The 72,089-nt window shown below is 40.6% G+C and overlaps 2 protein-coding genes across 3 annotated transcripts; both read left to right on the top strand.

Moving 5' to 3' along the window:
* Window positions 1-20,739: 20,739 nt before the first annotated feature.
* On the top strand, window positions 20,740-43,358 carry LOC105028372 (free fatty acid receptor 2). The gene is made up of 2 exons (XM_020040813.3): window positions 20,740-20,812; window positions 41,138-43,358. The coding sequence occupies exon 2, from the start codon at window positions 41,139-41,141 to the stop codon at window positions 42,135-42,137; it is 999 nt and encodes a 332-aa protein (XP_019896372.1). The 5' UTR covers window positions 20,740-20,812; window position 41,138; the 3' UTR covers window positions 42,138-43,358.
* Window positions 43,359-61,076: 17,718 nt separating this feature from the next.
* si:dkeyp-97a10.2 lies at window positions 61,077-70,561 on the top strand. Of its 2 annotated transcripts, none has more exons than XM_010901069.4 (6): window positions 61,077-61,496; window positions 61,748-61,795; window positions 62,349-62,708; window positions 63,647-63,886; window positions 69,758-69,854; window positions 70,148-70,561. In XM_010901069.4, exons 2-6 carry the CDS (start codon window positions 61,753-61,755, stop codon window positions 70,260-70,262), a joined length of 855 nt encoding a protein of 284 aa, XP_010899371.2. In that variant the 5' UTR covers window positions 61,077-61,496; window positions 61,748-61,752; the 3' UTR covers window positions 70,263-70,561. The 2 variants fall into 2 exon arrangements, with proteins under 2 accessions (XP_010899371.2, XP_010899370.2); XM_010901068.4 differs by having other exon boundaries at window positions 61,080-61,496; window positions 61,745-61,795.
* Window positions 70,562-72,089: the final 1,528 nt, after the last annotated feature.

Genomic DNA, 72,089 nt, shown 5'->3' with positions numbered 1-72,089 from the left:
AAGGGTGGATTTTCTCTCTACTGGGGCGCGATGGGCCAACGTCACTACCCATTACATTACACTGACTGTACTCAACCCTGGTGATTCTTCCCCCTTTGGCAGGAGGTGTATTTGGATAACCCACTTCTAAGTGTTGTAACTCTTCTTGTCTTAAGGACTGAATCATTGGCAACACATTGATTTGCACTTGGTCATCCTCCATTACAGTTTTTTACAGTCGCTAGGACACATTTTCCAATACTTAGGTCACTTTTTCCAAACTCTTCACACAGTGAGCACAACAGAAGTATAAGTGGGCTAAACTGAGGATCAATTATCATTGCTTTGGCACAAAATGCATTCAATGACTACATCTTTCAAATTACATTAATTATTTTCTCACTTCGACACAACGACCACCAAAACTCTGTATACTTACAGGCCAATTTGCACATGCTTACATACTGTTTTCAAAACTGTTAAACTTAAGTTCAAAACAATAACATAATACAAAGCTGAATATGACAACAATTTGCTACAATTCTACAGTCATATTTTAATGAAATATATTTTAAATCTTAAAATTAGATGCTATAAAAACAATTGGACAATTGGACCAACCACAGCTGATTCTCATTGTAGATGAACATCTACACAGTTGTTACTCTTTCAATTTCATTACAAAAAGGAGACAACTGCTGAGTAGTTTTGCATTGTGATGTGGACCCAGCCAGAAAATGGACCCAGCCAGAATCAAGAGCTGTAGTCTCAGATGAGATCAGAGCTACTGAAATTGATCATGTAGTAAATCATGGTCTCTCAATGAGAGAGGCTGGTCAGAGAGTGCAGCCAAATCTGCAACACTCAACAGTGGCATCTATTGTTAGAGTTTTCCGGCAAACCAACAGGTAACTTGTATTCTGCAAGGGCATTTGACTGAGTTGCACATTACAGAAGTAAATAGACTTGTGTGTAATTGCTTTTGCATATCTGCTTAGGACTCAATGGTTACCTCACACAGGTGGGAGAGGAAGGATGTTCACTGATGTGCAGGAAACTGCCATTGTTGATGTGGTCATCAGAAACAATGACATAAAACTCATTGAGATTCGAGACAGAGACTTGGCAGACAACGTTACTTTTGCAAATATTCACAGTGTAAGCATAACAACTATTTCTAGAGTCCTGAAAAAACATCAGGTAAGGATGAAACAGTTGTACACTGTGCCTTTTGAGAGGAACTCTGAACATGATTGGGAAGAGAGCCACAGTGGCCAGAGGGGCGCCAACATCACAATATGCGCAGCAATATGGACTGCTGTTACACAAACCACTAATTGGGCCATACAACACTGAACGTCTCCTTGCATTCCTGCATGACCTCTATGGAAGGGTTGTGCTAGGTGAGGAAAGGGATGGAGAGAACAAATCAGCCAACATTTATAATTGTATGGGACAATGTGGCATTTCACCATTCCCATGCAGTCACTGAGTAGTTTGCAGCCCATCCCAGAATGGTGTCACTTTTCCTCCCACCTTACTCTCCATTCCTCAACCCCATAGAGGAATTATTTTCCTCATGGAGGTGGAAGGTTTATGACCACCATCCACATGATCAAATATCCCTTCTGGACGCAATGAATGCTGGATGCCTGGACATATCAGCAGAAGATTGTCAGGGATGGATCAGGCATGCCAGAAGATTATTTTCTAGGTGTATTGCCCTAGATGACATAAGATGTGATGTGGATGAGAACTTGTGGCCAAATGGAGAAGACCAAGTAGATTAGCATTACTATTGTATCAGTGGATGGTGTGTATACAAATTATTGTATTTTGGAATTACTGCAAAAATAAATAATTAATAAAAGACATAAAACATATTGTGGCTTTCTGAATCATGTCTGATTCATTCCAGTAAATTACATTGCAGTGAATTATAAACAGGGATGTGTCCTTGTTTTACACAAGAAAACATTGTAAAATGCTACCTGTTGTTAGTGTTTTTTAGGTCATTGTTTTGTGGGTGACAAAGTGTGTTTGTTGTCTGTCAACCTTTGCTAGTGTTCTGGAAGAATTAGTTGATTTGAGATGTGATTTGGTAGTTTTAGTGCATCTTGAAAGTGAAATGAACTGCTGTGCCGAGCTGAAAGTTGGTTTGGAGAACTGTGTGAAGAGTTTTGAAAAAGTGACCTAAGAATTGGGAAATGTGTCCTAGCGACTGTAAAAAACTGTAATGCCAAAATCTTTCTAAATTTTACATAGCCTAGCGCTGAGAGCATTTTCTGGAATTTTCTGGAACTTCCTAGTTTAACTCCATCCAACAAGTACCAGCTGACTATGCTATCACTGGTGCCAGCTAAATACCTACGTGATAATTTGATATCTAATAATCTGACTACATATTGTTTGTAAAACATACGCAAATCTCAATGACCATGATAAGCTGGAAGTTATTAGTAAAGGTAGCTAATCTTTCATCACAATCCAAACATTTAAAAGATCATATGTTTCACGGTTTACATTATCCTCAATGCTCCTCATCAGTCAAGTCAAGAAGACAAGGGACAGTGTATAACACAAAGTAATACTTCTACTTTGTTGGATTGTCCATCCTCACACCTTGTTTGTCTGAGCAGATGGGGCTACATTGACCCCCACTGTGTATGTCCTTTCCTTTCAGGATGCAAATAGGCCCATTGGTGTGAGATTAGGATGTCCCACTGAGTTGAGACACCAGACAACACGGCACCTTCACAAACCTTCCAAAACACATCTTCCATTACACTACAAACCCCATAGACAATCTTGCCACAAACCAAAAAAGTGAAGCATTAGGATTTGTTCAAGCTTTCTGCTTGTGATGTACGAACTGCACGGACAATGATATTGCTCTCGATTTACAAAGCGTTGTGGTTGGCTATTCAACTGTCATTGTATTCTAAAGAAATGAACCAACCATGGAATGATTGGAGTCATTGTTTTCATAATAGGTACTGCATAGCTAGACTAAAACTTGCTGGCTACAAGCTTCAGTAACTACATTATAGTAAGCCTAAAGAAAACTGTTTATGGTTATATTGCAATGAAAGAACTGCACTGACAACCAACATAGCGGTTTATGGTTATATTGCAATGAAAGAACTGCACTGACAACCAACATAGCGGTTTATGGTTATATTGTGATGGACGAACTGCACCGATGACGAACATATTGCTCTTGATTTCAATTTTCGTAGCGTAGTTCACATAGCTTAGTGGTTAGGTATTCAACTGCCATTGTTTTCTAAAGAAATTAACCAGCCATGGAGTTATTCGAGTCATTGTTTCCATTATAGGTACTGTATAGCTATTAGCTGGTAATCTCTATTAGTACCTATTAGTAGTAATCTCTTTCAAATTAAGGTGTTGAATGTTGTGTAGCGTTCCTGTTATACCTGTTGTTGGTTTGGATGTTAACTAATGTAGGGAACTGTGGAGTTTCAACTAATTAGTTTGAAAATGCTAAAAGTCTCTACACACGTACCACATGCACCCACACTTGCTGTTTAAATAGCTTTGTGGTAAAAACACAGTCTGTCACATAGTAAACCGCAGATCAAATCCAGCCTGGTCAACATTCATCTCTTCTAATGGCAGGCCGGCAGAACTAGGCTTGCCTGTTGCATTTCTTGTTCTCAGTTGAGTTATCGAGACATACAAAGATGACTGGTGAAAAGATGATTAGAATAGAGTATGTACTATCCCCAAATACATGTTATATGCAATATACTTAATAAAAATATACAATTCATATATTTAAGCCACTAACAAAATAAACTAACAAAATAAATACAGTTGTGCAAGTCCAAGAGCGTCAAATGTGCAGCTTTCGGGCAGAAGAATGCCAATTGTGTAGGTCATAACAGAATGGCACAATCCCTGTTCAAAAGTCTGCATACCCTTAGTTCTTAATATTGTGTATTGCTCTATTTAGCATCAATGACAGCGTGATGTCTTTTGTAATAGTTGTCTACAGTATGAGGCCCCAAATTCTTGCAGGTGGTATGGCTGCCCATTCATCTTGGCAAAATGCCTCCAGGTCATTTTTTTGTGGCATTGGCACAGTAAAGGCATCTTTCCGGCAACTCAACCATGTAGCTCGTTTTTGTTCAAGTATCGTCATATTGTGTTCCTTGAAACAACCACACCGTCTTTTTCCAGAGCAGCCTATATTTCTCCTGAGATCCTGAACAATTCTTCTGGAAGTTTTGGCTGAAATTGGGTTATGTGACCTTGGCTTGGTATCAAGAGATCCCTGAATTTTCCACTTCTTAATATATGATTGAACAGTGCTGACTGGCATTTGTAAAGCTTTTGATATCTTTTTATATCCTTTTCCGTCTTTATAAAGTTCCATTACCTTGTTAAGCAGGTTTTTTGACAGTTATTTTCTGCTCCCCATGGCTCAGTATCTAGCCTGCTCAGTGCATCCACGTGAGAGCTAACAAACTCATTGACTATTTATACACAGACACTAAATGCAATTTAATAAGCCACATGTGTGGGAAACTAACCTTTAATTGCCATTATTTGCACCTGTGTGTGTCACACTGTGTGTCTGTAACAAGGCCAAACATTCAAGTGTATGTGAACTTTTGATCATAGCCATTTGGGTGATCTGTTATTATGATTTAAAAAGGAGCAACCACAACTACAGATCCAGAAAAAAATTAAGAGACCACTGCACATTTTTCTTTACTTTCCAAACAAGTTGAAAAGGAACATTTTGAGTGAGAAACAGAAGTGTTCAATTTGCAGTGGTCTCTCAATTTTAACCCTTCAGTTACTAACTGAAAACCTTCCTTTTTTACTTTTTTGGAAAGGAAAGAAAAAGGTGCAGCGGTCTCTTATTTTTTTTCCACAGCTGTATATGATAATAAATTGCTTCATATGATCACTATCCTTAAACAAAATACTTTTTTTTTTGCACAATCAGTCATATTTTCAAAAACAATGCCAAAATGTCACAATTTCTGCCAGGGTATGCAAACTTATGAGCACAACTGTATATCTCTGATAGTACACAAACATTCATTTGTTACATGTTGATTATTCCTTTGAATCACCATCAATCACATTAATTATAATATGTATACATACAATTTTAATAGACATTTATATAATATACAAAGAGTATGTCTCTGATAATACATTTTGGGTATACCTTTGATTCCACATCAATTATACATCCTATTGATAGATGGTGATCTCAATGAAGGTGGTTTCTTTTGCAAAACACGTACGTAGTTGAATGAACGCCAAATAGGCGTTAATGTTAACCCTTGCTCCCAATTTTTCAGTTCGCTAATTTGGACTCTCATGTAGAGGCACCAACCCAATGAAAATTAGCACAGTAGTCACTTTTTTTTATCAACTAAACAGTTTTCCCTTTTGAAATACAACTACTGCTTTCCCCAAAACAGGATCAGAAGACCAGACTAGAAAAGTTCCAACACAGATTACCAATAGAGTACGAACAATAGTTTTTAATACTTCACCCAGTCCATTGGTCAATCCAACCATTCCCGAGGATGTTGTTGTATTTGCGGTACAACACTCCAGGTCCTCCACCATAGATCTGCTCTGCAGGTATTGAAGATAACTGGAACATGTTCATCTACCTGTTAAAACCCCCAAAATACATGGTGACAGTAACCTTCTAACAACAACAATGAATGGGATTTACACCTTATCTTATCTTATTTACCCATCTTTCCCTATTGATAGAATATGGACATGAGAAAATGATCTTGTGCTATATGAGGTACCGTATTGCAAGCAGTTGGTATCCACTATTGAGGGGCCCCACACAACCGTGTTGAGCCAGGAAATCAAGAGGGGACACTACCAGGCCATGTAAGGTTAGAATATTGAATACACGTGTGTGACTGGAAGGCAGACAGATATTGGAGGGGATGTGCTGGATGAGGCATTTCAGTGGAAACTTAGAAAATCATCAGAAACTCATTAATCTGCTACTGTTTCTTCATTCGGAATGGACCCCTTGTGCCTGTTGCACAAGGATCTTTTCTTCCAGAACTCCTGCCCTCATGTGGTGTGCTACAGTGACTATCATGTATCCCCCTGCTGTCAAAGTTCTGCTGACACTTTGACAGCAGAACTCATGACTAGTTATACCTGGTAAGACCCCTCCCAATTTGGTCCCAGGGTGTCTGGTACTTTTTGTTATTTCCCATTGTCCCGGTACTATGCCATGTCCGGAGTCTCAACCCAAACGTTGACGCGCAAACCAAGAGCCTGTTCACCTTGTTGTGTGTAGCTCAGATGCTACACAAAATAGTTGGCAAAGCATAAAGCCAATTGACGCCCTCCTGGTGCATTTTGGACAATCTTTCTTTTATGACTTTGTTAGTCCTTTCTGTCTGACCAGAGGATTGCGGGTGGTAGGCAGTATGTGACTTCCCACTGCCCATACAAATTCCTCACTCCCACTCGACCATGTTGGAGCCATCTGTGTACAAAACCAATCCACACTCATGATCCAGCAAGGTCATATCTGGAGGAAGTAACGAAGTAGCAGGGACAGGTTACATATTAGCAATGTAAGTAACTTGCACAAATCTCAGACATAAATAGGTCAATTATTCAGTACCACAATTGAGGGAGAAGCCAATCTAACAAATTCGGCAGTGGGATATAAACTGGGTTTGCATACTCAAGAGTTTTATTAATGAGTTGGTGTTTGCTTTTTTCCAATTCCAATGTCTGTTTTTCTAAATGTCTCAGCTTTTAATCAAAGTTGTTCAGCCAAATCCCAAACATTTTCTTTTCCCATTTCACAGCCTTGTCATGTTTGTCAACCAAAATGAAATCATTCCTTTTGTACTCCTGCTAATATGACAATTGCTCAACCAAGTCTCTGATTAGAATCCTTAGTCCTAAGGAATATTCCCCAGCATAGATGTACTTTGTTAAGATGGTTGCTTTGATGTTATGTGTTGTAACTAGGGGGGTAACGATTTGGTATACAATGTGAACCAAACAATACATTACTCATACAGTACAGGCCAAAAGTTTGGACACACCTTCTCATTCAATGTGTTTCCTTTATTTTCATGACTATTTACATTGTATATTCTCACTGAAGGCATCAAAACTATGAATGAACACGTGGAATTATGTACTTAACAAAAAAGTGTTAAATAACTGAAAACATGTCTTATATTCTAGTTTCTTCACAGTAGCCACCCTTTGCTCTGATTACTGCTTTGCACACTCTTGGCATTCTCTTGATGAGCATCAAGAGGTAGTCACCTGAAATGGTTTTCCAACAGTCTTGAAGGAGTTCCCAGAGATGCTTAGCACTTGTTGGCCCTTTTGCCTTCACTCTGCGGTCCAGCTCACCCCAAACCATCTCGATTGGGTTCAGGTCCGGTGACTGTGGAGGCCAGGTCATCTGGTGCAGCACTCCATCACTCTCCTTCTTGGTCAAATAGCCCTTACACAGCCTGGAGGTGTGTTTGGGGTCATTGTCCTGTTGAAAAATAAATGATGGTCCAACTAAACGCAAACCGGATGGGATGGCATGTCGCTGCAGGATGCTGTGGTAGCCATGCTGGTTCAGTATGCCTTCAATTTTGAATAAATCCCCAACAGTGTCACCAGCAAAGCACCCCCACACCATCACACCTCCTCCTCCATGCTTCACGGTGGGAACCAGGCATGTAGAATCCATCTGTTCACCTTTTCTGCATCGCACAAAGACACGGCGGTTGGAACCAAAGATCTCAAATTTGGACTCCTCAGACCAAAGCACAGATTTCCACTGGTCTAATGTCCATTCCTTGTGTTTCTTGACCCAAACAAATCTCTTCTGCTTGTTGCCTCTCCTTAGAAGTGGTTTCCTAGCAGCTACTTGACCATGAAGGCCTGATTTGCACAGTCTCCTCTTAAGTTGTTCTAGAGATGTGTCTGCTGCTAGTGTGGCATTCAGCTGGTCTCTAATCTGAGCTGCTGTGAACCTGCGATTTCTGCAATTTTACGGACTGGCTAGTCGTTTTTCTTTACTTAGCTGATTCGTTCTTGCCATAATATAAATTCTAACAGTTGTCCAATAGGGCTGTCGGCTGTGTATCAACCTGACTTCTGCACAACACAACTGATGGTCCCAACCCCATTAATAAGGGAAAAAATTCCACTAATTAACCCTGACAAGGCACATCAGAGAAGTGAAAACCATTTCAGGTGACTGCCTCATGAAGCTCATTGAGAGAACACCAAGGGTTTGCAGCGCTATCAAAAAAGCAAAGGGTGGCTACTTTGAGGAATCTAAAATATAAGACATGTTTTCAGTTATTTCACACTTTTTTGTTATGTACATAATTCCATATGTGTTCATTCATAGTTTTGATGCCTTCAGTGAGAATCTACAATGTAAATAGTCATGAAAATAAAGAAAATGCATTGAATGAGAAGGTGTGTCCAAACTTTTGGCCTATACTGTATATTATAGCTAGGAAAATATATATATATTGTAAAAAAAATACATATTATTGCCAATGGTGAGAGTAATAACGTTGTCTTCAAAAAAATATATATGTTTTGTCTAATAGCTGTATGCAGATCCGCTCATTAGTTATTTCACTCCACAGAGAACAGAGCTGAGAGACTATCGTAGCAGCAATTAGCTTATGAAGGAATTAGCAGTTAGCTAAATACAAAGGAGCAACATCGCAAGAATTGGCTAGTTATAACTAGAAGACACTCCAGTCTCATTCAGGTCTGCCATCTGGGAACGTTTTGGTTTCTCTGTAAACTAAAACGGGGTTTGCCAACGCGTGTTGGATAAAACTTCTACTACAGTCTCTGTTCATTGACAATAGCCAATTCGAATGGCAATGCAAGTAACATGACTAACCATTTATTTATTGTTAAACATGTAAAAAATTAAATACATTCAATTCAAGCTATCCATGTTTTTAGAATTATAATAAATGGAAAATGTAAATACAAATTATACATTTCTCGGGCAATTATTTTTGTCGATGTATCGAAACCGTACCGAATAGTGACACCAATATACTGTATCGTACTGAATCGTGAGTTTTGTGAAGCATTTCACCCCTAGTTGTAACCTATAGTACGTGTTTAATGTCCAGACCCGCAATCCCCTTATGGAAAGACTTCCTACACTCGTAAGGAAGGATTTACACCGGAGGTGCCTAAGTAGTATTCAGAGGGCATATTAGTTTCCCCTTACAGCCACAAGAAAAAACAAAACATCCTGTGACCGAAAGTTAGGATTAACATTGAAGTGGCCAAAGTATAGGGCAAACTTAAGTACTTCCCTCTTACATTTTAGAGAAAAACATCCAATAGCCTAAGCAAGTTTTTTGTACACTGAAATGGCCTAAGTAGTATTTTTAGGACATTGATATTGCCATGGTAATGTAGCTCAACAGTGGCCTGGTATGTCAATATGTTAGTTTAGGACTCTCTGCCCTGTAGAACGGCTGAAAAACTCTTGGATGTCCCAAGAATGCGTAGCTGGACACCTCCACCGAGGAAGTCTGTAAAGAAATGCATTGTGTATAGAACAACGCAGTTGTCGTCTTTCGAATGAAGAACAAAATGTCGCCTTTCCAGTGGAAAAGAGGAACTCAGCACCGAAAAGGGTGTTAAGGGATTTAACCAAGAAAATAAACTGCAGTCAACCACTGCTGCGGACAGTGAGATTTATTCATGGACTTAGAGAATACATACACACAGCTAGTTCTGTCCTCAATAATTTTCACTGAGCTAGAATAGTTTACAACATTAACAATACCTGCACTGTATTTCTGATCAATTTGATGTTATTTTAATGGATTTTTTTTTTTTTTTTTTTTTTTTAAACAAGGACATTAAATGACCCCAAAATTTTGAATGATAGTGTATGTTGTATGTTATTTAAGCTAGGTTGAAGACCTGCTGTTACATTTTTGGTTTGTGATGCAATAATTATTTTGATATTAAAGAATATTTTAAAGGCCATTCTGAGGTCACTCAGGCCCCCAACATGGTCCAAATTCAACCAAAATAGTCTCATTTGTTTGTGCCGTTAAACGTTTTGTTTGTGCTGCTGCAGTGTTTTATATATATATATATATATATATATATATATATATATATATATATATATATATCTTTCCCACTTACAAAGCATTTAGAAGTCCGTAATTTTTATCATAGGTACTCTTCAACTGTGAGTGACAGAATCTAAAACATAAATCCAGAAAATCACATTGTATGATTTTTAAGTGATTCATTTGCATTTTATTGCATGACATACATATTTGATACATCAGAAAAGCAGAACTTAATATTTGGTACAGAAACCTTTGTTTGTAATTACAGAGATCATACATTTCCTGTAGTTCTTGACCAGGTTTGCACACACTGCAGCAGGGATTTTGGCCCACTCCTCCATACAGACCTTCTCCAGAGCCTTCAGGTTTTGGGGCTGTCGCTGGGCAATACAGACTTTCAGCTCCCTCCAAATATTTTCAATTGGGTTCAGGTCTGGAGACTGGCTAGGCCACTCCAGGACCTTGAGATGCTTCTTACGGAGCCACTCCTTAGTTGCCCTGGCTGTGTGTTTCGGGTTGTTGTCATGCTGGAAGATCCAGCCACGACCCATTTTCAATGCTCTTACTGAGGGAAGGAGGTTGTTGGCCAAGATCTCGCGATACATGGCCCCATCCATCCTCCCCTCAATACGGTGCAGTCGTCCTGTCCCCTTTGCAGAAAAGCATCCCCAAAGAATAATGTTTCCACCTCCATGCTTCACGGTTGGGATGGTATTCTTGGGGTTGTACTCATCCTACTTCTTCCTCCTCCAAACACAGCGAGTGGAGTTTATTTTTTTTGTCTCATCAGACCACATGACCTTCTCCCATTCCTCCTCTGGATCATCCAGATGGTCATTGGCAAACTTCAGACAGGCCTGGACATGCGCTGGCTTGAGCAGGGGGACCATGCATGCACTGCAGGATTTTATTCCATGATGGCGTAGTCTGTTACTAATAGTTTTCTTTGAGACTGTGGTCCCAGTTCTCTTCAGGTCATTGACCAGGTCCTGCCGTGTAGTTCTGGGCTGATCCCTCACCTTCCTCATGATCATTGATGCCCCACGAGGTGAGATCTTGCATGGAGCCCCAGACCGAGGAAGATTGACCATCATCTTGAACTTCTTCCATTTTCAAATAATTGCGCCAACAGTTGTTGCCTTCTCACCAAGCTGCTTGCCTATTGACCTGTAGCCTGTCCCAGCTTTGTGCAGGTCTACAATTTTATTACACAGCTCTCTGGTCTTGGCCATTGTGGAGAGGTTGGACTCTGTTTGATTGAGTGTGTGGACAGGTGTCTTTTATACAGGTAATGAGTTCAAACAGGTGCAATTAATACAGGAGAACAGGAAGGCTTCTTAAAGAAAAACTAACAGGTCTGTGAGAGACGGAATTCTTACTGGTTGGTAGGTGATCAAATTCTTATGTCATGCAAATGCAAATTAATTATTTAAAAATCATACAATGTGATTTTCTGGATTTCTGTTTTAGATTCTGTCTCTCACAGTTGAAATGTACCTATGATAAGAATTATAGACCTCTACATGCTTTGTAATTAGGAAAACCTGCAAAATCGGCAGTGTATCAAATACTTGTTCTCCCCACTGTATATAGATCACTTGGTTGAATTTGGAGCATGTTGGGGGCCTGAGTGACCTCAGATTGACCTATAAAACATTATTTAATATCAAAAAAATTATAGCAGCACACACTAAACTTTTAACGGCACAAAAAATATTATTTTGGGTCAATGTAGTGTGTGTTGGGGGTTGGGCTGAGTGACCTCAGAATGACATATAAAACATTCTTTAATATCTAAAAAATTATCACAGCTCAAACAAACATTTGTTTTTTTGGGAAATTCTTTTATTAATGTATTTCTTAATCCTTTTTGCATGCTGATAACAGGTTTTTTAATTTGGAAAACATTGCAGTATTTTGCATGATAATAATAACAATATCTTTATATTGCACTTTTCTAGTACATTTACACAAAGTACTTTACACACAATAAAAACATCCATCCATCCATCTTCTTCCGCTTCATCCGGGGCCGGGTCGCGGGGGCAGCAGTCTAAGCAGAGATGCCCAGACTTCCCCCTCCCCAGACACTTCCTCCAGCTCTTCCGGGGGGACACCGAGGCGTTCCCAGGCCAGCCGGGAGACATAGTCCCTCCAGCGTGTCCTAGGTCTTCCCCGGGGTCTCCTCCCGGTGGGACGGGACCCGAACACCTTCCCAGGAAGGCGTTCCGGAGGCATCCGAAACAGATGCCCAAGCCACCTCAGCTGACCCCTCTCGATGTGGAGGAGCAGCGGCTCTACTCCGAGCTCCTCCCGGGTGACCGAGCTTCTCACCCTATCTCTAAGGGATCGCCCAGCCACCCTGCAGAGAAAGCTCATTTCGGCCGCCTGTATCCGGGATCTTGTCCTTTCGGTCATGACCCAAAGCTCATGACCATAGGTGAGAGTAGGAACGTAGATTGACCGGTAAATCGAGAGCTTCGCCTTACGGCTCAGCTCTTTCTTCACCACGACAGACCGATACATCGACCGCATTACTGCAGAAGCTGCACCGATCCGTCTGTCAATCTCCCGTTCCATCCTTCCCTCACTCGTGAACAAGACCCCTAGATACTTAAACTCCTCCACTTGAGGCAAGCACTCTTCACCAACCTGAAGTGGGCAAGCCACCCTTTTCCGACTGAGGACCATGGCCTCGGATTTGGAGGTACTGAATCTCATCCCCACCGCTTCACACTCGGCTGCAAACCGTCCCAGCGCATGCTGAAGGTCCTGGTTTGAAGGGGCCAACACGACAACATCATCCGCAAAGAGCAAAGACGAAATTGTGTGGTCCCCAAACCTGACACCCTCCGGCCCCTGGCTGCGCCTAGAAAAACAGAACCGGTGACAAAGGGCAGCCCTGCCGGAGTCCAACATGCACAATAAAAACAGTAATACATTAAAATACAAAAAATATATATAAAAATACATACATTATTTAAAAAAAGTAAAAAGAAAAAAATGAAAATGATAAAATACATTAGTGAAAGCCATCTTATAAAAATGTGGTTTTAGGTAAGATTTAAAAGAATGCACTGACATAGTATCACTGACATTCTGTGGTAGGCTGTTCCAGAGTCTATGGGCCAGTATAGCAAAGGCCCAGTTCCCTTTAGTTTTCAGTCTAGACTCCGGAACGGCCAGAAGTCCTTTTCAGCAGATCTGAGAGGTCTAACAGTGCAGTATGGGTATAGCATTTAACTAGCATAATCAGGACAGCCTTATAAATGATAAGTTGATTTTTTTTATTTAAACTGAAATTCACCAGTAACCAATGTAGACATGCCAACACTGGGCTTATATGAGACCTTTATTTAGTCCTTGTAAGAAGTCTGGTGATTGAATTCTGTACAACTTGGAGTTTACCCAGGGACTTATTTTTGAGGCATGTAATAATAGCATTACAATAGTCTAGACAAGATTAAATTAAAGTGTATAATTTTCTCAGTGTCCTCAAAAGATAAAACTGACTTTATTTTGGCAATGTGTCGAAGTAGGTAAAAGCATGACTGCACCATTTTTTTGTGTTATATTCAAAATGTAAGTCTGGAACGAAAACTCCCACATTTCTAGCCAAAGACAAATGTTTGTGTATTTTTGTTAGCGATCTGAGCACCAATCGAACTCTATCCTTATTAACGTCAGTTTTATCAGTGTTTAACTGAAGAAAATTATTGGACATCCAGTTTGTAACGTCTTCCAGGCCATTATGCAGTCATTTGGCTTTACCGTGTGATGGTAATTCTATCGATCAGAACTCTTTTAGAAGGAAGTCCTGAGACGAACCGAGCAGGATTAGGATCCCAGACGAGCACCCCAAATTGTGATGGTAATTCTATCGATCAGAACTCTTTTAGAAGGAAGTCCTGAGACGAACCGAGCAGGATTAGGATCCCAGACGAGCACCCCAAATTGTGATGGTAATTCTATCGATCAGAACTCTTTTAGAAGGAAGTCCTGAGACAAACCGAGCAGGATTAGGATCCCAGACGAGCACCCCAAATTGTGATGGTAATTCTATAGATCAGAACTCTTTTAGAAGGAAGTACAGAGACGAAATTCTCTTGGCACAATTAAACAGTTTCTTAATTCTAATTGGGGACCCCATTTAAGTTGCCCTTGTGTTTGTGGGTCACTGTTTGTATCAGTTGAGTTTGTACTTAGTTTGTGAGCTGCCTCTCCTTTTGTTGTTTCCGGTTTAGTTTTGCAAAGAATAACATTATGAGGATGTTTCTCTTCAGCTCTGTGCTTGTATCCTGCCACCTAGACCGTGACACAACCCTAGGTGCAGAGCCCCCCAAATTGTCCTGTTATAAAGAAAAGACTATCTGAATCATGAAGCTGATAACTTCAAATTTTACTTCTTTGAACTGGCCACTGTATATGCCATTGCAGAATCGTCCTTAGAGATGTACCCACAAAACACAGTAAAGCCAGTCTTAGGGGTTAGGATAAAACTTAAAATTGGCCATAGGTTTGAAATTAGGATTACATTTAGGTTTAGGCATTATGGGTTAAGCTTTCAAGCTACTATGGGCCGGTTTCACAGACACAGATTAAGCACAAAAAATAGAATAGAAAACTCCAGTCAGCTTGATTTGTAGTCCTAGACTAGGCTTAACCTGTGTCTGCGAAATCAGACATATATGTTTAGTTAAAAGAATATGTGAGTGTGTGTGTGTGTGCTTCTGTTCATTTTTTTCATCTGGTAATGACTATTTCAGACTGGGTTACATTTCTCATGCGTGTAAATGTCCATTAATCAAAGGTCCTTTAATAAAAAAATATTAAGGAATATAAACTTTTTTTTTTTTACAATATATTATAGAAGAGTCATCATTTTCATATAACTATTCAACTTCTTGAAATAAACTATGCAAGACATTCACTAAGCCTATCAAACTATCTCACTATAAACTGAAAAAGGAGTGATGCAAACTACATGAATCATGGTAAGACTATAATGGACTTTTCACTCACAGTACTACTTTACAAAAAGGCCATACTACATACATTAACATGAACAAGGATTTTTCTAAGCAAGAACAAAAGAGGTGAACTGATGCACGGCCATTAACTAAATCTTAGGTAGGTGAAAGGTTGAGTGCAGACAACAGGAACAGGAAAAGGATACAAAGACAGTCACCTAAAGTTACTTTTCAAAACCACTGAGAATTCACACAATGAGTAAGTTATCTTTTAATCAGAAGTCAATATTCAGGACATTATTTCAAACACCACTACTTCCAGAGGTGACAGAATGGGCAAAGGCAAGAATTATTGTGTCATTGTGTATAACAGCCAGGAGGGTTTTATTCCCCTCTACACTAACACTTCAGGACTTCATGTCTGTAACCACAAATCTTGAACTGTAATGAAGACTATATTTGGAAGACATACGCCAGTGATTCAGGGCATAGTTACAAGTGGGACACCTTCAAAGGTAATTTCCTGGACAAGTTGACCATCACCACTCCTCCAACTCCTTGGGCAGTGGGCATCAGGAGAGGTGGGATGTTTTAGTAATCTTAACTATAATGACTATAACTGTGGAGAGGAATCTGTTGTTTTAAGATTCGGTTTCCCATAAAAGGCTAAGTATTTTGATATGCTTTAAAGGTGCATGTAGTGTTTATTTTGTCTCTATTATTACGGCATTATACAAAAAGGAAGCCAGACCATTTGTTGAGTTGGACGGGAAAGGGGTAGGGCTCAAGCCCCCACTGAGGTCTATCTGCGAATGTGCATGATCCATGATATAAGATTTGACTCAGTAAAATAATGTTTGGGTGAATAATGCAAGGATCAGCTATTTGGTACTAGCATCATTAATTGCCTAACAGTGATCATTACACGTAATATGCTACTTACAATAATTGGGATGTAAGCTGAGCCTTAATTCCCCCACTAAACCTAGACTTAAAAAGGCTTATGAAACTATAGCATATCAAGTATTTTGAGGTCAGATTATTGAAGTTAGTTTATTATTAAATATGACTAACTCAGTGGTTCAAGCATTGAATGCTGATTGGCTGAAAGATCTTACATTAAGTATTACCAAACTGGCTTTTAACTCTTCTAATTACAATGGTATCCAGTTTATAATTGCAATAAAAAATCTCGTTGGTGGCAAATGGCCATCGATTACGACTAGTTGCTGATACAGCTTTTCTGAGAGACAAAAAATAATAAAATGACATATAGTTTGTTACTCTGAGATGCAGTAGTAACAGCATATAGCAAGAAATTGTGTTCAGTTTCCAGGAACTGACTTGTTGTCACACCTCAAGTTTTTTTGTCCTTCACACTATATTTTTAGTTCATGTGATTTTGTCACCTTATAAACAGGAAATTATGTGGTAGGGTTGTTAAAACAAGTTTCTTACTTGTTTCTATTTACTGTGTAGTTATTAGGGATGCCCTAACATAAACATTGTAACTATGCTATCCCCCATTTAAATACACTCAACATCATACTAACATTTTTAAATGATATCTTAAAGTAATTTTGCCAGAGACACTTATCCAGAGTAAATGCATTTTTGTACTGGCCCCTTGTGAGAATTAAACTCAACTCTGCAGTTGAACGTGCCAAGATATGTTTTTATTAGTTTTAACCATTTTATTCTACATGGTTGTTTGAATTTTATGCTAATGAGGCAAAAGGTTATGAACTAGCGATATAGACATTTTCACGAAGTTAGGTGAATCACTGAGAGACCAGGGATTTAATCATACTTGTGGACTAGCTAAACCTAAAATATATTTAATCAAACAAATATTTATAACGTTTTTAGTGTTATTCTCAGTGGAGTTGACTGCAGTTAGCATTGTAGTACAATTGCACTCGAACAGCCCAATTACATTGGTATTTAGGTTAAATTGACAGAAAAGGGAAAATAAAAACAAAAACAAGTCGCAGAGCTAATGAGCATCCTTTTAATGCTTCTTTTTGGCAACAAAGAAAACAAACAAAGGAAAGGTACAAACCGTAAACTGAAGAGCCACAGCACAGACAGTAGGAGTGTACATAGAGATGCCAAGAGGCACCTCTGCAGTGAGGCCATGACTGTGGCCTCCAGGCACATAGAGATGCCTAGAGGCACCCCAGCCAGGACCTGACAACAAATTTGTTTTATGACATGAAATTACAAACTTTTATATGAAAAAAAATATATTATCTTTGTAATTAAGGGGAAACGTTATTAAAAGTAATTGGAGCTGTACTAAATCTGATAACTTGTTTGATTTCCATGTGAAATTAACATTTAAGGGTGTAGGAGGTGTACTTACAGTTAGGTCCGGATATATTTTGACACTGACAAGTGTTGTTATTTTGGCTGTTGACCAAAATATATTCAAGTTACAGTTAAATAATGAATAGGGGCTTACAGTGCAGTCTCTCAACTTACATTTGAGGGTATTCACATCCACATTGGAGGAAGCTTTTAGTAATTTACTGCTCTATAATATGGGATAAAAAGTAGGGACCAAAAGTAATTGGACAATTGACTCAAAAGCTGTTTCATGGACAGGTGTGGGCTATTCATTAGTAATTTTTTCATAAATTAAGCAGGTAAAAGGTGTGGAGCTAAGGTAAAAGGTCTGGTAGAGAGAAATAATTTCACAACATCCAGCCAAGTGACAAACACTCTTCAGGAGGAAGGCATATCATTATCCAAGTCTACCATAAAGACAAGACTACAAGAGAGCAAATACAGAGGGTTCACCACAAGGTGCAAACCATTCATAAGCCTCAAGAATAGAAAGGCCAGATTAGACTTTTCCAAAAATCATCTAAAAAAGCATTCTTTGGACAGATGAAACTAAGATCAAACTGTACTAAAATGATGGGAAGAAAAACATATGGAAAAGGCTTGGAACGTCTCATTGTCTGAAGAATAACACATCATCTGTAAAAAGATTTGGCGTCAGTGTGATGTCATGGGCATGCATGGCTTCCAGTGGCACTGGGTCACTAGTGTTTATTGATGATGTGACAGAAGATAGAAGCAGCCGGATGGATTCTGAAGTGTATAGGGTTAAGGCAGAATGACCCACGAACAAACGATAACTGAAGACAGCTGCAGGAAAGGCCTGGCAAAGAATCACAAAGGAGGAAACCCAGCGTTTGGTGATGTCCATGCATTCCAGACTTCAAGCAGTCATTGCCTGCAAAGGATTCTCGACAAGGTATTAAAAACTAACATTTTATAAATAAGGGGACTGTGTATGAAAATGGTTGCAATTCCTAAACATTTCATGTTATATTTTTGTTCAATTCCTTGAATGAAAGCTGAAAGTCTGCACTTCAATTGCATCTCAGTTGTTTCATTTCCAATCCATTGTGGTGGCTTACAGAGCCAAAATTATGAAAATGTGCCAGTGTCTAAATATTTCCAGACCTAACTGCATGTTAATTACTTAACATAGGTACTCCTCATATTGACTACAATTCATTCTGATATGGAAACAGTAGCCCCTATTAGCTTAAGCAGGATGTCTAATGAAATTTGAGAATCTTGCTTTTCCGCTGGTTCCACAGTTAAGGTGCTAGGACAGAGAATAGTTTTGACTGCGTCGATCGGGTACTGCCCCAAAGGTCCGGGACAGCCCAGAGGTGGCTGAACGTAGAGACCATGTAGGGTTGTAGGTTTCAACTAGAAGCCAGTGTGGTGTGCGAAGATGTGGGGTGACCTGGGAGAACGTGGGAAGGCAGAGCACCAGACAGGTAGTTCTGAGTGAGTTGCAGGAGTTTGTTTTCACCAAGCCGGGAGTCCACCAAGAGTGAATTGCACTAATCCACATGTGAGATGATCCGTGCCTGGACAAGTACCTGTGCTGCTTCCTGAGTGAGATACTTTACGAGTCAGTGCCTTGATGTTAGCAGAGAATGTCACCATTTCGTCTGGGGTCGCGCCAGGGTTCTTTGCAGTCTAGAACTCACTCACGACACAGTGCAGTTGTCGACCATGATGGAAATTTCCTGGAGTGGATAGGCCTTCTTGCAAAAGAAGAGGTTAAGCTTGAGGTTGTGGGCCGACATCCAAACAGAGATGTTGGCCGAGATACACAGAGATGCATGTTGCCAACTTGGTGTTGGAATCCTGACAGGTTTGGGTCAAGGAGATTGTTCTTAATGAGGCAAGAGGAGAGTTGGGTTGAGACAGTGCACTCAAGTGTCCTGGAAAGGAAAGACAGAAGGGATAGCGGCCTGTAGTTATTGACAACAGAGGCGTCTAATTAAGAGGGGAGAAATCCTCTGGGACTTATTCATCAGCAAAGAGTTTTTGAGATAGGTGAGTAATGGTCGAAAGTCTCCTGAGATGGTCTAGAGAAGTGAGAAGGGGATAGGGTTAAGAGGGCATTATGTTAGTAAGCCAGCCATCACTATCTGCAGGATATCATCTGGTAAGAGCGGAGAAAATGTGGTTAATGCATGGTCAAGTTCAGTGTGTGAGCAACTAGTAGACCCATGAAAATCTACCATTTTGTTATTATACATAACCTATAACCTATAACCCATAACCTTAACCTAATTTAATGTTGACTGTCTCTCTATGCTAGGGCTAAAATCTCCAAAGACGGGTTGTTAGTTTGTGCAGTAATCACATGAGCAGTCTATGGAGGAGATGTTAGAAAATGTACAAAACCGTTATTTTACAAATTTCTAACAAATTGCATTCGTGGGGGTAGATCAATGAAACCAAATGACGCTGCATTCGTGCTAACTCGACCCGGCACATTTTGAATGAGAGAGTTGGGTACATACAGTAGACAGTCCAACAATTACTAATGAGCTTAGATAAATTGTAGAAATGTGTCTTTATTCCCCCTTAATGCATTTACTTAGAAGGCGTTAACATTTTCTATATACACAATGATCAATATAATAGGTTGGGAAAGAGGTCTGCATTTCATGGGTTAACAAAGCCTAGTATTTAAAGGGGCACTGTGTAGAATCCTGCCCCTAAACAATAGTACAGCTTGTCTCCATCCTTCCTATCTTCCCTTACCAAACGAGACTGGTATAGTACGAGCTAGTCCAGGGTGGTTTAGGGTGGGAAGGATAGTACTGCCTAAAGCGAGTATAAGGAGATTACAAGTCAATACAAGCTGATAGATGGACCAGTGTTTAAATGTTGAAATGTTGAATATGTCTCTCTGATTAATTGAAAAATATGATTTCAAACTTTAACTTAAAACAATAACTGCAGAAATGACTACTGGTAATTTTTGCTTGTTTTTTTGCTAATAGTACAGTAAAAATCAATCATATTACCACCTAATCCTAATTTTAAAACATTACTAAGACCTGTCCCTAAACCAAACCATCTAACCCAAATACCCATAGATCTAAACCTGTTCGAAACTGTAACCTGAGCCAACCACAAATAACCAGTGTTTTAAGTTTAGTTTGACAGTCTAGACACTCTGATTAATACTATCTTAAAAAAAGTTTCAACCAATGTAGAGTTCGGCATGTCCAAAATAAACCAGAAATGATGATAATCATGTGCATATTCTTGAGCTGCAGTACTGCACATTGTCACATGTTGTACAGTAAATGCAGTGTTAAAAGCATAGCTTCATTTGAGCCAAGGTTTCTCACCATTTACCAGGAAGCCTGTTTGTCTGTGGCACTGTGTTTGCAAACTAAGGTATGTACAGTGGACCTCTTTAATTTATTGTGTCATTGTGAGGAATTACATATAATTGTTAAGAAAGTAAACACACAATGCTTGGACATTTGTCAAGGAAGCCATACTTAGACTAAATACCTGGAAACCAAATATATATTACATTTAAAGTAAGTATGAAATGCTGGTAAAACTTTATTTTAGGGTTCTGTAATACACAATGTGTAAGGGATTTATTGTTCATCTTACAATACATTTGTGAATTAACATTAAATATGTAAATATTAGCAAGGTGTTTATTGAGATATAAGTATAGTATATTTGAAATATAATTTCCCCCCATATTTTTTTATAAAAACTGGCAGGCATATGTTTTCGAAATGCATTACAATTGATTCAATTGGAAGTAAAATTTTCATGTTAGATAAATATAAAAATACAATATTTCCTCAGTAATGTACCTTTAAGCATATACAGTGCATACATATTCTTGATGGATGGGGTATGCATTTTAGTATTTCTTTTTGTTGTGTTTGGGGATGCATTTATGCAGTATGTGTGTTATCTTTAATCGATATGAGACTTTCTGTCACTAAAAGCCTATTTCACAATGAGTCACATGAGCCAAATGTATTTCTACCAGATCTATAAAGTTTAAATTTGCTATGTATGTTTAAAGTTTGGAGTCATGTCAATGGGCCCTCATTCACCAACCATTCTTAGATGGAGTTCCTTCTTAAAACCCACTTATGCAGTTTCCAAGAAGATTGTGACATTCACCAATATTTTCTTATTTAGGCTTTATTCTGAGGTAAGAACATAATCTATGCACACTCAAAAGCACACTTGCGGACATTTGTGTGCTCACATTTGTTCCAAAAGTTTTTGCGTTTTATTCATTCTACAGTATTATACTACTTCAGTAGTGCAACAACGAATGACACCATAGGACAATTAGAGGGGTCCTTTATACAAACACATAATGACACAAGGGGAGTTAGGTGTGAGTAATCAAAGACAATAACGAGTCCGAGATGTGTTCGTGAAGGCTGGGAAACAAAAAGGCACGTAAAACATGATACCACTGGCACAACAAGAGGTTGTACTGTCTAAACCATGACATAGACACCATTATGCATTGTGTTAAACTGACTAATGTTTCTTAGGAAATTTACTTCCACAACAAATTGCATCTAAGAACTGTAAGACTTTTACTACTGGCCATTTTAATAGCTTACAAGCCAGTAATACAAGTATCTTACAATTTGGAATAGTCATAAGAATTGAGCCCTTGCTAGCGAGACTGAAGATGAACTTTACACAGCCAAAGCTATTTCATTTCATGGCACAGCAATGTTTATTTTTCTTTCATACGCGAATGATAATGATGCAATAACTATCAATATAGGTGAAGATAACTGACTTTTTTGTCAAGTAAAAAGATAAGAAAATCGTGGAAACTCCTCTTTTACTGCAAAAGGTGTTGTGGTCTATATTACCCCAAAAAGCATGCACAGATGCATACTTCGAAAATCCACCCAAAAAAGTAGCCCATCCAGAAACTTTTGGCAAGCTATTTTTAGCGTACTTTGGGACATACTCATCATCTCACATACTAATCTGGCATACTATATAGTATGCAAGTATGCGATTTGAGATTCAGAAACTGCATACGATTTCTGTGTGTGCGCACAGCCCTGCAGAATTATGACCTTTGATGGGGATTGGCGGGGCATTTACCAATGATAATTATGAACACCTGGCATGTGCTTTCAATTTACGAGGACAAGGGAATCATCAGTACAAGAACAAAGATGCAAACAATTATGTGACTTATGAATACGTCATGAATCTGACTTTTCTTAGGACCTTTCTCAAGAACAAATTAAAGAAAAAGCTTTGATAAGGGTAATGAGGCCCTCATTTAAAGATAATGGTGAATGAGTGTAAAGTTTGTCATCAGTGACCATGTGAAAATCTCTACTCTGGTTTAACCCTTGGCCTAAAGAACTACAAAAGTGCAGAGTTATGATCCACAAGCAGCCTAGTTCTGATAGTTCAAAAGATCTGAAGTGAAAATATCAGATGTGGCTAAAGACCAAAGTATTTGCTCTCACTCTTGAACGTTGTCAAGGTCCTGGCTGAGGTGCCTCTAGGAATCTCTATGTACCTGGAGGCCACCGTCAGGGCCTGACTGCAGAGGTGCTCTTGGCATTTTTATGTGCACTACTGTTTATTTATCCCCAATCAGAGGCAGCTGCTCCCTATTGCCTCTGGTTGGGGATCCTATTTAAGTGGAGCTTGTTTGGGTTTCGTTTGTTGGTCATTGTGTGTTCATGTCGACATCTGTGCCACTTGTGAGTCTTTCTCAATGAAATTTATTTTCTTAATGGTTTCTTGAATCCTCTGCACCTGTGCCATACTACCCATGCCTAACAGAATGACCAACCGCAACACCTTAGTACCCAGAGAAATTGCTTGGCAGGGGGCTGTGGGGACTGTCAACTTGGCGGGGAAATCATCTCTCGCAGAGGTTCGCTGAAGTGCTCCTGCCAATGTGGGAGCGCTACGTCTACTATAAGAGGAAATGCTCCTGTGGGGACTCAGAAGCGAGCCTCCATGTGACCGGTACTGGGGGAGGAGGGAGAGAGCGAGTGCGACGCGTCTCTCCCCGACTACCATTCAACATCTGCCACCGGACAGGGACGGAGAGGCTGGTGCTGGTGCAGAGAGTTCATCAGCCCTTGGTGGTGTCGGGTCCCGGCCCGGTGAAACCAGTCTGAGCTCTGCACATGCGGGCTCCACTGCCGCGGTAGGGGTGGAGTACCCGGTGGAGGAGTATGGGACGGCAAAACCAGTACCTGCCCTGCGAATCATTGCTCCACCACTGACAGCTGGTTTGGAGTGTCAGTGTGCGGGGTCTGGTCCGGTTGGGACGGTTCCGGGGCCGAGCATGACACCATCCACCACCACGTTCAAACCTTGTGCCCAGCTCTCTAGCTGTTGCTTGCTGGGCTGGCCCCTCGTGATTGGGACCTGGTGTCCCTCTCCGGAACATCCCCAGTACTGGAGGAATGGTCCAACGGGTCCCTGCTTCCACCGCTGGAGGGCGTGGTCCAACGAGCCACTGCCTCCACCTCCTCCGGAGTGGCTCAGAGAGGGACCCCTACTACCACCCCCTCTGGGACGCTGGCTCCACCTGTCCCAGCGCCTCGCCATGCTCCGGGGGCGGTGCCTCTACCAGTCCTGGCGCTGCGTCCTGCTCTGGGGGCAGAGCCACCACTAATCCTGACGCCCCTTCCTGCCATGGGGGCGGAGCCTCCACCAGTCCAGGCATCCCTTCCTTGTCCCTACCTGCTCTTCCGGTGCTTCTTCCTGTCCCGGGGCTTCATTCTGCTCTGGGGGCAGAGCCACCACCAGACTCAGAGCCACCACCAGGCTCTGGGGGCAGTGCGCCACCCTCCCCAAGCCCCCCCTTCCGCCTCCTCGGGTGTTTCTGTCCGTGCCTTGAGGAAGGGTGCTGTCAGGTCCTGGCTGGGGTGCCTCTTGGCATCTCTAATTATCCCCAATCACAGGCAATTGCCTCTGGTTGGGGATCCTATTTAAGTGGAGCTAGTTCCAGTTTTGTTGGTCGGTCATTGTTTGTGTTTTTCACATCAGTTCACGGTTGTTTTCTGCTTTGTTATTTTGTCTTTAAAGAAGAGTTAAGTTTCTTGAAGTAATGGCTACCTCAACCCGCTCTGCGCCTCACGTCCTTTTCCTTGACCGTGACCGTTGCCTTGAAGTTCAAACATTTATCTTGACATTTTGGCATTTAGGGAGAGCTGCTGTGTAATGGTTCCACAGAAAACCAAATGAATTAATGTTACACTTGTTAGCCATGTTGTACCAGTTTGGTTCCACAGATTCCAATCCTAATGCTAGGCATTCAAGTGTAAAACAAGAATGCATTGTTTTTCCAATACACTTACCTAACTAATCACCTTGAATAAATGTTTAAACATAAATGACCCAAAATGCCTATGAAATGTTATCCCTTTGTGGACAAATGTTGAATTTAGAAGTGAATCCTGTCTGTGGGTAACATCTCCAGCAGAACCAACTGTCAGGCCTTCTTTCCTGCATTTTATTTCGCCGGTCTGCAACAAGGCAGTGCAGCAACAACACCCCTTCTGCTCTCACCAAACTCCACTCATCTAATCAACACTACACCTGCTTTAATTATTAGAATAGATTTGATTAAACTTCATTGTCATTGAAAAAGTACATTACAACGAAATGCAGTTAGCATCTAACCAGAAGTGCAAATAGAAGAGGGCATGAAATGTACAAGTATTAAGTAGAGTGTATGTTACAAGTGGAATCTTTAGATGGGCAATGAGGGCAAATGTAGTACAAATGGCAATTCTAAATGTGCAATTAATTATCTGGATAATATACATAGGTTTGCATACCCTGGAAGAAAATGTGAAATTTTGGTATTGATTTTTAATATATAACAGTTTTTTATTGAAGGATAATGATCATATGAAGCCATTTATTATCACATAGTTGTTTGGCTCTGATAGATATTGAGCATGAAAGTAATTGAATTAAGCTTGACACAATGTATGAGAGTACTAACTATCTCTGTATGGAGGACACTAGGTAAGAAATGTGATGTCCCATTACTGACGGGTCCCAAACACCCTGTCCATACCAGCTGTTTGGAACTGTGTATGTGACTCTCATAGGACTCTCTGAATAGACCCTTGGGTCATAGGTTGGAATACGCTATACAATGGTATTTTGTAGGATAAACTATTTCTTATAATAGTCTGTGTAATGGTTGGCTATGAACACTGACCACCTACCATGTGTCCTGGTATAAATTACTGTGTTTACGTTGTAAGCATTTGGAGAGAAAAATGAAAGAACTATGGAAGGTTATCATCGGAAACATCATGCTGAATAAAGGCTCTCCCCTGACTTCCGGTTGCATTCATTTTGTTCATGGATCACAAATGGACAGAATCTAACAGTTATGGTGCCGTGACCCGGATAGATGGATTTGCACTCTGAATGGTGAGTCAAACCACTCTAAAAGAACAAGTCAGTTAAATCAGCATGAGTATCCAGATTAACACATCTGGAACAAGAAACCTGTGGTAAGGACATGCAAGACTTGCGTTGACACTGAAAGATGTGTACTTAGTCTTAGTCCAGAGACTCCACAGAAGAAGATAAATCTTCGATAAGTCATCTAGAAGTCCTTGCTAAATCTTCCTTGTGATGGGAAGTACTTACTAGATGGAGTAGTAAGTGACACATGTGTGAAGTCCTAATATAGGACACTGTTTTGTGGAAAGCTTCTGTATTCATCTAGGAGTCCTTGTTAATTGGATAACAGGTTGACACGTGTAATAATTGCAATAATAATCTTGTAAGGTGGAGAAAATAAATGACGTCTTTAAGTTAAAAACAATGTGGTAAATACAGGGACTGCAGCCCTCCCTTTGTAATTTAGAAAATGGCAAAATCATTGGCCTATGAGATCAAAAAGAGTTTGAAAATAGATGACTGTCTCCAAGAGAGAGTTTGTTTATATACAGAAAATATGGAAAAATTCAGAGAACGTCTGATGAACTACAAAAAACACGTTGGTCATTGAAATTCAAAAATGGAAGGATAAATTCCTCAAAGATGGTCTTGAAAGACCTTTGAAAGAGAGAATGCGTTTGGGCGTCAGCTGAACAATTGGCTGAACTGGACAAGTTGAAAAAAGGATTTGAAAAGTTTAAAAAAGGATCTGGAAACATTGAAAGCAGGAAACACATCTAAAGACACTCAAAGCCCATTGAAAAAGAAACCAGGATCATGTCACTATTGTGGAATACCTGGCCACTGGCAGCATGAGTCTCGTAAGAAGAAGAAGAACCAAAAGACAAAGACAGGATGTTCAGATGGTTGGAACACAAGACATTCTGCCCACATGCCGAGCAGCGGCAAGCAAAGATCTCTCATGTATGGAATTCAGGAATCAAAGACAGACGATTTCCTGGCGATTGATTAAGAGTTTTAAGTGTGTTTCCAAAAATGTATCGTACCTAAAATATGGAGTAGAGCTGGAACATATCAAGGAAATCTGATCACTTCCCTTGATGATTACCATGCTTATTCAAGTGAATATTAATTTGAAAGCACTTTGATGGTATATTGCATGTTTTAATAGGTATTCAAGGAATAGCCTGTTTTGATGTGCTTTGTCATGTTCACTATGTAATTTTAAATCAAAACGTATTTATTGCGTTGATGATAATGTTTAAAATCGTAAGGCCTCAAGGAGGGCCTCACTACAATGTGTATAGGCTTTAACAGGCCCTGTTCGCTTGTGCATCTAACCCTAGTGATATATTAGAAATTGGTACAATTAAGATTTTCTAATCTGGTAAAGTAGTCTCATGGTTTTCTTACAAAATGTTGCAATACTGTGTTTTCTCTCACCTTGTATATTGTATAAGTGTTTGAATGAAGAATCCACATAGTGATAATCTTTAAAATTAAGAAGACATGCTGTGTCCCATGAGGAGTGAATATGAATCCAAAATAGCCATAAGCCTTTGCAAAGGGTTTCCACCAAGTTGGAATGTTTGTGTTCTCTCTCTCTCTCTGCCTCGTCACAGGACGACTGTTGAGAGGGAAACAATACACAGAGGGTAATAATTTTTTTAACTTAAGTAAAACACATGGTTTTCCATGTGCACTAAATTGGATTCTAATGTGTGTTATAATTTAGTTTTAGTCAAAAGATTGAGATTGCAGTCTCATGTGAAATTATAACAAATAGGGTGAACTCAGCCAAAAGGGAGTTTATCCCCTACAATAAAATGTTATATTTTATTTTAAATGCTGAATTGACTTGGTTAACGAAGAACATTTTAACTGTTTGTTTTTTGTGTTTCTCTAGTTACTGAGATGACATATGTGTTTTGAAGAACAAGTTAGATACTTGTCTCAGTACTAAAAAGGTTTACTGACAAAAATAGTCACACCCTGGGTTCAAAGAGCAGCGCAGAGGGGAGGGGCCAAGTCTCCCACACACCGCCCTGGGTTGGAAGATGACAGGCTTAATTGGGTGTTCATATCTGTTTTAGTTTAGTCATAATTATTATGAATTTTTTGGAATTTCCACAATAACTTTAAGTTACTATGAAGGTCTGGGAGCACACTTTGCAACTTCAAAAGCATTGGATAGGATAGAATTTACACCTTTGGTTAACATATAATGTAAATTAAGTTGAAGAAAAATAACATGTCCTACAACAGACATGGTCAAAATGTGCATTTCAGTTGTAATTTAGTGTTTTGGCTGACCGACACTATTCAAGATTAAAATTACAAAATGAAACAGAGTTGGAAAATGTCCCTACAATTTAGGAGGTTAATCCCACTATACTGGGACTCTTTTTGGACATAATTAACGGAACTATCCACCCCTGAACACCCGAGGCTAAGTATCATTACAATGCCTTATCACTGTAATTATTGTAGCAACAAAACAAGGAGAATGTTCGTCTTCAGTTAAAGATAGCAGAGTTAGAGGCTCGGCTTCTGACGCAAATGTCAGGCAAGGATTATGCTAATGTAGAAATAGAAAAAAATGCGTCAGTGCCACCAGGTAGAAACGATAGTTTTGTTAGCCCCCCGGCACAGCTCCTGCAGCCGGGCAATAACTTTCTCTTGGTCACTGGGAAGAAATGCCGTCGACCAGTTAAACCTGAATCATTGCTAAATCCAACTGAGACAGGTTTTCCCCACTGGAGTCGGAGTCAAGACCCGAGCCGTCTTTGGAGGGGAATGATCGGCAGGCATGTTCTACCTTTGGCCTTGAAAAACTAAAAACTTTAGTCATTGGCAATTCCATTACACGCAGTATTAGACTAAAGAATCAGCCGGCAATCATTCATTGTTTACCGAGGGGCAGAGCCACCGACGTAGCCGCAAATCTGGGGTTGGTGCTAGCGAAGTCTAAAACTGGCAAGTATAGAGAGTGCAGAGATATTGTTATTCACGTTGGCACCAACGACGTTAGGATGAAACAGTCAGAGGTTACGAAGCAGAACATAGCATTAGCGTGTAAACTAGCTAGAAAGATGTGTCGGCATCGAGTAATTGTCTCTGGCCCCCTCCCAGCTAGGGGTGGTGATGAACTCTACAGCAGACTTGCGCAACTCAATCGCTGGCTGAAAACGGAGTTCTGCCCGTCGCAGGAGGTAGAGTTTGTAGATAACTGGCCTTCTTTTTGTGACTCTCCCAGAAATAGGGCCAGTCCTGATCTGCTGAGGAGCGACGGACTCCATCCTAGCTGGAGTGGTGCTCTTCTTTTATCTAGGAACATTGACAGGAGTCTCACTCCTATACCCTTAACATGAGATAGGGTGCAGGTCAAGCTGGCAACTAGCATAGTGGAGTCAGTCAATAGCATAGCCAGAGTAGTTAGTACAGCTTTGCCTATTGCCACTGTGACTCGTTCCAGGCTGAGAAAAGTTAAACAAGGTAGTGCTAACAAAAACAACCTTATAAAGATAAAGCCTTCCTCCACCTCGGTCACAAATAAAAATGATTGTATCACTTTGCATCTCAAAATGGGACTCCTAATGTTAGATCCCTTGCTCCAAAGGCAGTGGCAGTAAATGAGTTTCATTCTTTTGAAGTTTCATTCTTTTGAAGTTTTACTCATGAAAGTTAACCAGGCCGATAAATCGTTCTACATAGCTACTATTTATAGGCCCCCCGGGCCATACACAATGTTCCTCAATGAGTTTCCAGATTTCTTGTCTAACCTTGTAGTCATGGCAGATAGTATTCTAATTTTTGGCGATTTCAATATTCATATGGAAAAGTCCAATGATACTCTTCAAAAAGCCTTTGAAGCCATAATTGACTCAATGGGTTTCATCCAACATGTCTCAGGTCCAACACATTGCCACAATCACACCTTAGATTTAGTCCTGTCACGAGAAATAGATATTGTAGATCTAATAATTTACCCCCAAAATCCTGGATTATTGGATCACTTTCTTATTACATTTACCGTTAAAACAAGAAATCCACTTTCCCCCCAAACAATGAGTTTCAAAAGCCGTACTATAAATTTCTCGGACTACAAATAAATTCCTTGATATTCTTAAAAGTTCACTCATTAACGACAGAGTAAATAAATCTGTAAACGATCAAATCAGGGGTTTCTAAACTCAATACTGCGAAATACATTAGACACAGTTGCACCATTAAAAACAAAAGAAATACGCAAACAGAAACTTGCTCCCTGGTACACAGACAATACTAGAGCACTTAAGCAAGCCTCCAGAAAATTGGAGCGAAAGTGGCGCTCCACCAAGTTGGAAGTATTTAGACTAGCCTGGATAGACAGTACACTACAATACCGAAAATCACTCACGTCTGCTCGATCAGCATATTTCTCCAACCTGATTGAGGCGAACAAAAACTATCCGAAATTTCTCTTTGATACAGTTGTAAAGTTAACAAAAAAGCAAAGCTTAGCAAGTGAAGTGGGTCTTCATTTTAGTTGTTGTGAATACATGAACTACTTTGATGAAAAGATCGTCACCATTAGAAAACAAATAACTGACTCCTCCTTAAATAGTTATGGTCCTCAAAATCTCAGTTGTCCAAAAAATGTCCTGAAATGTCCTGACCAGGTGTCAATGGGGACACTTGAATTTTTTGATACCGTATCGCTTGACACATTTACAAAATTTGTTATGAGTTCTAAACCCATAAACTCTCAGCTAGACCCAATTCCAACAAAATTACTTAAGGAGCTATTTCCTGTGCTAGGAAAAAAATGGCGGAAATTAAGCCTCTTCTAAAAAAATCTAATCCGTCCAGTTGCTTCTTGATCTTAGTGCTTCTTTTGACACTATTGATCACTCCCTTCTCTTAGAGAGACTGGAAACCCATATTGGGCTACGTGGACATGTTCTTGCCTGGTTTAAATCATATTTATCTGAGAAAAATCAGTTTGTTAGTGTGGATGGCATATCCTCTGACAAGTCAAAGGTATGCTTTGGTGTTCCTCAAGGCTCGGTTCTGGGCCCATTATTGTTCTCACTACATATGCTCCCTCTGGGGGATGTAATCCGAAATCGCAATATTAACTTTCACTGTTATGCTGATGACACACAGTTATATATTTCAATGAAGCATGGAGAAGCCCCTAAATTATATACTTTGGAAACATGCATTTCATATATTAGATGACAGAGAATTTCTTGCTCTTAAACTCAAAGAAAACAGAAATGCTTGTTTTAGGACCCAAAAAACAAAGAGTGATGTTAGCAGATCTCACTGTGAACCTCGACGGCTGCATGGTCGTATCCCAAAAAACTGTAAAAAACCTTGGCGTTACGCTTGACCCTGACCTCTCCTTTGAAGAACATATAAAATATGTCTCAAGAGTTGCTTATTTTCATCTTCGAAACATTGCAAAAATTTGAAACTTTCTATCAAAAACTGATGCAGAAAAATGTATCCATGCTTTTGTTACTTCTAGACTAGATTACTGCAATGCTTTTCTCTCTGGTTATCCAGACAAATGAATAAATAAACTTCAATTAGTGCTGCTCACGGCTGCTAGAATCCTAACTAGAACAAAAAAATTTGAACACATTACTCCTGTCCTGGCGTCCTTACACTGGCTGCCTGTTAGGGTTAGGGCTGATTTTAAGGTTTTACTCTTAACCTATAAATCAATACATGGACTTTCCTTGCTGAAATGATCCAGCCATACATACCTACACATAACCTTAGATCGCAAGAAGCAGGCCTTTAAATTGTACCTAGAATTTCTAAACAAACAGCTGGCGGCAGGGCCTTTTCTCATAGAGCTCCACTCCTGTGGAATGATCTGCCAATTCATGGTTAGAGGTTAGAAATGCAAACTCTGTGCAAACTTTCAAGTGTCTACTAAAAACTAATCTCTACAGCACGGTTTATAATTAGGTGTAGCCTGGCCCGGGGGCATGAAGGTGACCAGTAGGCTTGATACTGTCCACCCTTGCTGTCTTGCCAGGTGGGCTCTCGTCGCCACTGGGATGCCCTCCCTCCAATGCCTTTCGGGGGAAGAGTCACTGGCTTGTTGTTGACTCTCTGTTGCGCACTTGTGCAATTGGGCTGTACGCTGCTAGCAATACTCGGCCCTCATTCAGGGGGGTTGCGGTTGGTGGGTGTCCCTTTGGTTGATGCCTGGCAATGTGGGTGGATTGATTTCCTCCCTGTTGGGTCCTGTCTGGGGCCTCCCCCGGGTAGGGCCACAGTGTCACCGGACCCCCCCGTCTCAGTTCCAAGGTGTTACGCAGCTATATTATTGTGCTGGGAATGCACTACTAACTTTTTTTTCAGTCTCCTCCAATTTAAAACTTTAGGAGGAGATGAGGTCCTGGTCCACACCTGCAGATTATCTGGTTTGGGAGGCCCGTTGCTGTCCCTCCTTGTCCACCTGGTCATACTTCTGACCTAGTCTAAAATCAAATAGACTCTGGATTTAGCCCAGAGAAATGTATTTATTATTCCAATTGGACTCTTAATATCTCACCCGGCACAGCCAGAAGAGGACTGTTCACCCCTCTGAGCCTGGGTCCTCTCTAGGTTTCTTCCTAAATTCGACCTTCTTAGGGAGTTTTTCCTAGCCACTGATATTCAACACTACTGTTGTTTGCTCCTTGAGGTTTAAGGCCGGATGTCTCTGTGAAGCACTTTGTGACAACTGTTGTAAAAAGGGCTTTATAAATAAATTTGATTGATTGATTAATCAAGATGTTATGTTTGTGTTTCACATAAGGTAGTTTGGCCATAACCTTTAAAAAAATGCTAAATTTAGGTGCTGATAATACAGTCACCCTGATGGTTGCAGCAGGTACACCGCTGCAACCTGAGCTGGAGTTTTTTCCAATAATAGTTAAACAGACATTCCCATAGAGGGCAATTTGTTTATTTAGTTAGGTGTGTGCCACCAAACTACAGGAGTTTATAAATACATGATAGCCAATTTCATTGACCTGAGAAAAGATTCCAAAGTGTAATCAAAATTAGCTTTAAATTTGTCAATGGGTTATATAGTTTATAATTCCTTCACACAAGAGACCATGTTACACATTTGATGTCTTTGATTTTGTTTTCAACATGTTCATTTTGATTTTGATTTCAATTAATTTACAGTATGCAACTCCATATCGAATGGATTCTAGATCCATCCCTATTACAAATTCTCCATTTTTACATGTCCGTCCCAAAATGATGGCCGGTGTGGGTTCAGGATGGCGCCTCCTGTGGCCGTATTCGACATGATTCTGCTTTCACTCATGGTGTCACTTTCCATTGACTTCATGAAGTGAAAGCAGGGGGGATGTATGATATAATAATTGATTATGATTGGAAAGAGTTGGGCTTAAGGCTCAAAGCAAATCAAATTGGTATATAAAAGGAGTTACATGAAAAATTAAAATAATTTTTGGGTTTTTTTCTGTTTGCATAGTAATCTGCCATGTTTAATTAACATATTCTGTTCTTAGGATTTGTTTTAATGGTTTATTTGGAAACCGTTTGTTTGATGTAAGGTCTAACATTTTAATGGTGGAATAGCATAGATCTTACCATTTTTTATTTAGTTGGGCAAAGTCAAGTCTGATCAAACAACGGAATCTCATTCTACTGCCAGGTGTTATCCGGCATAAATATAGCACATTGAATGAAACATCAACCAAGCTAGTTCTGGATGGAAAATTACATAGACTTTTATGGAAATTTGTCTGAATAGGGTGTAAGCTTCACTCTAATAATGGAACTTCTGAGATCCACAAGTTCCAAGACTGATCTATTGTCTTCATTGTTGGGAGTTGACGGAACCATACCCAGTGGATGAAAGAGGGACTGTTGAACCACACTAATCGTTGTTTTGTAGTTATACGTTCAACAGATCAGGACATCACAACCCCTTTTCTGATGATGCATCACGTCACTGACTGGACACAGACAACTGAGTGTGAGTACCAGCAACATATTCAAGAAGGATTTCAACCACAACCACATGGGTCACATCTGTTCCAAATCTTCCTGACCACTCACATGGCAGAACGATGCCAGGGTCAGATCACTTGGCTTCACATTCCATTTCCAGATGAATCATCGACAGCAAGATGAGAGGAGAATCCACCTGAGTCCTGAATGACTCCACATACTACAGGTCAGAGTACCACGGGCCAGTTGACTGGAAAGATCACATGGTCCCATCACAGTGGAAGACACTGTTGTGGTGTTAATCTTGAATTAGTGAAGTTTTGGAAACTCACTATTCCACTACACCCCTACACTGACATGTTAATACAACCAGGCAATTTGCTGGGTCCGCATCACACTGAATGCAATAACTGATATTGGAACTTTACATCTCTGATGCAAGACAGAGAAGACTGAAGACTAGAACTACAGGACATTTGATGGGAATCTAAGGTCGTTCCTAACAATAAATAGTTTTCCTAAAGTGACTGGTATTTTGATCTCTTATGCATGTATGGTAATTCCTCACAAGGCAGATGGACCTACATATGATTACTACTTCATTGGAGTTGAGTGTTGTGTTACGTTCAGGATTGTTGCTATGATGTTGATGCATGAATCATGATATGGACAAGGGGGGACTTTGATTGTTTAAAGGGCTTATAGGGAATGAACTATGCATTTCATTAATATGTCATGTTAGGTCAGTTTCTGTTGGACACAGGTTAGACTGATAGTAGCTTGAGACTTGATGTGTTTGGTAAAGATCGATCACGATGGTCGCCATGACTGCAATGCCATACAGTGCTATGTGTCAGGGCAAGCTGTGTCCATTGCATCTTATTTTCATTTCATTTAAGGAATAATAAAGCCTCATAGACCAGATAGTCCTTTTTATTATTTTTCTTGATTGTTTTTTACAGAAGTGTTTGGACCTTTTCAGTTCATTAAGAATTGGACTGTACTTTTATTTAGCTAGTTTTATCAACATCTAATGATTAATTGTTACATGATTGAAGGGGGGACTGATAGATATTGAGCATGAAAGTAATTGAATTAAGCTTGACACAATGTATGAGAGTACTAACTATCTCTGTATGGAGGACACTAAATGTAATGTCCCATTACTGATGGGTCCCAAACATACCAGCTGTTAGGATCTGTGTATGTGACTGTCATAGGACTCTCTGAATAGACCCTTGGGTCATAGGTTGGAATATGCCATACAAGGGTATTTTGTAGGATAAACTATTTCTTATAATAGTCTGTGTAATGGTTGGCTATGAACACTGACCACCTCCTTTGTGTCCTGGTATAAATGACTGTGTTTATGTTGTAAGCATTTGGAGAGAAAAATGAAAGAACTATGGAAGGTAATCATCGTAAACCTCATGCTGAATAAAGGCTCTCCCCAGACTTCCAGTTGCATTCATTTTGTTCATGGATCACAAATGGACAGAATCTAACAGCTCCTATTACAATAATAATGATAACAGAAATCACCCAAATTGCCCTGATACAAATTGTACATACCCTTGTATGTTTGGCCTTACAGATACACAAGGTGACAATGGTAATTAAAGTTACATTTCCCACAACTATGACTTTTTAAATTGCATTTAGTGTATGTGTATGAATAGTCAATGAGTTAGTTAGCTCTCACATGGATGCACTGAGCAGGCCCGATACTGAGCCATGGGGAGCAGAAAAGAACTGTCAAAAGACCTGCATAACAAGTTAATGGAACGTTATAAAGATGGAAAAGTATATAAAAAGATCCAAAGCCTTGCAAATGCCAGTCAGTACTGTTCAATCACTTATTAAGAAGTGGAAGATTTGGGGATTTCTTGATACCAAGTCAAGGTCAGGTAGATCAAGAAAGGTCAGCCAAAACTGCCAGAAGAATTGTTCGGGATACAAAGAAAAACCCACAGGACCTCAGGAGAAATACAGGCTGCTCTGGAAACAGACAGTGTGGTTGTTTCATAATATGACGATACCTGAACAGCTGCATAGTGGAGTTGCCAGAAAGAAGACTTTACTGCGCCAATTCCACAAAAAAGCCTGGTTAAAATATGCCCAACATCACCTTGACACATCTCACAGCTTTTGGCACACTGTAAGTTGGGGTGATGAGACCAAAATAGAGCTTTATGGTCACAACCATAAGCACTATGTTTGGAGAGGGGTCAACAAGGCTTATAGTGAACAGAATACCATCCCCACTGTGAAGCATGGTGGTGGCTAACTGATGTTTTGGGAGTGTGTGAGCTTTTAAGGCACAGGGAATCTTGTGAAAATTGATGGCTAGATGAATGCAGAAATACCGGCAAACAATTTGCATTCATCTGCACAAAAGCTGCGCAAGGGACATTCTTGGACATTCCAGCACGACAATGACCCTAAGCACAAGGCCAAGTTGACTCTCCAGTGGTGACATCAGAAAAAGGTGAAGGTTCTGGAATGTGTCATCACAGTCTCCTGACCTTAATATCATTGAGCCACTCTGGGGAGATGACCCAAGACTTTGCATGACCTGGAGGCATTTTGCCAAGACAAATGGGCAGCTATACAACCTGCAAGAATTCGGGGCCTCATAGACAACTATTACAAAAGACGCTGATGCTAAAGGGGGCAATACACAGTATTAAGAACTAATGGCGCTTTTCCATTGCATGGTACCGGCTCGACTCTACTCGCCTCGACTACCCGCTTTTTTGCTTTTCCACTGGCCAAAAGTTGGGATAGTACCTGGTACAAGATAATTTTTTTAGTACCTGCTTCGTCGAGGTTCCAACCGTGCTGAGGCGATACCAAAAGGTGATGTGAAAACACGGAAGACTTCTGATTGGACAAGAGTGACTCAAAGCGTTTTAGCTTTGTTAGAGAATGGTTTTACAAGACGAGAACCATGTCTGTGCCAGGGGGTCTGTGCTAGGAGTCCTTGCATTGAAATGGGTTAATTTCAGTGCTAATGCATAGGACTAGACTCGTAATTCAAATGATCGTATTTTCCCACAACTTCTCTCGGTTTGGACCTATATATATACACTCACCTAAAGGTGAAACGTCTGTCCTCTGTGATTGCCTACAAGGGTTTTGCCACCAAATACTAAGTCATGTTTTGCAGAGGGGTCGAATACTTATTTCACTAATTAAAATGCAAATCAATTTATAACATTTTTTACATGCGTTTTTCTGGATTTTCTTTTCATTTCTGTCTCTCACTGTTCAAATAAACCTACCTTTAAAATTATAGACTGATCATTTCTTTGTCAGTGTGCAAATGTACAAAATCAGCAGGGGATCAAAAATGTTTTCCCTCACTGTAAATTCATGTACATATATCTCTCCGTTATACACTCACCTAAAGGATTATTAGGAACACCTGTTAAATTTCTCATTAATGCAATTATCTAATCAACCAATAACATGGCAGTTGCTTCAATGCATTTAGGGGTGTGGTCCTTGTCAAGACAATCTCCTGAACTCCAAACTGAATGTCAAAATGGGAAATGGCAATTTTGAGCGTGGCATGGTTGTTGGTGCCAGACGGGCCGATCGGAGTATTTCACAATCTGCTCAGTTACTGGGATTTTCACGCACAACCATTTCTAGGGTTTACAAAGAATGGTGTGAAAAGGGAAAAACATCCAGTATGGGGCAGTCCTGTGGGCGAAAATGCCTTGTTGATGCTAGAGGTCAGAGGAGAATGGGCCGACTGATTCAAGCTGATAGAAGAGCAACTTTGACTGAAATAACCACTTGTTACAACCGGGGTATGCAGCAAAGCATTTGTGAAGCCACAACATGCACAACCTTGAGGCGGATGGGCTACAACAGCAGAAGACCCCACCGGGTACCACTCATCTCACAAATAGGAAAAAGAGGCTACAATTTGCCTGAGCTCACCAAAATTGGACAGTTGAAGACTGGAAGAATGTTTCCTGGTCTGATGAGTCTCGATTTCTGTTGAGAGATTCAGAGGGTAGAGTCAGAATTTGGCGTAAACAGAATGAGAACATGGATCCATCATGCTTTGTTACCACTGTGCAGGCTGGTGGTGGTGGTGTAATGGTGTGGGGGATGTTTTCTTGGCACACTTTAGGCCCCTTAGTGCCAATTGGGCATTGTTTAAATGCCACGGCCTACCTGAGCATTGTTTCTGACCATGTCCATCCCTTTATGACCACCATGTACCCATCCTCTGATGGCTACTTCCAGCAGGATAATGCACCATGTCACAAAGCTTGAATCATTTCAAATTGGTTTCTTGAACATGACAATGAGTTCACTGTACCCCACAGTCACCAGATCTCAACCCAATAGAGCATCTTTGGGATGTGGTGGAACGGAAGCTTCGTGCCCTGGATGTGCATCCCACAAATCTCCATCAACTGCAAGATGCTATCCTATCAATATGGGCCAACATTTTTAAAGAATGCTTTCAGCACCTTGTTGAGTCAATGCCATGTAGAATAAAGGCAGTTCTGAAGGCGAAAGGGGGTCAAACACAGTATTAATATGGTGTTCCTAATAATCCTTTAGGTGAGTGTATATACATAGTTAGGTCCCAGAAATATTTGGACACTGACACAATTTTCATAATTTTGGCTCTGTACTTCACCACAATGGATTTGAAATGAAACAGCCAAGATGCCATTGAAGTGCAGACCTTCAGGTTTAATTCAAGGGGTTGAACAAAAATAGTGTATGAAATGTTTAGGAATTGCAACCATTTTCATACCCAGTCCCCTTATTTCAGGGGTTCAAATTTAATTGGACAAATTAACAAAATAATAAATAAAATGTTCATTTTTAATACTTTGTCAAGAATCCTTTGCAGCCAATGACTGCTTGAAGTCTGGAACACATGGTCATCACCAAATGTTGGGTTTCCTCCTTTGGGATTCTTTGTCAGGCCTTTACTGCAACTGTCTTCAGTTGTTGTTTGTTCGTGGGTCTTTCTGCCTTAAGTTTTGTCTTCAGCAAGTGAAATGCAAGCTCCTGGTTTGCTTTCGTAATATGTTTTGGGTCATTGTCCATCTGTGAAGTGAAACACCGTCCAATCAACTTCACTGAATTTGACTGAATCTGAGCAGACAATACATCCTTATACACTTCAGAATTCATCCAGCTGCTTCTGTCTTCTGTCACATCATCAATAAACACTAGTGACCCAGTGCCATTGGAAGCCATGTATCCTCATGATATCACACTGTCTCCACTGTGTTTTACAGATGATGTGGTATGCTTCGGATCATGAGCAGATTAGAAATTGTAGATTAGAAATTGTTCTTGTCAGACGACTTGGCCAGATCATCTCTGAAACAGGAAAGCTTGTTGGGTGCTCCCGGTCAGAAGTGGTGAGCCACTACCGACAGTTGTCCAAGGGGGCAAACCACAAACTGGTGACAGGGTGTTGTGTGCCTAAGGCACATTGATGTGCAAGGGCAATGAAGGTTATCCCATCTGGTCCGAACCTAAGGTTATCTGGTCCGATGACTCCCGTTTTGTCACATGGATGGCCATGTACATGTGCACCATTTACCTGGGCAAGTGATGGCACCAGGATGCACTCAAGGGGAGACGACAAGATGGTGGAAAGCAGTGTGATGCCCTGGGCAATGTTCTGCTGGGAAAACCTTGTTCCAGGCATTCATGTGAACGTCAATTTGACACATGCCCACCTACCAAAACATCGTTGCAGACCACTACTCCCTTTCATGGCAATGTTTTTCCATAATGGCAGTGGCCTCTTTCAGCAGGATGATGCGCTCTACCACACTGCACACATTGTTTGGGAATTGTATGAGGAACATCATGAAGTGTTCAAGGTGTTGTCTTGGCCTCGAAATTCCTCATTTGGGATGTGCTGGACAAACAAGTCTGATCCACGGCGGCTCCACCACACTACTTATAGGACTTGTAGGATCTTATGTTAATTTTGTGGTGCCAGATACCACAGGACAATTTCAAGGGTCATGTAGAGTCCATGCCTCAGTGGTTTGGCACGGTTTTGGCGGCACGGAGAGGACCAAGAGCATATTAGGAAGGTGGTCATAATATTTGGGCGGTCATACAATTCCTGAATTGTGTGTAGTGGGATATTGCACCATTCTTCAAGAACAAAAGCCTTACCAGTATGCATTGCCATTTTAAGTGAAATCTAGAGTTACCACCTATTATTGTACCTGTTAATGTCAGAGACATGGTTATTGAAAGCATTCATTTTCTGTCCTTCATGTGACTTCCTAGACCAGTGTTTCCCAATCCTGGTCCTCGGGATTATATAGTACACTTGTCCCTGTACTATGCAAAGCAAGACATTGAAATAAGGCCTTATGGGATATGTAATGTATTTACAGTTATAACATTTGTCTAGGACAGTTTTTCCAAATCCTGGTCCTCGGGACCCAAAGGGGTGCACATTTTTATTTTTGCCCCTAGCACTCACACACCTGTTTCAAATGTTGCCCTACCACTAACACACTGGACGTAATCAACCTATCATCAAGTCATTAATTTGAATCAGGTGTGTGAGTGCTAGGGGCAAAAACAACAATGTGCACCCATTTGGGTCCCGAGGACCAGGATTTGGAAACACTGTCCTAGACAAATGTTATAACTGTAAATACATTACATATCCCATAAGGCCTTATTTCAATGTCTTGCTTTGCATAGTACAGGGACCAGTGTACTATATATTTCTGATACAGATACAAACAATGTTTTTAGAAATTTGGGCCAATTTATTGAAAAAAACTAATGTACATAAGCATTCATAAGAACTTTAATTCAACACTTTGCAGAAGCGCAATCACAGCTTTCTTGGATATGCATACACCAACATTGCTAACCTGGATTTGGGCAGTTTCTCCTATTGTTCCTTGTAGATCATCCAGACTGGATTCGGAGCATGGGTGAACTTTTAAGTTTTATTATTTCTTCCTCCACAAAGTCGCAGAAATAATTGCTCTTTATGTTGGATTTATCTTCTATTTTTTATGTTATATCTCCTAGTTCCTCAAACCTACCCTTCTGGCCTGATGATCAAGGTGATTTAGCTAGCTAGAAGCCCTTCTTTTCATAACCAAGTTCATCCACCTCCCAAAATCTCTATTTTAAAAAATATCCTCAAAGGAAAAATAGTTTGCATGGTACCACCAAACATGGAGAACACGGCACAGCATTGAAAGCTCTCATTAGCTGCTGCTTAAATGAGATGACATCACACATGTCACATTACCTAATGCTAACATAAACAATTGTAGTGTCTCTGTTTTACAGAATGCTGTGTGACAAAGAAGTCGTCCATACAGATGGCCAAAGTGTGGTGCTGGTGATCTACATCCTCACCTTCCTGATTGGGTTCCCGACCAACATGGTGGCCTTCTACACCTTCTGCAAGAAGGTGACGCAGAAAACTATGCCTATTGACATCCTACTCCTGAACCTGACAGTCTCGGACCTCGTCTTTCTGCTCTTCCTGCCCTTCAAGATCAAGGAGGCAGCGGACAACATGATATGGAAGATGCCTGACTTCCTTTGTTCATTGACTAGCTTCATCTTCTACACCACCATCTACAACAGCACCTTCTTTCTGACCGCCATTAGTGTCGATCGCTACTTGAGTGTGGCCTTCCCCATCCAGTACAAACTCAAAAGACGACCTTTGTATGCCATAGGGGCCAGCTTCTTCTTCTGGGTGATCTCCATGGCACACATCAGTATTGTCTACATCATGCAATACATTGATCAATCCAACACCAACACCAACAGTACCCAGAAAGATCCTTGCAGATGTTATGAGAACTTCACCCAAGAGCAGCTCAAGGTCCTAATGCCTGTCCGTCTGGAAGTCTTCCTTGTGCTTTTTTGTGTTCCTTTTCTCATCTGCTGCTTCTGCTACATCAACTTTGTGTGGATCCTCTCCCATAGGCCCAACATCAACCCAAAGAGGCGCCTGCGGGCCATTGGCCTGTCTCTGGGGACCCTGCTGGTGTTTATTGTCTGCTTCGCACCCTTTAACCTGTCACACATGGTGGGCTTCATTAAATGGGAGAGTCCCTCTTGGCGGGTGGAAGCAGTCTTAACCAGTACCATCAACGCAAGCCTGGACCCCATCATCTTCTACTTTTCCTCGTCGGCTCTCAGGGCTACTTTCCACTACCTCATTAAGAGCCTGATGCAGGTGTTGTGCTGTGGCTGTAAGGCTGTCCACTCCCCCCTGTTATTCTGCTCCAGAACCCAAGACAGCAGAGAAAACCCAAGTAGCAGCTCATTGTAGGGTGTAGTGTTGCCATATGCTGCACGTCTAACATGTCCACTGGGCTAGTTATGCGTTGCCCTATTCAACATATTCTTCACACTTAAGATTCTACTAAAAGGGCAGATAACTATTGTGAACAGTTGTGGGGGAACAACCTAACCAAAAATGTTGAATGGGCGAGACAGGTGGAAATAAAATGAGTAATAAAATAGTATTTATATAGTATTTCTTTGGTCAAACAAAAACATAAACACAGTCTTCCCACAACAAGTGGGACCTGTTTCAAAGGGGTCAAGTATTAAGGTAAAGCAGCAACATGTTTTTTATTCTTAATTTTGCAAACTTGTAAAAACTATTTTCAAACATGGAGTTACCTGTGTAGTAGTAAAAAGATTTGCAAACATGGAATTACTTTTGTAGTTGTAAGAAAGATTTGTATGCTTGTAACTAACTTGATATTTGGAATCATGCAACTCATTAATTACACTTGCCAATGTAGAATTTGGACACACAGGATTTTCCCCTAGACCTACAAGAAAATGCTTATTATTTGTAAACGACAATCTGCGGTCGTAGGTTTTACAGCGTTTGCAAGCGGAGATACCCATGAGAACTCCAATTGGCATGACATAGCTTTTTCTGACAAATTAACTGAGTAGATTCTGGAACATGCAGCGCCATTGTTTTAACTCATAGTGAGGCAGAAAAGGAAAAACAGTCTCAGCATGGTCGGCTTCTCCTACCCGCTTGTACCTCAGTTTATGATACTATCGACCGAAATAGTCGACGCGTCATAATCCCCATTTAACCTAGCGGCAAAATGATATACTGGCTAGTTTCCGGTTCGTTTCACATTTCCCCATACATTTTTCCCATAAGCGATTTTAGAATCGCTTCATATAAGGTCTGCGTTTTGTGTGGACTTACGCCACATTGCCGTTTTGATAACCGTTTAAATCTTGTCAGAACAAGGTGACGAATGTCAACATATTTGCTTAAATGACCCCTATAAATGTGTACATGCTAATTAGCAACATAGCTTACCTAATGTAAGACTACAAGTCTCTAAAGTAAACTTCTGTACGTCATTTCTAACCTTAGTTAATGTTGACCATTCCAAAATCCTTGTGCTTGTGCTGAAGTGTTACATATCTTCCGTTCTCTTTCTATGTTCTGGCTGGGCCATTCCAAAACGTTAATCTTCTTCTGGTGAAGCCATGCTTTTGTGAATTTGGATGTGTGCTTTGGGTCGTTGTCGTGCTGAAAGGTGAACTTCCTCTTCATCTTCATCTTTCTAATGGACACCTGAAGCTTTTGTGCCAAAATGTCCTGGTATTTGCAACTGTTCATAATTCCCTCCACACTGACTAAAGCCCCGGTTCCAGCTGAAGAAAAACAGTCCCAAAGCATGACGCTGCCACCACCATGCTTCACTGTGGGTATGGAGTTCTTTCGATGTTGTTTTTGCACCAAACATACCTTTTGGTATTATGGCCAAAAAGTTGAACCTTGGTTTCATCAGACCATAACACATTTTTCCACGTGCTTTTGGGGGATTATTTTTTTTTTACTTTTACATGTAGCTTATAGCCTGTGTTTGCCAGAAATTCTTGCAGTTTTTTTTTTTGCTCTCTGCGGACCATGGCTTTTGCTCTGAGATGTAACTAAGAAAATGTCAGGAAGATCCTACTAAAACAGCTGAAATGTATTTGTGATCAGAGTCACTTTAAATGATGGCAGGTGTATAATGACTTCTATTTAACATGAGTCTGAATGTGAATGGTTTATTCTGAACACAGCCACATCCCCAGTTATAAGAGGGTTTGCACACTTATGCAACCAGGTTATTGTAAGGTTTTTATTTTTCATTTTCCCCCTTGAAGATTTCAGTTTGTTTTTCAGTTGAATTGTTCACATTATAGGTCACATTAAAAGATGAAAAAGTTCTGACATGATTTATCTTTGTCTCATTCTTTTACATCACAAAAACCTGGCATTTTAACAGGGATGTGTAGAAATTTTATATCCACTGTATGCTGCTTGCAACTGGAAATATCTACCAGAAGTATTTTAAATACAGGTTAAAAACACTTCTCTTTTCATGCGCCTATGACTGAGCACTTAAACTTAACCGCACTGTTTAGCCTCACAGTTTTTATAGCTTCCTATTCTATTTCTATTTTATTATTCTCTGTTTTATTATTATGATGTTGTTTTGATGTTTTCATTTTAGCAATTGTATTTTCATATTTTTTTTCTTTTTCTTTTGTAAAGCACATTGAATTGCTTCTATGTATTAATTGACCTCACCACACAACATCAGATGTACATGTGTTTAAAGAACTCCCTTAGATGAACATTGACTTCACCCCACAACAGCATATGTACATGTTTCAAAATAACTACCTTAGATTAACCTTGACTTCACCACAAAAATTACTTTATTCCCAACACACAACATCAGATATACATGTGTCAAAAGAACTGCCTTAGATTAACCTTGACCTCATCACACAATATCAGATGTACATGTGTCAAAATAACTCCTTAGATGAACCTTGACTTCACCAAACATTTTACTTAATTCCAGGCACACAACTCCAGTACCATGACAAGTGAAAGAAAAATACATTGTATTACCAAAGGGTTCTAGACTAGAACAATACAATTCATAAGGCCCATGTTCCACCTTCCACAACTGCCTTCCTTTTATATTCCCTGGTCAATGTGGGCACAACAGAGATTTCCAAATGTGGCTACCCTCCGATGGGCTAATAAGGCATGCAAATGACAAACTTCTCTACACTTAACACTGCAACCAAGCATAAAGTGGAAACAGGAGGAGGATCTTCAGTGGTTGATGAACTGTCTGTATGGCAGGTTTACAGGCATGGCAGGATTCCTTGAACCTGAGGCAGAACAACTGGTACCTTCCCTGTCTTTACCGGACATTGTTAAAATCCAAGTCAACCTGGGACCTGCAGGCATCTTGGCTGGCATGGTGATGTCTTTAGAGCAGTAGGCTAGCTGGCACCAACCCCTTATTACACATCATGCGGAGTGGGAGGTTGAGGGACAGCAATTTAGGATTTGTGTTATTGCGAAACAAATGACTTCACTGCTAAAATTGGCACTAGATGGGGTGTTAAGTCTGTGAACTGCCACACAGAAAAATGGCTTCTGGAAAGGATATGTGCAGTCAGGACTGAAAGAAAAAAAATACTACTATAACATACGTAAATGTTAATAATATCCATCCATCCATCATCTTCCGCTTATCCGGGGCCAGGTCGCGGGGGCAGCAGTCTAAGCAGGGATGCCCAGACTTCCCTCTCCCCAGACACTTCCTCCAGCTCTTCCGGGGGGACACCCCTCCAGCGTGTCCTAGGTCTTCCCCAGGGTCTCCTCCCGGTGGGACGGGACCGGAACACCTTCCCAGGAAGGCGTTCCGGAGGCATCCGAAACAGATGCCCAAGCCACCTCAGCTGACCCCTCTCGATGTGGAGGAGCAGCGGCTCTACTCTGAGCTCCTCCCGGGTGACCGAGCTTCTCACCCTATCTCTAAGGGATCGCCCAGCCACCCTGCGGAGAAAGCTCATTTCGGCCTCCTGTATCCGGGCTCTTCTCCTTTCGGTCATGACCTAAAGCTCATGACCATAGGTGAGAGTAGGAACGTAGATTGACCGGTAAATCGAGAGCTTCGCCTTGCGGCTCAGCTCTTTCTTCACCACGACAGACCGATACATCGACCGCATTACTGCAGAAGCTGCACCGATCCGTCTGTCAATCTCCCGTTCCATCCTTCCCTCACTCGTGAACAGGACCCCTAGATACTTAAACTCCTCCACTTGAGGCAGGCACTCTCCACCAACCTGAAGTGGGCAAGCCACCCTTTTCCGACTGAGGACCATGGCCTCAGATTTGGAGGTACTGATTTTCATCCCCACCGCTTCACACTCGGCTGCAAACCATCCAAGTGCATGCTGAAGGTCCTGGCCCCCCTTCAAGCCATGTTAATAATAGCCTGGTAAAATACATCAACAAAATAACATCAGTTTTGCAAATAGTGCTGGACTAAAATAACTTCCATGTAATGCCTAGTGCCAGCTGTAGTGGTTTGCATCATTTCACTAGGGTGCTAGTCAGAGGTGGAAAGTAACGAATTACATTTACTTGAGTAGCTGTAATTGAGTAGTTTTTTTGTGTACTTTTAAAGTATTGTAACACCCCTGGCCGGGATGCTAAATCAGGAGTCGGAGTCAGAGGTAAAGAATGCCAGGTAGAATTTATTAACCCTAACAAGACAGCTGTGTGGCCACTGTCTACGCCCAACAATACCTGTTAACACACAGGCTCTTGACAAACTCTCCTAGATCTGTAGCTAGCTAAGACATGTACACATGTCACGGTTCTCTATCACACACAGGAGTGGAGCCACAAGAGAGCGAGAGCTTCCCAAAACCCCACCTTATATAAGCCATGGCCTGAGACCCCTGGACCCGCCCTTGCTGTCCCCAAGCCCACCAGAGATGCCCTCCTCACTGCGGGACATCCCACCAGGTAAAACAGCCCCACCTAACTGTCAGGCCTCGCCCCCTAATGAAGCATAACTGACCAACTTAGAACTTTAAATGAACACAGTCGCTACAGTATTTTTTTAAATCTGTAATTTTACTTTTACTTAAGTATTTTTTGTTTGAAGTATTGTACTTCGCTACATTTTAAATCATATCCGTTACTGGGTAAAAAAAAAAATGCAAAAAAAAAAAAAATGCAAAGAAAAAAAACAATTGCGCCCAGGAAACTACTGCACTAATTGATTGATGGGCGGGAGAACGAACGCGCTAAACAAGAATGATGGAGACGGACCAAACACATGCAAACCCAGCTGAAATCGAAATACCATCAACTTCGTTTGAAGCAAACCCCTGGCCACAATGAAGCGACCACTTTGACTTCAAGTGCAAGAAAGGCGACAGCTTTATCATGCAGTGTAAACTGTGTTTGCCCAAGTCGACTGAACTGGCAGCTTATAAAAACTCTACATCAAACCTCCGCAAGCATGTTGAGGTAGGATAATATTACTTGTATACTTGTATAATATTACTTTGTACTTTAGTCAGTTTACATTATTGTTGTAGCATACTCTTGCGTTGCATCAGTGCATGACCTTGTTAGCATGAGAGTCGGTGATTAGCTGGTGCAGAATTGTCAATGCACAATTAAGCTAGCTCTATTTCCAGTGTCATGATTTAACTGTCATATAAAATGAATTAAAGTGTTATTTGGTGTAACGTTAGATCTGCTGATTTTGCATTTTAAGTATTGCTGTAGACTATAACGTGATAACTAGCTCAAAATAAGCGTTTTAACGCAGGCGATTTATTCAATAAATTTGAATAAAAGTGTGGTGGGCATAGATTACATTATTTTTTTTAATCTAGATTAATCTAACTGTAATCTTGGAATTAATCTAGATTAAAATGTCTCATTTGAATTCTGCCGAAGGCATTCAGAATATGTGTGAAGTACATGTGAAGTTTTCATCTTCAGACGAAAATGCTTATTGGTCTTCGTAACAATTTAGTCATTTTGTCTTTCATAGTTATATTCTAGTTTTAGTTGACGAAAAGTCATTTAATTTTTTGTCAAACTGCAGTTACAGAGTACCAATGTTTGTAGTCTTTAGACAAAAAATTTCTTTATAATTTTTATCTCTAGGCCAATTCAATTAAGCTTATGAGAAATGAAAATGAAACAGGCTTGACATTGCAGTCTTAGCAGTAGCTTTGTGCAATTTGTGGTATTCCTTTTCCTTATTTCAGTGGTTCTCCAATTATTTTGTGCCGTACGCAGTCACACCTTTTCCATTAAGGGACAATATTTTCCCCCTTTAAACAATTTTTCCAGTTCATTTTTTACCTTTATAAAATAAATAATGCTTTAAATAAAACAATGTTCAATAAATATGCAATGATAATAAAAACGGAGTGATACTAATGTTACCCTTTAATTTGTTGAACTGTTAAAATCAATGTCACATTTGAAATCGTGTTTCATATTACATTTATGGTGTGAAAAGCCAAAATGAGGAAGCTGAGTCCGAATCAGATCAAGATTCTTCTGAAGAGCCCGAAGCTGAGTACCTGGACACATTTGACATCCTGGAACAAGACTGGTCTTGAGTACCAGCTTCCTCCACATCAAAGGTGTGCATGCCACTTGTTAAATTTATTTGCCACAACAGATGCTGCCTTTAGGAAATGCCAACGGCTATCATACAAGACAAAGGCGAAGACGCTATCAGAAATGTCTGTGAAGAATTCAAAGTGAAAATGTAATATAATTTAATCAATATAATCTTTTTATATTTAATCCACCTATTCCTGCAAGAAATGTCTAAAATTTGCATTTGTTGTATGTCCTACAGGCTGAGTCCAGCTGAAATTGTTTTCCTGACTGAGTATTGCACTGTTATGAAACCGGTTGTGAAGGCATTGAACATTCTTCAGTCTGAGACCAACACACACATGGGGTGGCTCCTGCCGGTGATCTTCCAGTTACAAGCAAAACTCAGCAGATTGGAGACATCCTCCAAAATGTGTCTGCCCCTTATCAGAGCAGTTCAGCATGGTGTCCAAAAGCCTTTTGGTGGGATGATGCAAGACGCTGAACTGATTGCTGCAGCAATCCTTCTGCCAAAGTTCAAGAACACCTGGACTGAGAGGACTGAAATCATAGAAGCAGGTATGATTTCATTGTTTTATATCATAGTGTAATCAGTTGCTAATTATCAATCCCAGTTTTGTCTATTTTGTTACTACTCAATCTAGTGTTGTGTAAGTACAGTAAAATGAAACTTTGCAGTTTCTGCATTGACAGAAATATTAAATATGCATTGTTGTGTTGTCGTTCAACAGGTCTGGTCTATGTGTGACAACACATTGACAAGATGGCAGAGGCATAAGTGGAGCAAGTTGGGCAACATTCATCAGATGAAGATTTCTTCTCCTCAATGAAGTCCAGAAGGTCACAAGGTACAGGGGAGCTAGATGGGTACCTTGCTTGTATCTCAAACAAAAGGGATCTGTTGAACTCATTTCCACACATCAAAAACCTCTCTCTCAAACTCAACACTGGTCTTCCTGCCTCGGCTGCCTGTGAGCGTCTATTCAGCAGTGCTGGACTGTTATTCACTGCAAAGCGGGCAAGGATGAAATCTACTAACTTTGAAAACCAACTGCTACTCAAACTTAACAAAAAGTTCATAGTGTAAAGATATACAGAAAAGAATAGACCACGTTGTTCATTTGGTGTTTTGTTATTCGACAGGTCTGTTATCTGACAATGGCACAGTTTGGTCTTTAAATACTTGAAGGTCCCTGACCCAATTTAGATTTAATGTTTTGTAGTAAGTCTGTCTTTTCTGTTTAAGAAAAGGATGCTCTACTGAATCCACAGTTCATGCCATATTTAGTGGTTGTAGTAATGTTTAAAATGTTTTATTGGATGATCTGCACTAAAATCATCTCTTTTATTTTTGTTTTATTATTTTTGCTATTACACTTTAATTTGTAAAGGTCTTCCTTCAATTAAAAACAACTAGATTGAGATTTATTTTCCCTTGTCTTTTTTAACTACACTAGAATCCCGCACCCCACCCAGCTGTTAAAGTAACTTGGTATCTTTTACTCTGAGTACATTTTTAATGAGCTACTTTTTGCTTTTACTTGAGTAAATTTTTACACTGGTAACTTTACTTGTACTTCAGTAAAATTTCACTTAAGTAACAGTACTTTTACTTGAGTACAACATTTTGTTACTCTTTCCACCTCTGCTGAACACAACAGGGTTGTTGGTGCCAGACAAGCTGGTTTTCTGTATTAAACGGATCTTGTCACAAATGTAGGTTGGAAGGAGTCAGTAGCAGGAGATTCAAACAAAACTGAGATTTATTAGCTCAGGGAACAGCACACACTGCATGTAAAGGAACTGCACACCACACAGTGTACAGAACATGATCATAAGGTACTGCGTACAATTCAGCCCATAGCAATCAACACACGTAACATGAATTAATTAAGCACGAGGACAAGGAGAGCAGAGGGAATAGATATACACACCGTGATTTTGGAATAGGAAACAGGTGTGCGTAATGACAAGACGACAACAGTTCTGGGTTGGATAATGGAAAAGGGGGCGGTGGCAGCTAGCAGACCGGTGATGACAAATGCTGGAGCTGCAACGGGCCAGAAGAGGAAGCTGGTACAGTGGGAGACGTGATGGATCTACTGCATTAAGTGCTGGTCTATTTTCCTGCACAAACATCTCTAGGGTTTACAGAGAACAGTCCTGAAAAAGAGAAAATATTCAGTTTTCAGCAGTTCTCTGATCAAAATGCCTTGTTGATGGCAGAGTTCAGAGGAGAATGGCCAGACTGTTTTGAGCTGATAGAAAGGCAACAGTAACTCAAATAACCACTTGTTACAACCGAGGTATGCAGAAGAGCAACTCTGAACGCACAAAACGTTGAACCTTAAAGCAGATGGGCTACCGCAGCAGAAGACCACATCGGATGATGACACTCCTGTCAGCAAAGAACAGGAAACTGAGGCTAAAATGTGCACAGGTCCACCACAATAAGACAGTAGAAGCGTGGAAAAACATGGCCAGAGTCTTGAATTCTGCAGCGAGATTCAGATGGTAGGGTCAGAATTTGGCATGAACAACATGAACGCATAGATCCATCCTGCCTTGTATTTTCTTGGCACACTTTGGCCCCTTAGTACCAGATGAGCATTGTTTCAATGCCACAGCCTACCTGAGTATTGCTGCTGACCATGTCCATCCCTTTATGACCACAATGTAGACATCATCTAATGGCTACGTCCATCAGGATTACACGATATTACACAAATCTCATATAATCTGAAACATGTTTCTTGAACATGAAAGTGAGTTAATTGTACTGAAATCGTCTCCACAGTCACCAGAACTCAATTCAATAGAGCTCCTTTGGGATGTAGTGGAATGGGAGATTCGCATCATGGATGTGCACCCAACAAATCTGTAGCAACTCTGATGCTATCAATATGCACTAAAATGTTTCCAGCACCTTGTTGAGTCTATACCACGAAGAGTTAAGGCAGTTCTGAAGGCAAAATAAGGTCCTACTGGGTACTAGCAAGGTGTACCTAATGAAGTGGCTAGTGAGTGTATATCAGAGCCAACAAATAAAGTAGATGTGTTGACCCTCTATCCAAAAATCAGTGGCTGAATCTTATTTTGTATTCTGTGAATATCAGGAAGCAATCAACATTGACATTTTTAATTGAATAGGTTGCTTTTTGCTGAGAATGCAGACTTCCTTGTGATTTTCTTTGCCACATTGCTCAAATGTGTGTCTGTTTTCTCAGATTTCTATTGTAAATGGAATGATTTTTGGGGTGAACATGGGTTCTGGCACCAGCATTCCTCCACCATACCTAGTGGGATGTCATGTTATCAGGTTTCAATCACACAATCAGGACTATTTTTGTTTCAGTTAAGATGGACTAAACTTGTCGTCTGGATGAGTAGCCACCCTTATGTAGTGTCAAGGAAAATGTATGTGATAGCTGAACAAAGCAGTGAAACTAATGACATTTTTGGGATTTAACTGCTGTAGTTCCCATAAAGGAAGGCTTACAATAAAAAGAAAGATGTGGTTGATGCCAGCAGGAATGATGGTTCCATAAGCATGATTTGATTGATTCCAAATATTCAAAAAATGTATGTAACAAATTAATTTAATATATAAAGAGAATATTACAATTACATTACAAGTAGTCTGGGCATCTCTGCTTAGACTGCTGCCCCCGCGACCCGGCCCCGGATGAAGCAGAAGATGTATTTATGTATGTGTGCATTACAAGTATCAAAGAGGAAAGTTCTCCTGAGATTTGAGATGTTGCAAGAGCGAATATACATGCAGAGGTGAGGAAAACGGAGGAGAGACTGTTTCTCCATCCCCCTCTGGCTTTTATCCACTAAACTTAAGTTGTGGGGTTTGGTTAACTGTCCTAATGATAACAAGACTAGTTCTGAAGAATAGACTCCTCAACAATTTGGGACACATTTCAATCTGGTCCTGGGGCCATTCATACGACAGAGTGGTGTTATCTCGAGGATGAACCAGGCCAGGAAATTAGAAGCAAACCTTTTGTCCCTGCATTCACACCTTTGTTAACCACGAAAATTCCAATGATAGCCAGTGATCAGGCTAGGACAGAAATTAAGCATGTATTTTATAAATAGTTGTACTAAATAAAGAATGATTTAACATGTAAAATAACTAAATTAATGTAGAATTGTGGTTTTTCAGTTCCTTCAGGTGTAAGTCTCAGAAGTGTTTATCTCAAGTCAGTTCGGTAACACATGCACAGGTATTGGCTGAAGCCATTGACAACCTAGTTGCAACTATATCTTTAATATTCTAAGCAAACATTTTGTTTTAAATAAATGTTGACCAACAAAATTCCGGTTTTGATTTTGAATGCAACTTAACTCCACTAGGGGGCGAAAAATATGCAAAAAGTTACTCAGTATAACTTTGTTAACTTCAAGGGTTATTTCCTATTAAAATCAAAATACCGTTTGATAAATTTTTTTACATTTAACCAAGAGTCAAGCCATAATAAATATTTAGTTGCAAACAAATAATTGAAGGCAAGTAACATTGAACAATGCTTGATGACGTGAGTAAAACATATAAACAAGGCCATGAGGACAGATTAAAAAATAACAGTGCATATTCTCAAAGCATGCGCAGACTAGCTACTGTAGTAGGTGTCTTTAAAGATACACTAGGTAGGATTTTTTCAGTAAAAAAACAATTACAGCATTTTGCAATTACTCACTGATCAGAATGCGGTTCCACACCAATTCCCAATAGATAATGAAGTTTGGAATAATAATATGAAAAATAGGATTACCAAAAGAGTTTGACACTATTCTTAGACTTGCTAACATTAGCTTAGTGTTCCTGGTTGCAATAGAGAGCAAGTCTTCTTTGCTTTTGTCGTAGTGTATGCTGTAGTAGAAAAGGGAGGAATTGGCAGTTTGTCGCACTGGTCTCTAGCTGCCATTAAGGTCTGACAATGGGTCTGAGGATTTCATTGTTGGCTAGCACTTGGAGGTCTGTGCCTCCCTCCAAGGATATACCTTCCCAGACCATCACTTACCCACCAAACCAGTCATGCTGGATGATGTTGCAGGCAGCACGACGTTCACCACAGCTCCAGATTCTTTCAGGTCTGTCACACGTGGTCAGTGTGAACCTGCTCTCATCTGTGAAGAGAACGGGGCGTCAATTCTGGTGTTCTCTGGCAAATGCCAATTGAGCTACACGGTGCTGTGTTGTTAGCACAGGTCCCACAATAGGACGTCAGACCCTCATGGAGTCTATTTCTGACAGTTTTTTGTCAGAATCATGCACACCAGTAACCTGCTGGAGGTCATGTTGTAGGGCTCTGTCAAAGCTCCTCCTGTTCCTCTTTGCACAAAGGAGCAGATACTAGTCCTACTGCTGGGTTGATGCCCTCTTACAGCCCTGTCCAGCTATCCTCGTGTAATGGCCCATCTCATCCATGCTCTTGAGACTGTTCTGGGGAGACACAGTGAACCTTCTTGCGACGGCACGTATGGATGTGCCATCCTGGAGGAGCTGGAGTACCTGTGCAACCTGACTGGGCTGCAGGTACCGCTTCATGCTACCAGTAGTGACAAGGACAGTAGCAAAATGCAAAACTGGAAATAAATTGAATTAACTTGGTGTTTACTGTGATGATTACATGTTCTTTAGATTTTTCTGAGCAGTGTAGTTTCTTACAGTAAGCAAACTTCGCTCCCTGTGGCATACTTATGCTATGTCATCAAGGTAAAATGTGTGTATACAAAATAAGCCAAGGAGGAAGGCTCACCTCACGGGAAGGCTATTGACTGAAAGGCCAGCCTCACTGGAACAGTCAACAAAAATGATACATTGACATTCCACTGTAACTGAACTGTCTGTGTTGCTAAACAACTCTTAGAGGGCCTTATTATCTTACACAGCATGTGTAATAGGGGACCAAACTTTAGTTTATTTTTTTATGAAGACATTGTTTGTGTACCAGGGAGCCAGTAACAGCTACTTCTAGGATGTAGTGTTGCCATATATTGGACATAATACATGTTAGCTATGCAAGCTAAATATTGCCCTATTGAATGTTTTTCTTACAATTATGGAATTAGACCGATCAGCCTTAACATCATAATCTCGTTATCATGGCACCTGTCAGTGGGTGGGATATATAAGGCAGCAAGTGAACATTCTTTCCACAAAGTTGATGTGTTAGAAGCAGGAAAAATGGGCAAGCGTAAGGATCCGAGCTACTTTGACATGGGCCAAATTGTGACAAGACATTGTCAGAGCAAGACTGGGTCAGAGCAAAACAGAGCTTATCTGATCATATTTTGCTGCTAATTTCATATCTTCTTGTCAACTTGCTCAAGAGTTTTACAGACACCGAGAATAACTGAGTATTATTAAGGTTATTATTTTGGCATCATAGAAGGTGTTTCTTGCCAAGTTCTGCAAATTGGGTTAAGATTAGATTCAACTTTGTCATTGAACAGTACAAGTACAGTGAAAATAGGAACTTGGCAAGAAACAGTGAAAATAGGAGTGCAGAAAAATCTGAGCATGCTTGAAAAGAACTGAACACCAAGGATATGTTGTAATCAGGTCCGAGTAAATTTAAACCATACTACCCATTTGTAAAAATGTATAACTAGTAGTTAAAGTAAATAAGAGTTATCTCACAAGTGAGTTGGCAAACAATCAAAATCATTGTGTGAAAACATTCCAGAAGTTACATTTAACCTGAAAGAGTCTAATATTTAATGGCACTGCCATGTTTGTTTATGCTCAGCAAAAATAGAGTTGACAAGTTAGTCCACTCTAATATCCTTTTCTTACAGGACAAGTTCACCCTTCAACACAGACTTGTTCATAACTCATTTAGAACATCTCAATATATTGTACTCCCCAAGACTTGCTGTTATATCCCTGAATGCAGAACAGGCTTTCTATCAAGTGGAATGGCCATTTTGCAGTCTTACATAAATGTAACTTAAGGGAAGGATTCAGAAAATGGATCCAGCCCCTTTATTAGAGCTTTGTGCTTGAATATTCAGCTATTGATTCTATTTACCATGATTTAATCTCCACAGAGGGGTAAGACAGTGTTGTTCAATTTCCATTGTCATGGTTGATTGGAAGCAGGAGACATGGAGCAAAGTGTGGTTGCTGAAACATCCTTTAATTCCTTCTTCTTGACTCACAACAAACATTAGGAAACTAAGGCGAGTTACAACTGTGAACTGCAGTGCCAAACTGAACACCAACAATGAACCACAAACTGAGGAAAACACAAGCAACTAATATATCCGAGGCAACGAGAGACAGCTGCCTCCAATTGGGGACACTTAACGCAGGAGCACAGAGATAGCAAACACACCTCTGTGATCAGGCCCTGACTGTGGTCCCCAGGCGCATGGAGATGCCAAGAGGACCCCAGCCTGGACCTGACATCCATACTGTTTTTTCTCGCTGGCCATTGAATCCCGAGCTCAAACCATATGGTCTCATGCAGCACTACATGGTTATAACACTTGGGGTACTCAAAATAAAATCTACCGGTATGCTGATCCAGTATCCACGCCCTACTGGATTAGGTACACATATTTGGTACTTTCTCTGGATGTAGCATTAACTGGAATAAGAACATACTAATGACTGTACTGGTGCTACAACACTGTTGGTTGGAACCTCTGTTTAAAATCTCCCCAGAGAAGTTTATTTCCTTGGGGATACTAGTTGTATTCTTCCCTTCTCAAAGAAAACCTCTACCCTTTAGTAGACAAAGTCAAGTAAAATGTACAATTTTGAGGAACTATCTAGATTTTCCTGATTGGAAGAATTAATGCCATCAAAAATAATTTACTACCACAACTACTCTACCTCTTCCAGAATATCCCAATACTTAAGTATTTCTATAAATATATATATAAATTCATCTGGCAATATAAAACACACAGGTCATATAATAAGAACTGTAAAGCCAAGATGGAAGGAGGCTGGCTCTCCCAAATGTTGTATCTTACATTTTGGCTGCTCTATCTGTTTTTTGCAGCTGTTTTTTGATACTTGTTATTCTGTTGTTATATTTGAGAATTCTGAAAGAGAAGAGCTTGGGAGCCAAATGAGCCGGCTCACCGAAAATACTCAAAATGCCTGTCACTACCACTTACCAGCGGATACTGTTCGTGTTCAAATCTCCTTTTGTCATATTCCTGAATTTTCACCCTGAATATTATTTTTATTTACAGTTAACGGAATATAGTTTTCCGTAGCTCTTGTTGGTCTTCTGTGTGCAGGCCAGGGTTAGTCAGCCGGTGAGCGTGTGACTCAAGTAAATATGGCAGACTCTGGGCAGGCTGTGACAGCTCCAGCAGTGTGTTCCTGCGGGTGATGTCATCTGAATTATTTTCAGAGTTAACGTCAGTCAGATCGTGTATCTCGGCCACTCTTGTACCCTCGTGGTATAACTCGGCCACTCTTGTAACCTCGTGGTATAACTCAGACACTCTTGTAACCTCGTGGTATAACTCAGACACTCTTGTACCCTGGTGGTATAACTCTGCCACTCTTGTACCCTGGTGGTATAACTCTGCCACTCTTGTACCCTGGTGGTATAACTCTGCCACTCTTGTACCCTGGTGGTATAACTCGGCCACTCTTGTACCCTCGTGGTATAACTCAGACACTCTTGTACCCTCGTGGTATAACTCAGACACTCTTGTAACCTTGTGGTATAACTCTGCCACTCTTGTACCCTCGTGGTATAACTCTGCCACTCTTGTACCCTCGTGGCATAACTCGGCCACTCTTGTACCCTCGTGGTATAACTCTGCCACTCTTGTACCCTCGTGGTATAACTCTGCCACTCTTGTACCCTCGTGGTATAACTCTGCCACTCTTGTACCCTCGTGGTATAACTCTGCCACTCTTGTACCCTCGTGGTATAACTCTGCCACTCTTGTACCCTCGTGGTATAACTCAGCACAGTCGTGAAGTTGGTCCACATAGCAGTCTCAATGATCCGTAGTGAGTTTGTTGGACTTTTGAACTCCTATCTGCATTGCACTGAGCTCTGAAGGAGCAAGGACAGCTGTGCCGCAGACACAAAGGTCTACTCTAAAGCATCACTGAAGGTGTGCTGGTCTACGATGTTGTATGAAACAGCACAGTATCATCGGGTCATGGCAATATTCTGTGGGTTAGGTGCGTTCATTTTCTCAGGCCTGACACACTGGTGGGTGCTATTCAGAGAAAGACTCAACCCATTGCTTCTCCTTTCGCCAGAGAGCTTAGACAAGAACTTTAGCTTAAGATAAAGGGCATAACGTGATTTATGCTTTCTTATATGTAAGAAAAAATGTAAGCTTTCTATGGTGAAAAGGGTGCAAATGACCCGATAATTTTCTATTTATATCGTGTGCATTTCTGCACAGCAAGTAATGTTAAACGGTTGTTTTGCAGCCTGCGTAAGGCCTTTACTGCTTATCTCTTGCTGAACCATGACAGCGTCCTGACTAATTACAGTGAAAGAGGAACAGCTCTTTCAAAGGCACACACACAGACACATTTTCATGCTCGTTTCAACAGACAAACATCACAAACGCTTCCACCAGACACTTATTTGCTATTGCCCTTCCGTCACCCACCATTGCCTGATCCACACATAAATATTCACCATTCGCTCCATCATTTTATTTTGGATTTATATTGTTGCATTGTCACAAGGGAACCTGCAACTGAGCATTTTACAGTGAAACTGTAAATAGCGTTTGCATACATGGCAACATGGAAGATGCAGGCTGCTATTAGCAATCAGCAAACTGCACATCCCGATGGTGCTTTTATAGTTGCAGTGGATTTCAACCACTCAAATCTGAAAACTTTTTACCCAAATTCTACCAAAATGTCTGCTGCTCCCCCAGAGGAGACAATAAACTAGACCATGTGTACACAAACATTCCTGAGGCTAACAAAGCTGTTCCCGTCCCCCACCTTGGACAGTATGAAAACCTTTCACTTTTATTACTCCCCAATTATTTTTCCCACATTAAACCTGATGTCAAACCATCAGTGAGGACAGTCAAAGTGAGGTCAGAGGGGTCAGACTCACTGCTGCAGCCCTAGTTTCAACACACAGACTGGAGATTCTTTGCTACTCAAGCCACCCTTGACTCCCATACGGACATTGAAACATATGCTTCTTCCGTTCTGGATTACATCTGCATCAACACTCTCACCGCCCATAAACGAATATAGACCTTGCCCATTCAGAAGCCGTGGATGGACAGAGAGGGCCGATAACGGCTAAAGGCATGCAACAGCGCTTTGAGATCCAATGATGTGGAGGCCGACAGGTCATCCAGGGCCAACCTGAAAAGGGGCATCAAGATGGCTAAAAATGTCCACAAACTGCAGATCCGGGAGCACTTCAACAACAACTATGAACCTTGACGCATGTGGCCGGGCATCCAAGCCATCACCAACTACCGGCCAAAGAACCCTACCTACAGAGCCAGAGACATCTCCATCTCTGAGTTGAACAGTTACTACCCTCGCTTCGACATGGACAACAAAGATCCAGCCATTAAAGCTGAGCACCCCCCAGACGACCTCCCCATCAGACTATCCATCGCAGATGTGTTGTCTGCACTGAGCAGGGTGAATGCTGCTGGTCCTGATGGCGTCCCCGGGCGTTTACTCAGAGCATGTGCTGGGACGCTGGCCAAGGTTTTTACTGATTTTCTTTTGTCTCAATGTGCTTCAAGACTGCAACCATTGTGCCAGTGCCGAAGCAGTCGACTGCGTCTAGGCTGAATTACGTCCGACTGGTTGCACTCACCCCCACGATCATGAATTGTTTCGAAAGACTAGTCCTGGCCCACCTAAAGTCCTGCCTCCCCGAACACTGGATCCCTACCAGTTTGCCTACCGGTCAAACAGGTCTACAGAGGATGCCATCTACACAGCTTTAAACTCTGCCCTGACCCACCTGGACAAAGCCAAGACCAATGTGAGAATGCCATTCATAGACTTTCAAGATGGTCATCCACTCTAGGGGTTGTCAAGCAACTCCACGACCTGGGGATCAGCCCTTCTCTCTGCAACTGGACTTTGGACTTCCTAACCAACAGACCCCAGTTTGTCAGGTTAGACAACTTCACCTCCTCCACCCAGATCCTGAACACTGGTGTTCCACAAGGCTGTGTGCTCAGTCCCCTCCTGTACTCCTTATTCACCTACAACTGCGTTCTTGTACACACCTAAAACTGCGTTCTTGTACACAGTTCCAACACAATCGTCAAGTTCGCAGACAACCCCATGGTGGTAGGCCTGATCAGTGACAATGAGTCAGCCTACAGGGAGGAGATCAAGTGCCTGGTGGCATGGTGCGCTGACATCAACCTGTACTTTTTGAGGAGACTGAGGAAGGCCTGTTTGTTGTGAACGTTTACCGCTGCACAATCGAAAGCATTCTGACTAACTGCACCACAGTGTGGTTTGGCAGATGCTCCCTGGCCAACCGGAAGGCCCTGCAATAGGTGCTGAAAACCGCCCAGCACATCAATAGTGCCCAGCTCCCAGCCATCGCAGACCTCCAGCACAAGTAATGTCTACATGCTAACATGCACCTTCAATTTGCATTCATTGCACATTTAGAATTGCCATTTGTACTTGCATTTTCCTTCTTTGCAAATCTACACATCCCACTTGTAACATACATTATAACTAATACTTAATACTATAATAATTTTTTGTACTTGCATTTGATAGATGTGCAATAGATATTGTACTTGTACTTGTTCAATGACAAAGTTTAATACATTTTTTCTGCCCTGAATATAGGTTGTCTGGGCTTTGGAAATCAATAGGATGTGGTGATGACTTTCTCAATTTGGCTGGGCATTGTGGGGTCTGCTGGAACTGGTTATGAACACCAAGGCCCAGGCTAATTGTATGTTGCTCTGGATTTAAAAATAAATTAAATAATAAATCTAAAGGTATTACTTAATCATATCAATATTTTCAATAATATATTTCAGCAATATGGTATACAAGATAAGGGATATTGTCAATAAACCACAGCTAAAGGCTGTTGTTATGTATGTATTATAAAATGTTGTTACCAGTGCAACATATTGATTGTGGTTGAGCTATAACTATTGGAATTTCTCCAACCTAACTTTGTCTGTGATGGAAATACAATGTATACATTTGTACAAAGCATTTAGAATTTTATCTGTGGTAAGATTTTGAGTAAGTCTAAGCACAGCTCATCCTAATTTATGAGTTAGCACCCTCTACTGGTTTGTGTTAGAACTGACTTTACTCAGGATGATATACTGTCATTTATGCATGGTACATATAGATGGAGCACTCAAATGAAAAATAATTGGAGATATCGTTGAATCCTTGTTTTGGTTCAATTTATGTTTTCCACGGTACTCATTGTCATGCAAAAGTGAATCAAAGAATAAGTGAATAGACTCCATCATAACCCCAATAATAATGAATATCACATTTTTATATAACCATTCTCAAAGAATCCATTCTCATGGGATAAGAAATAACACAAAAATAACTACAAAGGCCATTTTTGCACACAGCATTCCAACATTGTTGCTGACTTCCCGTTGAGAGAATGTTAATTTAATGTATGTTTCTATTTACTAATTGTGTACAAACCTTGGTATGAAATGATGTGTCCGGACATACAGTATAACGTGTTGCAGTGTGGTTGGAAACAAAGACATGGAGGGGGGAGGGATAACCAGACTGATTGTTTTAGAAAGTCCACTACTTTATCAAAACACAGCTGACTGGTGGCATTTACTGTACAGGAAAGGGAAAAGGGAAAATGCACAGTTTGAAAACAAGATGACGCCCTAGTACCTCACTGGCTGGACCTGATATACAAGGAAGTGCAGCGAGTACAAAGTCCTGCACCAGTCCGTTGCTCTCATCTCAGGAAGATATTCCACAACTGACTGCTGACAACAGGGCAGACTTCTTTTACAGGTTTTTATGTCTTATTTGGTTAAGGGTTTTTCTGACAACATAAAAGGCGTTTCTAAATTATCTTGCTCTATGAAATTGCGTCCACTCTCCTTGACCCCCGGAAAGTTGGTTTGCTGTTAAGCGAAGTGGGGAAATTGTTCACCTTACACCACTGGATTTGACCTCATTTTTACGCTGTAGAGGGCAGTTTTGAAAAGGTAGGTAAACGTTGTTCTTCTGATGATTTTGCTCCAATTCAAGCAATTCTGTGGCAAAGACTATTGTGACAGCCTATTTAAGGGAAACCACTATGCCAAAGTGAAAGAGCTATTTCTTTATATTGGGAAACTGGGTCACTATCTCACTTATCATTGGAGGTTTGGTAAATCTTCCTAGAAAGTCTGTGTCTCCTGTTCTCTCTTTCCATCTGTCTTATTTGGTCTTTGACTCCTCCTCTTCTCTGCAGCAGGTGTCATGAGTCACCGCTGGAGCGTCTCTCTGTTACTGCTGCTTCTGTGTGAGTGTCTCAGTAGGTCACAACATGACACTCCATCCAGAAATTAGCAAGCTTTTGTATCTTAGTGTATTTGTGCAACCAAGTGCACTGGTTGAACTTACTCATTAGTCTCGTGTGACAGCCTTAACATTTTTCCTCGGGTGAAGAAATAACATGAAAACAGTGGTTTGGTTTGCGTGTGATAAACTTTCTTTGGTGCACAATAAGCATGGAAAAGTTAATTGCATCAACACTATTGCAGTCCGCTCGAGGACAAAGCCAATGAATACATTAATATTGTAAATAGCCACTGAGCCAAGGAATGTGCAGCTCCAGTGATTTACACTTAATGCCACAACAGGGGGTTTGCGCTCAAACACTTAAGGAATTCATCAATTCCTCTGTTTAAGATATGGGAATGTCATTTTGTGTTACACGGATGTTCCCACAGAGTTTGAGTGATGTAATTACACTCCTGTAATTCACCAGCCTCTAGCTGTGGCCGGGAAGGTATCAATTTCCATTCCCAGTGGACACATACAATGAAGACCTATGATCACGTTTCTGTCCCCAGGGCCATCTTGGTACCACTGCATGACGATCCACTTCCAGACCCTGCAGCCGGTCTACGCGTTTCCAGCTGAATGTTTAGTTCTCCAAATCCAGATTAATCACGATTCCACAGAAAAGATTGCCCAGATAAGATGGGAACGGGAGACCGGGAACATGAAAGACCCAGGAAATCTTGGGAAGGTGACGTTAATCACGTTCCCTGGTCAAGCCAAAGGCTTGGACGGGCGTCTCAGTCTGGATCAGCAGGGGACAGTGCTGAAGCTGGAGGGCTTTGGTCTGATGGACAGCGGGGTGTACATTGTGACTGTCACTGACCAGGGAGGAGCCGAGACCTCAGCGCAATGTGTTGTCAAGGAGTACGGTACGACAACGAACATGGTCTCCACAGAATCCGTTGGAATCGTAAAACAGTCTTTATAATGACCCTTATTAGGCTGTATTGACATATTGTTTGTGACCACACGACTATCCGATTAATTTGTCATTTTAAAAATAATTCCACTGGATAAGTTGATCCTTCATTTCATCCTAAGCTCAGTCTTTGGGCTTTTTTACATTATTATAATTTTCCGGGACTTATTGAATAAGAAGATTTAGATAAGCTAGATTATTTTGTGGTGTAAAGTTGGAGATATCAATAGCTGGAGACTGGAGAGGTTAACTTCCAAGGGCGCTTGCACCACATTTTTGATCTAGCCACCCCCCCGGGGTTTAACAAGTGTGAAGCGACAGTGTCGGAACTGTGTAATGTTTCTGTGTAGTGCGCGTGCATATCGCTCGATTTTTCCCTCAACTGACATGTTCAGTCTTGCCTAAGATGTCTCAAACACACCTGTGTAGATTCAAACACTATGGAAATTATTATTCAAAGTAAGATAAGTATATCTAATGTTTTATAATCTCTCCCGTAATGTAAATAAACCCTTTCTCTTTATAATACAAACACCATATATTCTTCATTGCAATCTTACACTCAACTTGCAGTCGGTACCATTTCAGTTTATCACCCAAAAACACTGTCACACAATTTCTGTTAGTCAAAGTGTTCCAAGCTCCACATTTTTCTTTGTCCTGTCTCGTTTCTACGTTTCTGATCTGCTTTCTCCTCACCGCCGCCGCCAAGCCTCAGTAGACAAGACAATACACTCGACTCGACACTATTCCTTCACGATGCCACCAGTCTCTGCTCTCTCCCCACTCTCTCTTGACAGAATTTCGGTTCCAACTTCCAAGTCTCATCTTCCACACACATCACACACACACGGGCTCTCATTCTCTTCTCTGTATCTTGTCTCTCAGAGGCTGTTCATCACCCATCAGTCCGACTCAATGTGTCTCACTCATCCCTGTACTGTGTGGAGGCCTGGGGAACAGACCTCAGGTTCAGCTGGTTGCACGAGCAGGCAGCCATTACCGACGCCGTGGGACACGTATCGCCTGATGGGAAGACTTTGTTCGTTTCCTCCACCCCCATCTGTGGTCACTTCACCTGCGTTGTGAGAAACAAACTGGGCCACAGCTCTGCCACCTACACCGCCGGTATGGAAACCATGCGTCTACAACAGATACTCCATGTTAAAACTGAACCAAACCAAGGTGGCTTGGAAGCATAGCCATCATATTGTACAGTCCTAGACTGACAATTATTTCACTGACCGTGTTGTTTTTTATTAATTGCTCTCACCTGGTTTTCCAGGTCTGAATCAGTTATTTAGAAAGAGAGGATGAAGACTAGTGTTTCGGTCCTCTAGAACTGAAGTCTTTCACTAGAGGATGAAGCACTTCTAGTTTTCATATAGTTCCAGACACACCTGCTAATTTTAAGCGAAATATAACATCTGGAATAATGTAGTAACCAAAATACTGTTAAACAACTCTGTGCTTGCTACACTACTAGAATTAGTGGTGACTCAAGCATCCCTTGTGATCCTCAAGCAACTATGGCTAGTCAAGGGTTAATGTTTGCACCATTTGTTTAGCTGCAAGGTGTATGTAGTAATCTGTAATGGTTCAATCTAGATACGGGTTCCTGGAGGACATTTGGATGGAGGGGTAGCAGTAATACCCAGAGCATTGACTCTGCTGACAAAAGAGAAAATGAAAACTCTAAGGAGTTTTGATTCTACAAGCTTCTCATTTAAATCTCATTCAACATTGGAGGCTACTGCTGTCATTTTTTTTACCCCTTTCCATTTGCCATAAAAACAAGGACAGAACAGCACATTTTAGGCTTACTTATTATTGTATTTTTTAATTATTTTTGTTGCAATGCCCTAACAAAGTTTTGTAATTTGACGATGAAAATGTGAGTGCTGACCTCTGTTAAACACATGACTCAATTACATAGTCTGCCATGATGGATTTTCCACTATCCTGATTTTTGGAAAAACTGTCAAAATGAACTCCTAAGCCATAATTGACTTGAGGTTTTGTGTGTGGGTCTATGATTTACATCTATGATAAGTGACTGTCAAATTTTATGATCATATTTTAATATTAGGACCCTACATGCAAATGAATCCTCACTGTGTGCAGTGCAAGCATATTTATTTGATTCATTGCTAGACCAACAGCTTTTTTCACATATTTAGACTATCCCAACTTGTAAACTTTATGGCTAGATTTCATTAGCCACATTTTCATAATTAGCCAGAACTAATAATAAAACAGCATATTTTGAATTGTTCAAGCTAGAGACCAAACCCACTGTATTGAAAATATCTAGGCGATTCAAACCTGAAACCCTCGACATGTACTGACTATGACTATACTAATTAAACAGAGGTGTAAAAAGTACAAAGTAAAAGTACTCAGCTATGTTCATCAGTTTTGGGAAGTTCCTAAGAGCTTAATGATCAGGTAAACAGAGTTCATAACTAACCAGTGGCCTTAATTTATTTGAACTCCCTTTACCTTATTACTTAGATCTTAATTAAATACTTCCGTAAAGTCAGGAAGACTGTCTCGATGCAGCAATGGGTAGCAGGACACAGGCCCAGAGGTTTCAAAAGCAAATTGACCAAGAAAGACTCACAAGCAGCACAGCCATAGACACAGCCTCCTGCCCAGAAAAACCAGGGCAGGAGGATCTTAAATAGGGACACAAGGAGGGGCAAACAAGACACAGGTGTAAACAATATTACCAAAGGACAAGCTACGTTCAAAATCAAAGGACTAAACCCAAACAGAACAGGCGACGTTCAAAAACAAAAGCAAAATCTAAACAGAACAAAACAGAACCTCGCAAACACAGCCAAACCCAGTTGAGTACTACAACTCTGTAATTAAAGAGGAACTGGGAGCATGTTAAAGCAGAAATGAAGCAAATAAACATAATATAGGTCAAATATATTTAATTACATTTTTATGCTGCCAAACCAGCACTGGTGGATTTAAAAATAGGTTCTATTGGACTAAAAATACCATGAAGTAGAGAAATGTATCGTAATTCAACAAAATATTGTTTAGTGGTCAAATAAATAGACATGTTGTAAATCAAAGACTGTTACATTGTTTTCTGCCTCTATCCATTCAGTTTAACTTTCAGTTACAATTATTCAATATTTCTCACCAAAAAAACAAAATGGTTAGGAATGGCAACACAGTTAAACTACTTTGGTGAGGGAAGCCATCTATTTATCCAGTTTAAAAATACAAGAGCCTACAGTACATTACAGTAGAGTGATCAACTTTTAATTATCTTCCCATATAGTTTTTTGTTGGCTACAGCGATGCGGTATCATCTACTGTACATTCAGATCGCCCAGAGTATGATGGTTGTATGCCGGGACCATTTGTTTGATCCCAAATGAGCCTGGAATTTACATATTTTTAGTAAAACAATCATTAGAATGTTGTGGAAATAGAGAGTGTTTCTGGAATTATCTAAAGTTGTGCTTCTTCTACTGTCTGCAAACAGTTCAGTGATTGAGATGGCTAATTTGGATATTGCTCTTCTATAGCTGTGATTAGCCATGACACACTGGTCTGTGTAGGGTTTAAGACTGACATTTATCCATTTGCACACTTTACATTGCAATACAATTCTCACAAACCCTGTAACAGTATCTCTTGAACAGTCCAAGTTAGAGAGCAAATCAACTTTGTTTCACATCTTGGGCAAACCAAAGGAAAATTGTTTATTGTTTCTTAACTATGGCTATAATAATTAACGTAATATGGATAACTAGCATGAATTAACCCGAAAACAGTTTCTCCATTCAAGCTACAGAGTCCAAAGCAACCTTATTTGACATAGAGTATCCCTACTAAGAATATTTATCTACTCCAATATGATCATATTAACTTAATTAGCATAATTTTAGTTAATCAAACAGTTTATTTGAAATCAAATGTAATTTGCATGACCTTTTTTTCAGGGTATGAACCTAAAATAATTAATGAACTTAATTAACTATTACTTAATATTACAAGTCCAAACTGACTGGCTGCCACTTCCACAATACTGCAAATTGTTAATCAGAGTGGCTGCAGGTGTCTTTCCATTGACCTTCAAAAAAGTTTGTATAATTTTCAGGAAAGATCCAGCTTCTCAGTATGTGTAGATCACATTCTGCAGGATGTTTTTCTTCTAGATACTTAAACTTCAGTTTGCTATTTGCAACCCCCCCACCCACCGACTATACTTACTTATCTGCTGCTGAAGTCCTCCTTTCCTTCATTTCTTACATGCTGTGCTGATTTGATCAACCTGATAATGTAGCTCACATCTCTGCACCATATTTCTGAACATCTGAGATTAAACGGCCAAAATTAAAACCCTGCAGCTATTTAAACAAGCATTCCAAAAATAAACTGGCTATCTGGTCTAAGGAGACGGGTAGGCCATTCAAAGGAGGTTTTCATCCCAGGCAATGCTATGATAAATAGCAGTAAGCCATCAGACAGCTTCTGTTATTTCTAGCTTCAATACTTCAATTGGGAGTAAAAAAGAGTATATAAACATACAGGCTACACATCTAAAATATCTGCAGGAAATATGTTGAAAAGCATGCAAAATGACAATATTTTCTTGGTGTTTGTCAAGTGAGATTAAGTTCAAACCTTGCGTTGGTGGAGAGATTTCACATAATGACTAATAGAATGCCAGTCCAGTGTACAAGCCCATGCTGATCGACCAAACCTACTACAAAACTGTCAAAATGTAAACACTCATTAAAAGGTTCCATTAGGAACTTTCATTCAACGGCCCTTCTGACACCCTTTCAAATTCAGGTTGATCGAAGGAACGTTTTTGACTTGCAAAGATTCCAATAGTGAGGGAAAAACAAAAGGTTCAACCTGGCACTTTCACGTTGGAGTGTAGTCTCTAAACCTTTATTAATCTACCATACAGCCTCTTTGTGTGATATTGTGTTTTGGGAGTCATGTTATTTATATATATATATATATATATATATATATATATATATATATATATATATATATATATATATATATATATATACACTCACCTAAAGGATTATTAGGAACACCATACTAATTCTGTGTTTGACCCCCTTTCGCCTTCAGAACTGCCTTAATTCTACATGGCATTGATTCAACAAGGTGCTGAAAGCTAAAAAAATAAGAGACCATTGCACCTTTTTCTTTCCTTTCCAAAAAAGTTGAAAAGGAAAGTTTTGAGTAAGGAACAGAAGCGTTCAATTTGCAGTGGTCTCTTAAATTTTACCCTTTGTTTCCCATTGTATATACACACAGTACAGTCCATGTGTTTGTTGCTTTTGTTATTTTGGCTCTGTACTGTAGCACTTTGGACTTGAAATTAAACAGTGATGAAGGGGTTAAAGTATAGACTGTCAGCTTTCATTTTCATCCATATCTGGTGAACTGTTTAGAAATAGTTTTGTACAGAGGTTTTGTACTAGGTTTCAAACAAAAAGTGGCTATTTATTATGCAGATAAATACGAATTAATCGATCAGAGACAGCCAAAACCTTTGGCGAGCCATAATCAAATGTTTGGGACATCAAGAAGAAGAAAAGCTGTGCCGTATCAGGACATCTACTGTGTTTGACCAAATAATGCTCACCATAATGAAGTAAAAAAGAAACACCTGTTTCACAGATTAGGAACACTCTGCAGGAGGTAGATGTGGATGTATCAGCCACTACCATTCACAGAGGAAACTAGCTGGACTAAAAGGTGTAAAAACACTATTTAGCCTAACAAATAACAAAAAGAGACTGGAGGGTAAAATGGTATTGTGGACATATGGCAAAAGGGAAGCATGGAAGAAGAAATTAGCTGGCACACCAACCTATTTGCGAAAAAAGGTGGAGGGGGTGTTGTGTTTTAGGCATGGCTGCCACTGGAACTGGCTCACTTGTCTTCATTGATGATGTAGCTGCCAGGGGCGGTGTTACAATTAATTCTAAAGTGTACGCAAACATCTTGTCTGCTCAGGTACAAGCAAACGCCTCAAACCTTGTTGGACGGCACCTCACCTTGCAGCAGGACAATGACCCTGAACATACTGCTGAAGCAGTTTAGAGTCGACTCAATCATCCCATCTCAACTCAATGCCCCAAACAAACAAGAACTAAACATGCCATGTTTAAAGTCAACTCAATCACCACATCTCAACTCAGTGCCACCAACAAACAAGAACTAAACATGCCATGTTTAGAGTCGACTCAATCACCCACCTCGACTCAATGCCACCAACAAACAAGAACTAAACATGCCATGTTTAGAGTCGACTCAATCACCCACCTCAACTCAGTGCCACCAACAAACAAGAACTAAACATGCCATGTTTAGAGTCGACTCAATCACCCACCTCGACTCAATACCACCAACAAACAAGAACTAAACATGCCCTCACTACAAGCCTGACAGAGCAGCACCAGGCAGCACCAGGGAAGATACCCAGTGGATCTTAGACTTCAGGAAGACATCAGATGCAAAAGGATTTGCAACTAAGTTCTAATTATGACAAATTGATTTAAGATTATATTAATTTGTCCAATTTTGTTTGGTTCCATAAAATAGTGCGTGTATATAAAAAAGGGCTGTAATTCCTAAACAGTTCATGGTGTATGGGTGTAAATACTTTCAAATTAAAGCTGACCGTCTGCACTTTTACATCTTAGTCCTTATTTCATTTCAAATTTGATGTGCCGAGTCAGTGGCGTAGGTTTGTATTGGATATTGGAAGGGGTCAGGATTTAGGGATTTTCACTCTTAGCCTGTCTGGGTATACTGGGGGTCATGCCCTTCCCCCGCACCCCTCCCCAAATTCTATGACCCGGGCACAGTCCGAATACTTATGGTCTGTACTGTGTATTGTCCTTAATACTATAGTCAAAGCTGAATGACCGATACCCATGTGACTTTAACATTTCCCCATATTACTTTGTTTTGACCCTGTCCTGTCCCATCCATCAGAGCCATGTAAGAGGGAGGGCAAAGGGACAACCGTGGCAGGGCTCTCCCTCATCCTCCTGCTGGTCTGTGGAGGAGCCCTGGCTTTTCTCCTCTGGAGGTACAGTAATGCACACTGACAGTCCCCGCCAACCAGTCACGCCACACAGACACAAATCTAATTTCGGGCTACACATTCTAAGCTAAAGCCCTATACAGCAGAGAAAAATAGGTTGCTGACAAAGAAAAGAAAGAGAAAAGGTTGGACACAAAAGGAATAGGAAGCTACAAAATCACATGAAGACACTGGATGCCCGCCTTTGTCAGTTGATGTTAAAATTGTATTTAGTTGTATTTCGTGACAGTTTGTTGTGTTGGTTTATTGTATTTTCACATGTTGGTGCTTCTGTTTAGAAGATACAAGCGCTACAGCAACAGAGGACAGAGGCTTCGGGATGATTTTGAGGACAACACCCAAATTTTCTCGGCACACTCCCCTGCTCTGAGATGGACACAGAACCACACATGAAATGACAGTGAGTGGAGAGAACCCTTTGGGAAGAGTTTCCTGCCCTGTGAGCAGCATGACCTTTCAAAGCATTGAAACAATGTGGAAAGTGAACTGCTTGTTGGCCATTTGACAAGTTCTTAAAATGGAACAGTCAACTTTTGCCCCGTGTACTGCCTGTTTTTTTGTTGCAGCTATAATTTTTCATTCTGCCTCTTTGTACTGGACTACACTTGATATTTTTTGATATACAGCTCTAAAATTACTTGTTTTAAAAACACCAACACTAATATGTAACTGATAAATGTATTGTATATTCAGCCTTGTGTCATTTGTATTTAACACCACATATTTTAAACTGCGAGAGACTTAAATGTATATTTCAGTCAGGGAATGGGAATACATGCTACAAAAGTACACGTTTCAAAAGTGTAGACAGTAAGTTTCAGAATGCTTTATGGGGACAAACAAAAGTGTGAGTGCGTGTGTGGGCATCCATCTTGGCATGTTTGTGTGTGTGTGTGTGTGCGTGTGTGTGTCCATCTCATCAGTACATCTCCCTGGTGGAGCCGGGGCATGGTAACGTTGACTCCAGGGACAGTCTCGTCTGTCTTAGCCTCAGGCGAAGCCTTAAGGCACTGGTGGGCGTGAGTGCTGCACTGCCTGAGCTCCAAGGCCTCCTCCTATCCAACCTTAACCTAGCATGTCCCACACAAAGCTTACTGACAGGGTCCCCACATCCAGGTTTGAGAGAGAAGGAAGCTAGGGTATGTTCGCCTGAAAACCGGCTGCATTCCGACACCAATAAGGGGGTTCTCGAATGCACAGTGCTCCTCCATAGACTGTAAAGAGTCCTGGAAACACACGGTCAGAAGATGTTAACAGAGGCTGTGATGATGTGGGTGTCCTATATATTTTATAACCTGCAAGTTCAAATTAATGATTGCAAGTTCAGCTCTTATTACTTTTTCACAGTGTAATAGACAAGCAACTCAAAAACTCTTCAATGTACAAACACTCCAACAGCCAAGGCCAGACTACGCTGTCATGCCTCTAATGAAAAGCCTGAGAAACTTTTCACAGCTAAGAAGAACCTTGTAGAATGGTCCACTCAATACTATCTTATCAACATCTATGTTTCTTCATGGACCTTGAGTCGCAGCCTCTGGCTCTCACACAATAGCTGATTCATAGATTCTGCTTCTTGTTTGGATCTACTGTACTCTATTTGTTGTATATACAAAGTCACTGATCTGTAACACATTCATGAGAAACCCAGGAGGCCTGCCTTCTCTGTGTTGACCCCTGCCTTATCCAATCTCTCCCTGGGCATTCTCAAATCAGTTACTTGTTTTTACCCCGGGCGTGAGCTTTCTTTCTGGGACTGTATGTATTCATGTCTATGGAGATAGATAGGGCCCAGTGGAGCGTTGACAAAGGAAAATGGCTGTGCTGCTCTGATTAGAGGGGAGATCAATAGAGAGCTGAAGGGAGGGAGGGAGAACTAATGGTTTGGGGATGTATAGCATGATAAGGAGCAGGTGTAAGAACTATGCATGTCATGAATTCTCAAATAGAGCCTATCTCTGTCTAAGGGTTAGAAAAGTATTTTTGTTTGGCTTGATAGCTAACTGTCTGTTTGGATTTAAATAATGCAGCTCCATAGCAGCTTTATTTGTTTCATCTGCTGAATGAAAACCACAACTGGATCCACTGGTTGTAGGGATATGGGAGAGAGGGCTAAGAGCTTGTCAGAATGTGTGGCTGCTTTTGAGCTGTTCAGAAGCCTTTACAGCACCAAGGCTGGTGCCACATTCTCAGCAATGGAGACACGGTGCCTGTGCAGTG

This window comes from Esox lucius, chromosome 20 (genome assembly GCF_011004845.1).
Source record: "Esox lucius isolate fEsoLuc1 chromosome 20, fEsoLuc1.pri, whole genome shotgun sequence".
Lineage (NCBI taxonomy): Eukaryota > Metazoa > Chordata > Actinopteri > Esociformes > Esocidae > Esox > Esox lucius.
This window is presented reverse-complemented; position numbering and strand designations above follow the sequence as displayed.

Excerpts from the sequence above, each read along its gene's own strand:
- LOC105028372 (XM_020040813.3), top strand. The coding sequence starts at position 41,139 with ATGCTGTGTGACAAAGAAGTCGTCCATACAGATGGCCAAAGTGTGGTG.
- si:dkeyp-97a10.2 (XM_010901069.4), top strand. The coding sequence starts at position 61,753 with ATGAGTCACCGCTGGAGCGTCTCTCTGTTACTGCTGCTTCTGT. Across the intron at positions 61,796-62,348 it reads TCTGTTACTGCTGCTTCTGT|GGCCATCTTGGTACCACTGC; the intron begins GTGAGTGTCTCA and ends TTCTGTCCCCAG. Across the intron at positions 63,887-69,757 it reads CTCTGCCACCTACACCGCCG|AGCCATGTAAGAGGGAGGGC; the intron begins GTATGGAAACCA and ends CCCATCCATCAG.